The 72089-nt window shown below is 32.5% G+C and overlaps 4 protein-coding genes across 6 annotated transcripts in view; 3 read left to right on the top strand and 1 right to left on the bottom strand.

The window, feature by feature from the left end:
- The window catches only part of LOC145328098 (uncharacterized), a 2668-nt gene extending 1075 nt beyond the window's left edge, over nucleotides 1-1593 (top strand). Inside the window, exons 2-3 of the mRNA XM_080171669.1 lie at nucleotides 56-180; nucleotides 690-1593. Of these exons, the coding sequence (XP_080027795.1) occupies nucleotides 56-180; nucleotides 690-1260 (696 nt within the window). The 3' untranslated portion in view covers nucleotides 1261-1593. The remainder of the gene's footprint in view (nucleotides 1-55; nucleotides 181-689) is intronic.
- Nucleotides 1594-40408: 38815 nt separating this feature from the next.
- LOC145328094 (uncharacterized) lies at nucleotides 40409-48444 on the top strand. 2 transcript variants are annotated; one of them, XM_080171664.1, is made up of 11 exons: nucleotides 40409-40509; nucleotides 41271-41346; nucleotides 42348-42402; nucleotides 43063-43146; nucleotides 43554-43634; nucleotides 45180-45246; nucleotides 45518-45560; nucleotides 46132-46248; nucleotides 46944-47048; nucleotides 47388-47486; nucleotides 48153-48444. In XM_080171664.1, the coding sequence occupies exons 1-11, from the start codon at nucleotides 40455-40457 to the stop codon at nucleotides 48337-48339; spliced, it is 969 nt and encodes a 322-aa protein (XP_080027790.1). In that variant the 5' UTR covers nucleotides 40409-40454; the 3' UTR covers nucleotides 48340-48444. The 2 variants fall into 2 exon arrangements, with proteins under 2 accessions (XP_080027790.1, XP_080027789.1); XM_080171663.1 differs by having other exon boundaries at nucleotides 46941-47048.
- Nucleotides 48445-48589: 145 nt separating this feature from the next.
- Nucleotides 48590-53760, bottom strand: LOC145328096 (uncharacterized). Of its 2 annotated transcripts, none has more exons than XM_080171666.1 (10): nucleotides 53742-53760; nucleotides 53530-53583; nucleotides 53038-53100; nucleotides 52619-52710; nucleotides 52093-52161; nucleotides 51787-51854; nucleotides 51336-51370; nucleotides 50669-50742; nucleotides 49750-49795; nucleotides 48590-49186 (listed from the first exon to the last, which is right to left on the bottom strand). In XM_080171666.1, the coding sequence occupies exons 1-10, from the start codon at nucleotides 53752-53754 to the stop codon at nucleotides 49110-49112; spliced, it is 591 nt and encodes a 196-aa protein (XP_080027792.1). In that variant the 5' UTR covers nucleotides 53755-53760; the 3' UTR covers nucleotides 48590-49109. The 2 variants fall into 2 exon arrangements, with proteins under 2 accessions (XP_080027792.1, XP_080027791.1); XM_080171665.1 differs by having other exon boundaries at nucleotides 53530-53590; nucleotides 53743-53759.
- A 10598-nt stretch (nucleotides 53761-64358) lies between these two features.
- On the top strand, nucleotides 64359-69220 carry LOC145328097 (uncharacterized). Its single transcript, XM_080171668.1, has 9 exons — nucleotides 64359-64489; nucleotides 64913-64991; nucleotides 65936-66012; nucleotides 66192-66289; nucleotides 66935-66991; nucleotides 67401-67511; nucleotides 67870-67983; nucleotides 68572-68693; nucleotides 68935-69220. The coding sequence occupies exons 2-9, from the start codon at nucleotides 64914-64916 to the stop codon at nucleotides 69094-69096; spliced, it is 819 nt and encodes a 272-aa protein (XP_080027794.1). The 5' UTR covers nucleotides 64359-64489; nucleotide 64913; the 3' UTR covers nucleotides 69097-69220.
- Nucleotides 69221-72089: the final 2869 nt, after the last annotated feature.

Genomic DNA, 72089 nt, shown 5'->3' with positions numbered 1-72089 from the left:
TATAATTTTTAATTTTTATATCCGCGGAAACTTCGACAACAAATATTATGAGTAGGCTTGCCTGGTTGCCGCTGTGTACGCCGAGGCCGCCCCTGAGGCCGATGCTGATGCCTGGTACGGATATGGAGCCGGATACGGATACGGCTATGCTGCCCGTCCCTACTACAACCTTGGATACAGGTATGAATCAGGGAGAGAGGGGACATTGGACTGTTTATTACACTACACTAGTCCCAAAAGTTTTATACTAATGCTTTCTTATTCGTTGGTTTAACAACTTTTATTGGTTAGTTCATTAAGTTTAGTGTCCAAACGTTTTAACCACTAATTTTTATATACAGACGGGATAATTTTTCGGTCTATGTCTTATCCCTTTAGATTCCTGTAGAAATAACCTGGACAGATACATATTTTTTATAGGTTGGCTAAACTTAATTCTCAGTACTTAAGCCACTCTATAAGTAAGGCCTGTATTTATAACAACTGACTTTTTTTCACACAAAAATAGGCGTTTTATCAGCTTCTTAAAAGTCCTTAAAAACATATGCCTATCTTTAAAATGAAATTTCTTACTTTCTTATATTATTCGTTAATTTTTGATTAAATTTATGTCTTTTTTATTTGAAAATGAGCTTAAAAAACAATCAGATTTTGAAAAGTAATTGTATTTATATATTTATTTATTCTAGATCTTACTCCCCTTACTACGGCTCCAGAACCTATGGTGCTTACCCCGTCCACCACGCCATCGGCAAGAGATCCGCTGACGCCGAAGCTGCCCCTGAGGCCGATGCTGATGCCTGGTACGGAAACTACGGCTACGCCGCCGCTTCCCCTGCCTACTATGGTGGCTACAGAAACTACGGCTACAACACTTATGCCGCCGCCGTTCCCGCCGTGAGATCTTACAACACCGTTGCCGGTTACGCTAGCTATGCTCCTTATGCCGCCACCAGAGCTTATGCCGCCTACCCCGCCACCTACGGATACGGTCACGCTATCGGCAAGAGATCTGCTGACGCCGAGGCTGCCCCTGAGGCTGATGCTGATGCCTGGTACGGAAACTACGGCTACGCCGCCGCTTCTCCCGCCTACGGATATTCCGCTTATGCTGCCCCCGCTGTCAGCTACGCCGCTGCCCCCGTTTCTGCCTACAGATACGCTGCCGCTACCCCCGCTTATGGCTACAGAGCCGCCAGCTACGCTCCCTATGCCGCTAGATCTTACGGCTACGCCGCCAGATCTTACGGACTCTGGTAATTAGCTAGTTCTGTATGTAAAGGTACCTGTACCCAGACAAAACCACAACTGACACAAATGTACCAGCTGTGTGGTTTTGTCACTCATCAGTTCCACATATTCCCAGCATCAAGCCAAATCAAAATCTCGCACAATAATCAAAATAAAAATGTGTACCGCCAAGTGTGCCAGCAACTGCCAAGCAAAGCTAATTAAGATATGAAGTTCATCCCTCTGATGTTCTGATTGTTCAAACAGCCAACACTGAATCAAGTTTTTTTCAGTGCCTTCATTTTATACATGATGTGTAGGAAAAATATTCTTTTATAAATAAAATTTTGTATTGAAAACTAATGTTGTTTTTCCCTCTTATTATTATCATTATTAATGTTAACAAATTATAAAAGGCTGAAAATATTCAGGGATATAAAAGGATAAGAAAATTGCCAATAAATTGATGTACATTGTATCCCTAAAGAAAATTGTGGTATAGTCCCTTTCGTAACATCGCACCATTCTTCGTATTTTTCACAGTAGCATTTCTCCTATTTCTAGCCCCTGCGGGGGGCTCTAACCCTGTGGGGTAATCTTCTAACTCAATATAACCTAACCTAACCTAAAATGACCTATAAGAGCCATTTTAAAAATACGATGAATCGCCCCTTATGGGGCGATGTTACGAAAGGGACTATTCCCAAAAATTCCAACAAAACTTTATTTACAATAGGAACTAACCCAACTGGAGGTGCACGAATATATATAAAATATCTAATAATACAAAGTAGAACGATGTCTTTCTGTCTGTCTGTCTGTTTTTACCGAAGGATTTCTCCTTTACAGGGAAGCTTCTCAAAAGTCCCGGGAAGGTTTATAACTATTTTCTTGGGGGGTGGGACACCCCCAACCCTCCCAATGAATGAAAAATACCCCCCTAAAAAAATGTTCATTTTAAAACTAAAATTTAAAAAGTGGGTTCGACTAACCCCGCCCCCCCCCCCCCCCTCCAAGTAAATTTTTGTAAAAATCTAAAATACGAAAAATTAGGTTGACCAAACTTCTTGAGGCAAAGCCCCTAGAGGCTAGGGGCGAAGCCGCTAGTTTTATATAAAAAAGCTTGCTCAACAAAAACCATTACAGAAATGGATTTATCATTACTTGGATCTTACACCAGATTATCATGTACTCCAATAAAGTGAAACTTGAAGCTGGCTAAAATAACGATCCTTCCCCCCACTGGATAAACGAACTGGTCAATAAATTTTGTTAAAATCTAAATTGTCAATTTTCCCAAGTCTTAATATCCACGAATATTCTATATCAGGGTTTTAATGGGATAAGACAATGGCCGATAAATTGTTGTACATCACAAATTATGATACAAAAGTTACCCCTTCTGTAGATTATAATTAGTGGTTGAATCATTTGGTCAAACAACTTAATGAACTAACAAATCAAACTTCATTTAAAGACCCTAAAGTTGGTACGCCATCAAATAGAAAATTATAATATTTTGGGGACCAGTGTAATAAACAGCCCACTGTCCCCTCCCTCCCTGATTCTATATACATTTCATAGCAAATATTGGTAGTCAAATTAAATTGTTTTGCACTGATTTTCTGAAACAAGGAAAAATAATACCAAGAATAATTATTTCATTAAGAAGCGGAGCAAAAGAAACTGACTAAAATACAAAATATTAAAAAAAATATTCAGTATTATTTTTGGCACATAGTACCTAATATTCTAAACTTTTCCACCATTATTTTGATGAAGAACAATTGGTAATTTTGTTTATAATAATTGGGAGTATTATTGCCACTATCCTTTAAGATTAGAGGTGTGCCAAACTGGTTTCAATCTTATAATATTTTGGATTGCTGTCTATAATACGATGCAATAGATAACTATTACAAACTCTATTACTTACAAACAGACAAAGTAAGTTGAGGAATGGAGAATTTGTTTCGGCATCAATAATTAGATCAGTAGAGCATTGTAATATAATTGTTATCAATTAACTTTTCTTTCAGTAATATCTTTAAATGAGTAGCATCTCCAGAAGTTTGCGCTTCCCCCATTGACTGACTCAGTAATGATGTATACTCATGGATAAGACAATGGACGATTAATTTTTGTATATCCACAATGATAATACAGAAAATTATCCCCTCTGTAGATGATAAGCTCCAATTTTGGCCCTAAACTTTTAAAGCCAACGAATAGGAAAGCGTTATTTTAATGATTTGCGGACTAGTGTAATAAACAACCCAATGCCCTCTTCCTCCATGTGTAGAGTAAATACTGCCTAAGAATCAAAACCATTAGAGTGTATTTTTGCATGTTGAATAAAACCCTTTTTATTTTTACCAGAAGGAAAATTACAAAAACAAAAAAATCTCTCTTTCTCTATAAAACTGTAAAAAATGGTATTCATTTATGTTAAATCGAGAAAAGTTTATTTAGCTATACAGTTATACATCAATGCATTCGGTCTTGTTTTAATAAATCCATGCTTTTATACAAATTTGGCCTGTAAGTCAGTGAGAAGAGAAAAGTTGGATTTACTACAGTGCTAGGTCAGTTAAGGTAAATTTCTCTTAAATGAATTAGAATTTTAAATTATCACATTAAGATATAAAACTTGAGTTAATATTGAATAACGCAAATGAAGATTTGCATTAATTAAACTATGGTAATTTCATTATTTTATCTAGTTGCGTTGCTTTGCTATGAATGGTCATTATTGTTCTTGTTGTTAGCTCTGCTACTCTATGCCAATACTAGATGTTACGCCCCTACAGGCTTCGAGTGGCCCTTGAGGGGGGGGGGGAGGAGTCGACCCTCCTTACTTTCCATTTTTTTTTTTTGGGGGGGGGGGAGAAAAAAAGGGCTATTTTTCTTGAGAAGGTGGTGATACCCTCCCCCAAAAAAGTTATAAACCTTTCCAGGACCAAATAGAAGCATCCATGTAAAGAAGAACCATTTCGGCCCAGTGGTTTTCGGTACAGCCAAACAGACACAGATCCTGTTTTTGCACTTTTGTTTTTATATAAGAATTACAGGATACATGATATGATAATACAAATTTTAAGTAAAACAAGGATGAGACATCCATAAAAGGGAAGCTCTGAATTCAAAAGGTAGAACAAACGAACATGAAAACTTTTAGCTAAATAGTGATTATAATAAGATTCCTATTTTAAGCACAATCTAATAAATAATAATAAATATGTTTTTGTAAGTATTTTCTCCATACAAATAGAAAAGAGATAGTATATGGATCTTTCATTTCAAATTCAAATATAAATACTTCTTCTTGTACAATTAAAATCAAAATGTTAACAATTTTGTTAAAACATTCATATGAATATAACATTTAGGTCCAAAGAAAAAAAAAACTTTGAAAGGTAAGCCAATAGCAAATTTATCAATAAGTTCTAATTTCAAATATTATTTTCCCATTTTTGAGAAACTAAGCTTTAATACAGTACAAACAAGTTAAAATTAAAAATACTATTAGAAATTTTTTTTATTACATTTTAAAGTCAATTTATTTGAAAGGCCTTAAATAAATTTTCATTTAATTATTATCAATAGATTATTACCTTTTACCCACCCATAAATTAAACATTTTGTTTGTCAAATCGATACTAATATAAGAATGGTTAAAAACCTAAAACTTAATTTAATTAAACGACTATCTAAGTAAATAACCATTTAAATTATGAAAGCTTTAATGTAAAAGCGAGGCTTTTCTATAATTAAGATCGGTCCGTCAATCCGTAACATATAGCTTTTTTAGTTAATTTAGGCATCTTAGAATTGTCTAATCGATTTCAAACATTGCATTATGATTCCTATAACAGTTAGGTACAATTAGAAAATCTTTTTTTTCAATGGTAAATAGATTGTTTTAAGGTTTTATGTAAATATAAGTATTGGATGTTTAAAGTCCAAATAAGTAATAATTAAATTAAAATCAGTTTATACAAATCAATTTGGCAATATTTTCTAGATTTTGTGTGTGAGACTTTTTAAAATTTACCTTTTCTACGTAAGAAATAATATGACAATTTGTGAACTTAATAATGTTGTCATCCTTGTTACAAAGCTAACTTAACCCCCTCCCCCCTACCCCTTTACCCTCTCCTCTCCTCCCAAGAGTTGTTGTAGATTACTGTGTATAAACAGTCCATATTGACTTCAGTGTTTAAATGTCTCCACATCAACCTTTAAACCCACTAAAACCCACTCTACTAAAAACATTTAACAGCTGTGTCCGTTTCCGAGACTTTTCCGAGGAAAGTGCATAAGATGGGAAAGTGAGATGGGGGGGGGGGGGCAAGAGATATAAGCAAGGTGTCTTTGAAAATGTGTGTATCTGCACTGTTTGCTTCCTTAACCCTTTTTTTAATAGCGTGTGTTGTTAGATCATTTTTCTAAAATAAGATTTAAACTGCTGTATTTTTTTATGAAGGTAGATGAACATATTTTAAAATAAATTTATTTTTATGTAAATTTCATTTCAAAGTTTTAAAAACGTAAATTTCGGCGGTGCAAGCGGATAATGGTAGCCGCCAGGATGAATATATTAAGAACTCTCAGTTTGTGCAATCACTAGATTTGAGAAAAAAAATTATTTGATTGAAGCCCACTATCTTTTAGACAAATAAAATAAGACTGTTGAGGGTTAAGAAATAAAAATTTTCATTTAATAACATTATTTTTGTTTGTTGAAACACATATTTCATTCCTTTGTGAACTGCCGTGTCATAAGGTATTATAATTAAGATTAAGTAAGGTTGGTACAAAATACTTTTTATCAATTTGTAACTCTAATAGATCATGCCTTAACTCTTACATATCGGGCCCCAATTACCACCTTAATAGATTGGGGGGGGGGGGGGCTTAAGAGGCACCCTCTATCTCGGCTCTTGTTACAGATAGAGACATAAAATTTTATCTTGTGGTGTGCATTTTCAGAGAAAATTACTTTTCTAGTCATGGCGGTCAGACCACTCCGTAGCTGCTTTTTAGCAGCCAGCTGCTAAATATTAAAACAGCTGTAGAACGGCCAATTTCAAAAGCTAGAATTACCAAATTTTACGTAGAACTTTTATTTTCCATAACAAAAATTACTTTATCTGATCATCGCCGAAAAACGGCAAATAACGGAAACCGCCATTTTCGGCGGTAAAACGGCGGTTATATATTATAGAAAAAGTTATATATTATATGTATATTTTTTAGGGTTGGGCCGGATATCCGGTGTGGCTTTATATTTAAAATGGCTTTAATTTTCTTATTATTGAAGCTAGAAGAACAATTTTTTCTGAATATGTTTATCTTTATGTAAATTTTATATTAGAAATCTCAAAACATAAATTTTGGCGGTGGCAGCAGTACTTGGCAGCTGCCAGCCGCAAACCGACGGTTGGCAGGTAAACGGCAATGGATTTTATGAAATTGTAATATGTCATGAAGATATATAAAAAAGCCTAAGTTTAAAATTTGAAATCTTCAAGTAAAAATTTGCGGTCACAGGAACTGTTTAAAGATTTCTGGAGACCTGGAGGTTCAGGACTTGCAGGATTATACCATATATTACATATGAGGATGTATGACTATAGGATATTTTAGTATTAGATAACATGAAATGCTTTGTTTAAGTAAAAAAATATTTTTACTTTTTACCTGAATGACCTTACCAGATTTTCTGGCATCCTGTGCCCGCCAGGAAGGAGGTATTAAAAAAATTTCAACTCTCAGTTATTTGTCATACCCATATTTCGAAAGTCACTCAGTTATAGCCCTCTACCTTTTATACACAGAAAATGGGATAGAAAAAAAACAGAAGGGGGGGGGGGGCAGGCATTCAACGCCACCTCCCCGCCCATCCTCCAACCGTTAGGGGATGATATTACAGATTGAGGGTAGTAATAGTTAATTAGATTTATTTGCTAAGAAGAAAAATCATTTAATAGTTATTTAATTTTTAAGTTTTAACCTTAATTTTATCCTATTATATAACGTAGTAAGCTTTTTTTGTCTGTAGCGAAGGATCTCGCTAACCAATGAACCGATATGGTTCTTCTTTAAAGTAGCTTCTTATGGGTTCCAGGGTGGTTTTAGAATGTTTAATTTTTATAAAAAAAAGTTGTTTTAAGTTATTTTTCTGCACTTTCATGTCCCCTAGATACTAGGGACGCAGCCGCTAGTATAATATAAAACGCCAGTTCATAAAGAAATTTTTTTGCGGGTATAGTCCCTTTCGTGGCAACGCCCCTTAAGGAGCGATTATTCGTATTTTCACAGTAGCTTTCCTCCTATTTCTAGCCCCTCGCGGGGGAATCTAACCTTGCGAGGCCAATTGCCTAACCCTGCGGGACAATCACCTAACCAAATATAACCTAACCTAACCTAAAATAACCTATTAAAAGCAATTTTAAAAATACAACGAATCGCCCCAGAAGGTGCGTTGCCACGAAAGGGACTATATCCTTTTTTGATACTTTAATATGTAGTAATTCGGCCGCTTATCCGGCCGGATATCCGGTATCCGGCCAAAAAATTATCCGGCCCAACCCTAATATTTTTATTTAAAGTCGTCACAGAGGGTTATCTAAACCTCATTTTTAAAGACACTTGCAGTAGCGTGCATCCTTACGATGAACTTACTTTAAACATACATAGTTTGTAGAACAGATCTTTTGTATAGATGTATATACAGACAACTACCTCCCCTCCTTTTCCAAAGACCTTTTTCGTCTGCTTCTAAATTATTTTCTGCTACTTGGCTGTGTTAATATAAGCAACACCATTGGTTAATTTTCAATGACCAAATAGAAAGGTTGCACAAGGTGGTTGCCATCGGGAGATACAGTTATTTAACTCTTTCTCCCTCTAGTGTTTTACTCTAATGTTTTTAGGTTGTACAGCCTATATTTCCTAATATATTATCAAAAGTTGTATATATTCTTCTTCTCTATACAATTCCACATAAGACTATATAAAAATTAAAAGTTTACCTTCATTAACAACGGAGATTTTTAGAGCTAAAGTTTTAAAAAAGTGACTGAGCAAAAAGTAACTTTTATCATAAAACATCTTTTTTAGCAAAATAAATGTAAAAATACCTTTATTTTTGTTACCAAGATAAACTTTATACAATAGTGTAATAAAAAATTTAGGTTTTAAGTTAAAGTATTTTTTTCACATATTTTTTAAGTCTTTTTAGGTTAATGATATTTTGAAAAACTTACTTCTCAAGTAAAATTATATTAGATAAAACAACCAAATAAATAAGTAGGAAAATAGCAAGAAAATTGTTTTTGTTTCATAATCCTAACTCTAAAAACAAAAAAAGTTATCACTAAAATAAAATATCAAATATCAATCATATCCTAACTCTAAAAACAAAAAAGTTATCACTAAAATAAAATATCAAATGATTTTTCTATTCTAAAAAGCATAATAAGCCATTTCCCAAATGCTTGAAAAGTATAAAAGTGGGAGGAGTAACTGTCATAATTAATCCCTTTCATTGATTTATGGGATGAAATGGTGAGAAACAAGATAAAAACAGCCTGAAATTCGCAAATAACCACTTCAATATATTGTATTTTTAGCCACGAAGATTAATATTTTTTTGTGGAATAAAAAAGAAATAATTAGTAAACTTGTTTTTCTTAGTATATTATTTTTCAGTTAACAGAAATACATTATACATCCATTAAAAAATATGAAAAACAAAAAAAAATCTTTTTCTCAAGAGCTTTTTAGAAACTTTGATCTTAAAAATCTCTGTGGATATATTCTTAAAATTTAATTTTTCTTCTTTGTCTTGTGTAAAATTGTATGGAGAACAAGAACATATGCTGCTTTTGATGATACATTCTAATTGGACCTTATCTATTGGTTAGTTCTTTCATCCAGTAAAAGGGAAGGAAATGGGGTAAAAAGGGTTGTATAATGTTAATGATCTATTTCTTGTTAAAAGCTAAACTTTTCTTCAGTGGGGGTTGATCTGTCCATCCGTACGTCCCTTACAGATAGTTCTGATAGCCCTATCACCATGACGTTAGTATGTCCAAATAAAATGACTTTTATTTAAGCTATTAAATGACATATTTACTTAAATTTTTGCTGAAATCTAAATATTTTCTCTTTTAAGTGCAATTACTCTATATTTCTAAATTTTCTTTAGTAGAATTGATTAATGTTTCTCTTTTACGGATTTTGTCATCCTTGTTAATGTTATTAATTATCAGAGATAATTACTCTTTTTAAATACTATCGCTCTTATCGCTCTTTGCCTTACAAATTTTATTCTCTTATTCTTCAATTAAATGTTCATTTTATCATCTCTTCAAATTCAGCTTGTAATAAAATTAGAATGCCTATGATTCATTATGTACCCCCTCCCCCCCCCGTCTCTCTCTCTCTCTCTTTCTTTCTCTCACTTCCCCCCCCCCCCCAACCTCTTTCTCTCTCTCTCTCATTCCCCCGTTCTCTCTCGGTCTACCCCCCTTCCTCTTTCTATCTCTCTCGCTCCTTTTTTTTTCTCTCTCTCTTCATATATACGTTACACATAATGATATTTTACGTTAGAATATGAGAAATAAAGTCAGTACACACTAAAAAAACACTTTTTCGTGGGTCATACTGTAGGGATCCAATTATGTAGATGTATATTTTAAATGTGATTCATTAAAATTCATAAAACAGTACAAATTTACATCTAAAAAAGAAATAAAAAAAATTATTTAAATACAAAACATAGGTATTGTTTAAATTTAACAAATTAGAATCTGAAAAAGTATCAACCTTTATTCCTTAACAAAATCTTTTGGTAATTCTCGTTTTTAAATTAAAAATCTTTATCGTGGCTGATATATAGCTTAAAAATGCACATAACAATTAAATTCCAAGTAATTTGTTTTTTTATATAATATTTTTAGCATAAAAAAATATATTTACAATTACATTAAACAGTTAGGGAGTTGAATCCATTTTTATAGAAGCAGAAAAATAATCTATGATTATGGTTTGGACCCTCTAAAACTGTAATCTACCCTTTCACTTTCCCCTCTCTTGGTGAAGATATCTTCAACGCCAATACGATTTTTGAAATATAAGATTCCACTTTTGTCTCTCTTGTTGAAGATATCTTCACCAAGAGAGGCAAAAGTGGAATCTTAAATTTCAAAAATCGTATCGGCGTTGAAGATATCTTCACCAAGAGAGGGGAAAGTGGAATCTTACATTTCAAAAATCGTATCGGCGTTGAAGATATCTTCACCAAGATAAGGGAAAGTAGAATCTTACATTTCAAAAATCGTATCGGCGTTGAAGATATCTTCACCAAGAGAGGGGAAAGTGGAAGGGTAGATTACAGTTTTAGAGGGTCCAAACCATAATCATAGATTATATTTCTGCTTCTATAAAAATGGATTCAACTCCCTAACTGTTAAAGAATTAATTTCAAATAAATTCTCTTTATCTCCAGTCCACGCTATGAACACACACTCGATATAGTATACCCTTAAATCTACTCAGGGAGGGTTAAAATTTATAATTTACAGTACCTGTTCATGAAATGACATAGCACCTATAGCATGCACTACCTCACTCTTCCCTGATTTTTCATCCTGCCTTAAGAAATAATCACATTTTCTTTCTTTATTTTTATGAAAATATTATTTTTTACAGTTAGAAGGTTACAATGTTCAATGAAAGGATTTCAAGACTGGCATTTCAAACCATAACACTTTTGTTCTTTTTTTATCAAATGAAGCAATCAATAATGAAATACAGCTGTAGCCCAACATCTCTCACAAAATTGAATGTTCCAAATAAAGGAATGGTATATGAACCTTACTTAGTTGTATGTCAAACAAACCAGTTCAAACACAGTATATCCAAAAGTTTTGGGTATGTTTGGATGACAAATTTTTGGGGTGGTATCTTGAAATCACATGATGATGTAAAAGTGACCTGGAAAGGTAAAACAGGAAACCTTAGCTTCAGTGCATTATCCGAAGAGCTGTATGATTATGATTACTCTGATATCGTATTTGACCAAGGAAAATTAGGAAAGCAATTCTTAAGTATAGACCTTGGAATGTGTGCAAAGTTAGATGATTTGGGTACCAAATTAATGACATTATTATATACAAACAGGACACTGAAGTTATTAGCAGTAGATCCGAATACCTTAACCAAAGTTAGGATAACACATGACCCAAAAGCTAGTATTACAATTGGTCCAAGAAATGATGGCATGTTTGATGGTGCTGACCTATTACTTGAATATAGTGTACTTGACAATTCTATTAATGATGGAGTAGGTTGCAGGGTTTATGAACATCCAAATACCTATGACAAATGTGTAAGCAAAACCTTGCAGGTTATTTTTTACTCATGGTGTTCAAACACAATATTTAGATTTATCTATACAATTGAATTTAAAAAATACTTCAAACTTTGAAAACTATTTTTTAAAGGAGAAAATGATGTTTATGTATGGATGTGAAGCACCCTGGCTTAATACAAGAAGCAATAAAACATGTGAACGTGACTTGGATATCAAAACTTTGGAAGCTTCTGAAATAGACAAATTTTCGTTTTTTTATTATGAGCTTCAGGTTCTTGATTTGAAAGATTTTCTGCCAGATTGTCCAAAACCATGTGTAACTATGAATATCAAATTGAAAACTCAGTTTTCAGAAACTGGGAGTTATACTTCCTATCTTGGAGTATGGAAATCAACTCAGGTTTGCTAGTTGAATACTGAAAAAAACAACCTACATAACTTGAATTTTATTTTTATACATTATAGACAAGATAAATAATTTATGCACATCAGAAATTAAAGAGCTTGCAGTTTTTTTTATTTCAGGTTGACTATTACCAGGTAATTTATGTCTCAGATCTGTTTACCCTTGTAGTTGACCTTGGAAGCGCCACAGGCATAATAGCTTATCTTCTTATTTTTCCCTTTTCAAATATGATGATATAAAGTTACTTTTTGTTTCTCTAGAATGTACTGAAAATTAATTTATCATTATTAAGACTTACAAAAATCCATAACAATAATATTGGACAAATTCCTTTTTTTTATCCTCTCTGAATCATTCCAGAGGATAAAAATGGACAACTGGGCAATGCATTGATCAAAATGGTATACAGACATTGCAAAGATAGGGCAATTTTTTTTCTCATTTTATTCCCATAATGAGTTGGCTATAAATAGTGGCATTTCAGATTTAGCTTTTCCCAGGTAAAATATATATTTTCCAGTATAATGTGAAGCACATGATAAAACCTGTAATAAGTTAGCTATGATTAGTTGAACTCCTTAGGATAATGATATCTTTCTAGAAATCATAACCACAATAAAAATTGCTTTCCTTATGCAAAAAATAAACAAAGGTGTTTTCTGCTTTGGATTCCTTTTTTAAGTTTGGGTGCAGATTAACCATTTAGATATAATGTATTATTATATCTTATAATTAGGAACAATTTCTGGAATATTTTAAAAATTAAAGATGACAAGCATTTTATTACCTGATAGGATTATGGTTGGGATTATCAGTCTTGGGAATGTTTGATGGCATTCTGGATATCTTCAGAACTTTATCTGTAATCATCAACAAATTTAAAATATATTGAAAACTATGTATTCAGGGGAAGGGGGGGAGGGAATTGTTAATCAAGATGGGGTAGTGAGGGCAGGCTTATCTAGCCTTCGATGTAATCTCTGAAACTATCAAGACAAAACTAATTTTTCCTATAAATAATTAGGAAGATTGAAAATTCAACTACATATATAATACAAGTTAAAGTATAAAAGGATGAAATATCATTTATAAAATTTCTAAAAAATTTGTTTTAATTTTATCATATTTGTTTTGATGATTGCTGAAGATCAAATATAATCCCATTTCTTAGAACAAGATTTAGAAGCTCCTCCAAAATGGAGTTAAAAAAACCTTGATTAAATAGTGTGAAATAATTCAATGTTACTTTTTGGCTTTACTCTAAAAAGTTGTTTTTAGCTAAATAAATGTTAATAAATATTTTTTTTTATTTTTTTATCATTCTTAATATCTGAAAAAAAGTTAATTTTCACAATTTGTTTCTTTCTTTTAAAAACTCTATGCTTTCTATAAGAAATATAAATTCCAGAAGTTTCATGACATAAAGTATTGATACACAAACATTTGAAATGAAAATAAGGATTGCATCCAAAAGTAGCAAAGCAAAACATTTTCAAAATAAATCAATACTGGCTAATATATGTAAAAAAAATGAATTTATAGACACATCAACTTAAAATGTTATAAGCAAAATATCATTATAATTAAGTGTAAGTATAGAGACAAAAATTCTAATTTTTCAGAAAAGTTTGAGAAACCCAAGATATTGAGAAATATATAAACTATATGAAAATAGCCTTAAAAAAATATATAAAATAGAAAAATTTTCTAATGGACAGACAGACTAAAAGACATTTCAAATTATAGAGTAGCTTTGCTACGTATAATGTTAGTATCTGAAAAAATTTCCTATTATTACAAAAGTAAGCCTCTTTTATGAAATTAAAAAACAAGTGTGGTAGTCGGACAGACAGACTGTCACTTCCTAGAGCATGCTATGCTCTGGGACTGCCGATAACACCCAGATGTTAATCCCCTCCTTATCACATTTTTGGCCAACCCATTCTTCCATTGTTTGACCGTCAGAGAAAGCGGTCAAAGTTCTTACCCGCCGATACGTCTACCTTACCCCCTACCGGGGCCTGCCCCTTTGCTATTTACCTGGCTGCAGACCCCCATCTTCTCCACACCCATTCTCTACCTAACCCATTATTGTAATCTGTTTGTATATAAAGCCATTAAATTGTTGTGTATATTCAGTTCAAATAAAACATTCAAACTGTAACTACTTGTAGTTCTTTATTGATAGAATCCTTAAGGCTAGGGGCTCTTTTGACCGGACTCGCTCAGTAGGGTTGAACCGCTTCACCATATCACACAAGGACGTCAACAGAAATAAAAGGCAAGGATTATCAAATAAGCAGACAGAAAAACTTGCATAAAGAATGCTTAGTATAGTCTAACTAATATTTAAAAACTAAATTATAGCTATTTGTATATTTTGTATGTAACATGATTATTAGGAATAAGAATAGGAAACCTGGCCATAAATTAGGTCCCAGCCTAGTTTTAAAAGGGATATTGCAACTTTTACCATTTCCTAAAATTTCCTAAATAAATTAATTAATTGGCAGCCGTGGCCTATTGGCTATCACTCTAAACCAATAAGACTCAGCTTGTTTTCTATCAACCAATAGGCGATTGGCGGCTGGCTATATAAAAAACGCGGCAAACTGCACTTCAAGATAAAATTTCAAACTATAAACATATTTCTGCTAATAATAAATGATAATATTAATAAACATTTGTTTAGCTATTTCATTGTTGATAATTTTTAATACAAACTACTGCACCATTCCATAAATGGTTTTTTAGGCCTCTTGAAGAAATAGGCCTGAAATAATATTTTCCTACGTTTCCGATCCCTGATCCATGTAAAATTCATGATGTTGATTAAAGCTTATCCATATATAAAAGTAACAGGATATCTACCTGTCTATGTGTTGGTTGTCTATATAAAAAAAATTATAATTGGGCTAAAGTCGACATCTGCTCAACTTATGGTACAAATTGTCCTAGTTTTTTTGGTTGTAGTCAGTTTATTAATTGAACAATTAAATTATAGTCTTCAAAACCCACTCACAGTAAGCTACGATTTAAGTAAGAGCTGTTATGAACTCACAATACCTACCTAGAACACCCTTGCTAGTTAGTTTTTTTGGTATGCTCAGGTAAACCTGTACCTGGCTTAGATTAGCTGTGCACTCAATCTTACATTTGTGTAATGATGATAATTAATATGAACAATTATGTTCATAAGTAACTCAGTAACAGCAAGTAAACATTATAGTGTAAAGAGCAGTAGAATCATTACAAAGTACATAAAGTCTTACCAGTTTAATGTTACGTTATTTGTTCAGTCACTATAATCATCAAGCACAATTGTGTACATTTGCAGCAGAGTAAAGGAAAACAGTCAAAAGAATATATGGTAATATATATTCACTTTTTTAGTAGCTACGCTTTAACAATACTTTAATAAGAAAAAAGGAATGAAAGGATCAGTAATATTTATCATACAAGCCATTCTCAACAGTACACTCATAATATATGTAGATAAATCTTTTTCTAACAAAAATTTCTTAATTTAATTTTTAAACTAAATGATCAGATGCAACAACAACTGTTAAATTGGAAATTTTCGATCTTCTTAGACTTTTCTAAGACTTTTCTAAGAGAGTAGACAGGATGTTTATCACACTATTCCCCAAAGTAATAAAAATAATAACACTATGTTTTACATTGGCTTTACAACTTTGGGGATTTTGTTTTGATTGGTTGTTTCATTAAGTTGAGTGTTCAAACATCTCAACCACTAATTGGGGATGTCATCATCATCGCCATTTATCTCTTCTTTCCAGAGCATAGGCCACGCACAAATGTTCTCCATTTATCTTTAATTTGGGCCTCAGTAGAGGCTTCTCTGAAAGATGAAAATTCCTCAGCTCTCAGTTCCTCAAGGAATTCCCTCCTCCAGGTTGTTTTTGGTCTACCTGGTTTCCTTTTTCCTGTGAAGGGGTCCCAAGTCAAGGCTTGATTGGTTAAATCATCATGCCCTTTCCTTAGAGTGTGCCCCAACCATATCCATTTTCTCTGTTTTATTGTCAATTTGATGTCTGACATATCACTGCGCTCTAAAAGTTCAGCATTTGTGATCATGTTTGGCCTAAAGATCTTGTGGATTCTCCTAAGACATTTGTTGACATATATCTGTAGATGGAGACCACTGCTGTGTTTAGGAACCAAGTTTCGGCCCCATACAGCAAAACAGAGAAAACATTTGACTTGAAAAGTCTTAACTTGGTCTTTATGGAGATGTTGTTGGAATTCCAAATTTTGTTTAAGCTGGCAAAGGCTGTTCTGGATTTGTTAATTCTAGCTTTAACGTCTGTCAAAGTGCCTCCAGCTTCATCAATTTTACTTCCAAGATACTCAAAGCAGTTAACATCCTCAAGAATTTGGTTTCCAATAGTTATTGGTTCTTGGGAGTTTGCATTTAATCTGAGTATTTTGGTTTTTGGAACATTTATTTCAAGTCCAACTTTCTTGGAAGTTTCAGCTATCATGTTAGTCCTTCTTTGCATTTGACTTCTATTGCTTGTTAACAAAGCAATATCATCAGCAAAGTCCAGATCTCCCAAATATTTGGGATTGCCAAATAACTGCCAGCGAATGCCATCATTGCTTTCACAGTTCTTCATGATCCAGTCAATGGCAAGGAGGAATAGGAAGGGAGAGAGAAGGCATCCTTGTCTGACACCTGTTACAATCTCAAAAAAGGTTGATAGTTTACCTTTATACATAACATTTCCACCTCCTTTATGATAGATAGCTTTAATGATATTGATTATCTTTTCTGGAATGCCATAGTGTCGGCAGATCTTCCAGAGAGATTTTCTGTCTAAAGAATCAAATGCGTTTTTGTAGTCAATAAAGTTTACAAAAAGCTCAGAGTTCCATTCCTTGGATTGTTCTATGATGATTCTTAGAGAGGTTATCTGATCAATAGTGGAACGGTTTGGTCTAAATCCAGCCTGATTAGGTCTTAGCTTTTCATTAACCTTCTTCTTTATTCTATTAAGAAGAATCTTACTAAGGATACGGCCAGGTACTGAAAGAAGCATTATCCCTCTGTAGTTTCCACATTGGGTCAAGTCTCCTTTTTTGGCTAGTATTGAGATATGTCCACTTTTCCAGTCCTCTGGGCATAACTCATCATTCCATATCTTAGTGATCAAAGGTAGGAATGCCTCAGCAGATGTGTCTAGGTCTGCTTTCATGACCTCAGCTGGGATGTTATCAGGTCCAGCGGCCTTGTTATTTTTCAAACTTTTAATGGCCTCTTTGATTTCCAATAGATTTGGCGCTTGGCAGTCAATGTCAAGTGCATCTGAGGGTGGAATCTCAGTTTCTTCCTCTGGAACTGGAAGATTAAGCAGTTCAGTGAAATGCTCTGCCCATCTATTTAGAATATCCTCATCAGTTTTAAGGAGTGAAACATCCTTGTCCCTGATGTGTGATCCTGATTTGTGTACTTTACCTGCAATGCTCTTAGTAATCTCATAGACATCTTTCATTCTATTTTGATTAGCAGCATTTTCTGCTTGCAAGGCAAGGTTTTCCAAATGTTCTTTTTTGTCAATTCTGACACTTTTTTGGATTTCCCTGCTGAGCCTCTTATACAGGTCTTTATCTTCTGGAGAGTTTCTAGAGAGTGTCTTTTGTCTTACCTCTCTTTTTTGATCCATAAGATCAATGGATCTTTGAGTGATCCACGGCTTTTGGTTAGCCTTTTTGAAACCTAGTATCATTATAAACTTTTTTGATACCTTGCCAAATATCTTCCACTCTATCTTCCTCTTGAAGAGTCAGCAACTCAAATCTATTCTTTAGAGTGAGCTTAAACTCTTGTAACTTTTCAGAGTTTTGAAGGGTTGTTAAATTATATTTCTTCCTGGGGTTAGGCTTTGTGTCCTGCTTATTAAATCTAAGCAGAACTTTAGAAGATAGAAGATAATGGTCTGAATTAACATCAGGTCCTCTTTCAACCCTGACATCAAGGAGAGAACCTTTAAAGCGTCTAGATATACATATGTGGTCTATCTAGTTAAAGGTTCTTTGATCTGGTGATCTCCAGGTGGCAGTATGAATCTTTTTGTGTTTAAAGATGGTTCCACCAATGACAAGTTTGTTTTCAGTACAAAAACTTACAAGTCTATCACCATTGTCATTTTCCTTGCCATTACTTAAGCCTAGGCCATATCTGCCCATGACTTCTTCTAAATTCTCATTATTACTCCCCACTTGAGCATTGAAATCTCCTAGGAGCGTGGTCAGATCCTTTTCTTTATGACCATTTTTAAATACAGAGTCAAGCTGGTCATAAAATCGTTTTTGACCTCTATATCTGCTTGTTCTGTAGGAGCATATGCTACTATAATTCTCAGTTTGATGTTTTTAACTGAGGATTTGAAACAAGCCTCCATAATTCTAGGACCATGGGGTTGCCAACTGATCATGGCCTGCTCTGCTTGCTTGGTTAGCTTAAGAGCCACCCCTTGATTATGGCCTAGATCCTCATTCATATGACCTGAGTATAGTATTTTCAAGCCAGAATGATGTTTAAACTCTCCATTGTTTGTCCACCTTGATTCGGTGATAGCCAGGATGTCAACCTTGGCTTTTAGCATTTCTCGGCATATGTTTTCTGTCTGGCCTGACTGAAACATTATCCGAACATTCCAGGTGCAAATTTTTGCTGGTCTGCGGGAATTCAGAATTATCCGCCTGACTGGTCCGTTAGCAGTTTCCCAGCCAAACATCATATTGTTGTTTCCAACCTCTACTTCGTTCCCGAGCCCAAAGTTAAATTGGTCATTACTTTGTGCGGGTTGAACATGAGCAGGTTTTTTCTAGGGAAGGATTGTTAGCCCTACCCAAACCCCCTGGACTGGGGGAAGTACATTCATTTATTGACCATTGTTGCATCATTAAGTTTCCTGGATAGTACCCTTTGCGGCAGAGATTGATAACCCTGTATGGACTAGAAAAGTATATCGGATTCTACTCTTCAGGGAATATACCTACTGATCCTTTGGTGGTTTTAGGCTATTTTCTTGGAGGGTGGGACACCTCCAACCCTCCAAAAACTAAAAAAAAACAACCCCCCCCAAAAAAAAAAATGTATGTACATTTTTTGTAAAATCTCAGTAACTGCTGAATAAATTGAGCTCTACCCTTCTGGGAATATACCAACTAATCCTCTGGTGGTTTAAGCTATTTTTCTGGGGGGTTGGACACCCCAACATCCTCCCCCCCAAAAAAAATCCCCACTCTCAAAATTTTTAATTTTAAAAAAATTTTTGTAAACAAAAACCAGTAATTGGGGTGTCGGAACCCCACTGCAACATGGGGCGAAGCCCCCATGAATCTTCCCCTACAAAAAAATTTTAATACTTGTTTTTACACATTTTAATTTTGTGTATGCGAAGAACCTAGGTTTAATTTTTACAAATTGAAATTTTTGTCTATACGGCAAACAACGTGGGTTTAATTTTACCACAGAGTAATTAAACAAAAAATAACCATTTTGAATATTTCTATTTAAGAGGGTTGACTTCCCATTACTAGAGGCTAGGGGCGAAGCCGCTAGTAAATTATAAAAATAAACATAAGGTGGGAAATAGGGGTATTATGGTGGTTCAGGTTGATGTTTTGAGTATAGTTCCTGTTTAATACTTTGTTAATCAAACAAAATATTAATGCATTAATGGGCTTTAATTTTATCCAAGAAATATTATAAAAATTGTTAATGGTATCTATAATTACATGAATTACATGATAAAGAAGCTACTCCCAAGCCAAATTTAATTGAAATAGACATTCATGAGAATTTTAAAAATAACAAATAAATTTATAATACTTAAACAACCAAGCTAAATATTGCTCAATTCACTTCTACAAAAGACGAAATGAATTGAAAATGATTGCTAAAATCGAAATATATTTTCATGTCTTAGTGTATATATTTAGAAATAGGTTGAAAAACATACTAATTTTATAATATAAAAAAAAACTTTATATGAGACATTTGTAAATGAATTTAGGTCTTTTTCATAGATTACATTATTAGAAATTATAAAATTACAACATTTAACCAATATTAACACACTATTTTACTAATATGCAAATTGTTATCCTTGGAAATAAATCAATAATTTCTAATCAATAAAAATATTCAAATTGGCACAACTGTTATGCGCAATATGAAAACGTGGGTGGTAGTTAAATTGGGACACTTGTGTATAACTTTTTAAGTCTGATGTTGGAATAATTGTTAAGTTATTTTCTCTTTTATGCGCCAAACTTAAGTTTTTTTGCAATCCTAACATTAATTTGTTGTTTTCAAGTGTTTTTACAGCACGGAGAACTTATTTGCTTGATTTATTATATTTACCAAATTACCTAAAAGATCGGGGGTCAATGAGTTATAAGTTGTTTATGCCCCCAACTTTTCTTACCCCTATTTAGGCAACTTCAAAGTTCAGCTAGAAAGCTAAAACTTTTTGTACAATTTCCTTTTGTTTTAAAGAAATTACAACAATAACATCATTAACCTAAAATTTTGCTTTCTAACATTTACAACCTTTATCTGTAGGTCCTTATTTACATAAAGAAACCTATAAATCTGCTCTTAAAAGTTATAGAGTTCTGAAAAGTTTTGTATTGTTTCTTTTTTTATACAGAATTTCTTAAAAGAGTAAAAGTGTAGCGATTTTTGCTTCCTGTTCCCTTTAGACAAAAAGAGTGTTGTAGGTACAAAAATGTGATTGAATTTTATCATTATTATTTTAATAGATAGCTATTCTTTGAATATGCAAGGATTTATATTACATATTTTGTTACAACTTGGTAACTTCGATTGGTCCCAAAGACTGCTATAGTTGGAATTTCTCCCCAGTCACTAATTGCCTTACCTAAAATAGTCATCAAGTCTTAAGTAAGTCGGTATGTTGCCCAAAAAACGAAAGAGGGGGGAGAAAGATTCTATAAATGGTTTCTTGAGGAGGTAAACCGATTCGCAATTAAGATTTTGTTTTTACTTTTCATTATTTGAGAATGAATTGGATTAATCTTTATCAAGTTAGGGACCAACTTTGAAAATGTGATTAATTGTTTTGTTTTCTCAGCTTTATTGACAGTTGTTTTTGTGTGTGAAAAAGAAAAAATAATATAGAAATAATAAATTCTTAAAGATCTAGATGAGACAACATTAAAGAGTTTATTCTTTTGTTTTATCTTTCCTGTTCAAGATCTTTTTTACACAGTATCATTAGAATATAAAGTTGGTGAATGTGCCTACAGGTCTTTATAACAAAACTGAAATACTTAAATTTCAAAAAGAGTGTTTTCACATAGTGACTTATTTCCAAAGAATAGAATAATTTTTATTTAAGATCTAATTTTACTCCATACTAGAGTACAATATTTTGGCTCAACACGTAGCGCATCTGCTCGTCGTCGGGAAGGTGATAGGTTCGAATCTCGGTCCGACACCGCGTCATAACTAAAGACGTTAAAAATTGTTCCCACTGCTACTATGTCAGATGCGCGACGTAAATAGTTAGAGTGGGGGGAATGCCTTGGCCCAAAACAGGCGCAACTCGCTACCGTGCACAGTTGGGACTTCTCAGACAAAGGTCGTACATCTCAGAGAGTTGGTTGTCTGATGGGTGAATGGACGCTTTACACCGCAATCATTGCAATTGCAAGTATGTTCCAAGGTGCGTGGAGATATAGGTCTAGTACCCGAAGCGACACCTAGCCCCCTAGAGTCTTAACAATATTTTTGAAGCATAAAACTCTAAATGCAGAGAATTTTACCAAAAAAAAGGAAAGACACATCAATATGTAGCAAAATGTTCTTTGTGCAAAGTAAAAAATAAACTTTAATATCCTAATAAAAATTTATGTGGGCTCTGCATTATGATTTTACAGGAGTCAGAGTAAATTTTTATATTCCTCTCAAAAATAGGTTAAAAACAGTTTAAAATATTTAAAATTGAGAGTGATTGACTTTTATTGACACCCTAATATAATGTGACTTCATCACAGGTATTTATTACATTGTATTAAAGATAGCTTTCACATTTCACTAGTTTTATGCCCCAGAATTTTATTTTCTCTATAAAATTTATGTAAAATTGTGTACAATACAATGGGTACTATAAATGATTTTTATCATGACTTCCAATGAATACAAACAGTTTTTATTTCAAAAGGAAAATATGTTATCTACTAGAAATTTTTTTATGAACTAAATTTTATCATACCTATTTCAGATTGCTAAAATCATGATAGATGCAAGAATATGCCATTTCATTGCAAGGACTACAGTACAAGTTCTTGCATTTGCAATATTTGTCTATCAAATGCAGCATTCCATCAACAAGTATGTTGAGAAACCTATAGTACAAGTTTCATCAACCACAAGCATAGACAAAATCCAGATGCCCATAATCTATGTCTGTCAGATGGCTCAGTATGATTATTCACTTTCAAATTTCTATGGATATGAATATGTGTATAGATTTTATAGTGGCCATTTATCAGGAACTACTAAGATTTCTTGGAGAGGAAAACATGACAACATGACATTTAGGGACATATTCTCTAAAATCTTTTCATATGATAATGAAAGTTTCTATGCTCAGACTTACAACTCTGAAGATTCAGAAAATTATGAATGGACAGCTCTTGATGCTACATTGGTAGGTATTAACCCTTATGGTCATTGTATGAAACTTAGACAATCAAAGGGTAGTACATACTTTTCAGTAAAGAAAAAATCTATCTTTCAAATTGTTGATCCACTTGCTGACAATATCATGGTAATATCCCATATGAAAAATGGATTTGGAGAATTAGGACCAACATTAAACGGAAGCTATGATTACTATTCTTATATGATGGATATAAGCCTTCATGATTCAAGTCTTCTTGTTGGACAATCATGTGCAAATTATGAAGACTCTGGATATAAAAATTGCACTTTAGGGATAGTCGAAGAAAAATTTATGAAGTGGTATGGTTGTTTACCACCTTGGTTCACTGTAAATACAAGCTTACACTGTGATGAAATTAATGATATCAAGGTAAATGAACAGTCAAGAAGAGAAATGATGGAAGAATTTAATAGATTAACTACTGGCCAGGAACCCAAATCATTTAAATCATGCCTGCCACCATGTTTGACAATGAGTGTAAAACTGAAACAACTAATGCATGTTATAGACTATCCCAAAGCTGCTGGAGTAAGAATAAATGTGAACAAGAAAACAATAAAGGTTTTCACACTTGCACATGCCTATGATGAGTTTAATCTTGTTGTGGATCTGGGAAGTGCCCTTGGCCTTTGGTTTGGTCTTAGTGCTATCAGCATTTATGATAATATCATAGAATTCATTGTAACTATCTTCAAGAAGAATTTTGATTAAAAGCATACACTAAACTCAATTTAGATTTATTCAATGATATAAATCTAACAGCAATTGTCTAAGTTTAATAGTAAACAACTAACAATATTCTTAAATAACTGAAATTATAGCCCCATTATAACTTACTGAACTTGCAACTAAAATTATGCAGAAGAAAAGGTTAATAATGTTTGTCTACTACTGACAATAACCTGACCTCTTAAGTTTTATAAAATTATTCATTAATATTTGTTTGAATGAACAACACAGTTCTGTTCAAATTTTTATCTCATGAACTAATATCAGTGTTTCTTGTTTGTAAACACATCATTCTAGTCTTATGTTTGTCTACTTTTATTGTTTTAAACTACAGAAGCTAGTAAAACCCTCAGAAATTATTGAATATTTATTCACACTAATATTAATTTAGAATCTTCTATCACAAATCTACTTGTCATTCTATTTGTATTATGTATTAAATCATTTGATATTGATGTTTAATGCAATTACTTTAGCACCCAGCTTTAAACCAATGCACATTGGGGCAAATCAAACAAAAAGGGGATTTAATTATTTAGTATCCTTAAAATTCATCCCACAAAAATTTAATTTTATACTATTTTGAAGGCAATTGAACAGCAAACAAATTTGCTTTTATGTTTTTTTTTCTGTCATTCGAAAGGAACATGAAAATAAAGGTCACTTAATGAAGGTAGATAGATTATTACCGGATTAACCCCTCCCCGAAAATAGCCCCCCCTTACCCTATCCATCTATTTATAAATCTATCTATCCATTTGTCTATCTATCCATCTATCTATCCATCTATAAATCCATCTATCTATCCATCTATCTATCCATCTATCTATCCATCTATCTATCCATCTATCTATCTATCTATCTATCCATCTATCTATCCATCTATCTATCCATCTATCTATCCATCTATCTATCAATCTATCCATCTATCTATCTATCCATCTTTCTATCCATCTTTCTATCCATCTATCTATCCATCTATCTATCCATTTATCTATCCATCTGTTTATCTATCTATCTATCTATCCATCTATCAATCCATCTTTCTATCAATCAACTATTTACCTATCTATCAATCAACTATTTACCTATCTATCCATTAACTATCCATCTATCTATCCATCTATCTATCCATCTATCTATCCATCTATCTATCCATCTATCTATCCATCTATCTATCCATCTATCTATCCATCTATCTATCCATCTGTTAATCCATCTGTCTATCAATCTGTCTATCCATCTGTCTATCCATTTACTCATCCATCTATCTATCCATATATCTATTCATCTACCTGCCCATCTATCTATCCATCAAAGTGTTTAAAGTGTCAAATTTGGGGTCATTTAATTCATTTCAATAGAAGGGGAGAGGATCGTGTAAAGGGGGTGGATGGGGATTCTTATTTTAGCAAGCTACAAGATTCACTTAATAATAAATCCATTATAAATGTGAGCATGATTGACATAAATTTTTATTAGCTAATATCTATATTTATAATGATATTATTATTCTTGTTTACTGTTTATATGTATACTAGCAGCTTCGCCCCTAACCTCTATGGGCTTTGCTCCAAGAGGTAATTAAACAAGGATGACAACATCCATAAGCAAAGCTCTGAAATGGAAGGACAAACGAACATTAAAACTTGTAAAGTGTCAGAACTAAATATTAATGCATGTCTATACAAAATTGTAATTAAAACTGATTAAATACATGTAACTGTTTAAGGACATACTGACGTTTTTAGGAGTTTATTATAGAGATGCTTCGCTTATAAAACTATACCTTATAGTACTAGAAATCAGTATTAAAAAATCAGATGAATAGGATATTTTTAACATTCAAAACCATTATTTGTTGTCATAAAATTAAAACATCAGCTTGTTATAAATGGATGTATGGACTTTCTGGTAACGATTATAGAGTTGCTGTGCTTTCTAAGCCGTACCTAACTGTTGTAGAAAACGGCATAAAAAGTTTGAAATCGAAAGAACAATTTTAGCCTGTTTAAATTAACTAAAAGAGCTAACTGAGGATTTTTTTTTTGTAAAGTAGCTTTAAACTACCACAGGACCAGTAGATATATTCCCTGAAGAGTTTAGTGGTTACTGAGATCTTAAGGGACGGACGGACAGACAAACAGACATAAAGCTACTTTGTATTATAGATTAACACCCAGGGATCTAGGGAACTAAACAATAACCGATTAATGTATGTACATCCCCAATATTGATACATTAAATAATAAATTATATTACAAAATTGATTGTCTGTAGATGACAATTAGTGGTTGAAAAGTTTTGATACTCATCTTAATGAACCAACCAGTAAAAAATCAATCCAATTTACTAAAGTTGTTATGCCAACAAATATACGTTATTATAAAACTTTGAAGTTTGGGGACTAGTGTAATGTCCCCTCCCTTTCTAAATAAAACTGCTGAAGCTAAACATGAAGACCATGTAACTACATAATTTAAAAACAAAGCATTACCAATAGACAGACACATAGACTACTTGCTAATTCCAATTTAGAATGATTATAAGAACACTTCGTTATTTGAATATTAACTTTACCTTTCCGCAGTGAGGGATGGGACATTGGGCTGTTTATAAAACTAGTCCCCAAAGTTTTACAGTTGTGTGTTCAAACGTTGTAACTACTAACTTAAATCTACACAAGGGGTAATTTTGTGTATTATAATTAGGGATGTACATCAATTTATTGACCTTTGTCTTATCCACAGAATAAGGAGGAATAGAAGTGAAAACCCTAAATATTTCTGGGAAATTTGAAGGAATCTTTGACTTGCGCAGTAAAGACAATATTGCTGAAGTACAAATCACAATGACTAGGTGGACAAAATCAAAAAAAATTAATTTGTATCAAAGCTTAATAGATACTGTTAATTATTTGATTTAAGCCTTTGAAATTTAATTTCACATTGTGTTTTGAATGATTTATCTTTGAATATATTGCTATCGTTTACAGTGGGTACTCTTAGGCCCATCAAATATTAGTGACATAGAGTGAAAACCACTGCTGCAATATACACCTCACGTGGAGGTGGTTCTAGCATTAAATGCTTGGTCAATTTAGACTAAGATGATAAGTTACTTTTAATGTTCACCTTGTTTTGATAAGTATGATTGACCACGTTTATAATTTTTAAGGGTCAGCTAAATGGGTACAACCCCTCCCCCCCTCCTCCCCTACCTCAAGTTCATGTATGGATGTAGTTGCTAGTATGTATAATCAGCTGTTTGAAAACAGCATAGGAGCGAAACCTATTATATAAATGCTGAGACCAATAATTTTGGTACATTTTTGAAAAGTAAGTTGCTTACTTTAATTAAAATTTTTAAGGCTTTGCACATAAAATTCGATTTTAATCCATTGTGAGTAGGGAAAGGAAAGGTCGAGGCTTGGCTACAAGGCTTTTAGTAAATTATTGCAAAAGGAATTTATTTTGAATATTTTTTCAGAAAAATTACTTAAATCATGTGATTTACTAACAGCCTTGTAGCCGTTTTGATCTTTCAAATGTTCCAATTTAGATTCAGGCTAGCCAGGCAGAATCTTCTACCTGGATTCTATTCTACACTTTATCTTCTTTGGTCTTATCCCTTTAGATCCCTGATATTTGTAAAAATCCATAGAAATGATTATTCAGTTACATTAAAACATCAAACATAAAGAGGTTTAGATTTAGGTTTAGCCCCCCACCCAACCTCCCCTCCCCATCATTTAGTGCAATAGAACTTGAAAATATTCATTATCAACTTTAATTCAAAGTCTAATCAAATAAATATTTCTCATAACTATGTTTTTGCGTCTTTTATTTATATGTATTACATCCTTCATTTTGACTTTAAAAGCGCCATTAAAAGCTTTTCCTAACAAACTTTTCGTGCACCAACCCTCAGAAAACGCGCTAAAAACCCCCACGGCAATTATAATATATCTTTGGGTAATCAAATATCGTATATTTAGCCGGCGACAACCGGCAAAAACATGTTTCCTCTTACTGTCTACTTAACCCATTAGTGACGAATCGGCTTTTAACGCCCGGTTCCAGAAAATGCCAAAAAAAACCGGTTCTCAGTTTCAGTATTGCATCATTCTCAGTATGAATCCCCCCTCTACTACCCTGGTTTTCATTTCCCCCTGGAGCAGGCAGTTTTGCTTACTTCCGTTTGCCGGTATAGCTCAACAAAATTTGAAAACCAAGAAAAACGAGGTGATTTTAAAATACCCCTTCTAACTTTTTTGTTTATGAAGTAAAGTTATTGATTTTTTTGTGAAATTTAAAGTTTATTGGCAACTACATTCATTTGTGAATTCGTTTTATTCAAATTATTATTTTTTATGAGTTTTTTTTATCGGCCCAAGTAAAGATACCCACCAGTTTTATTGCCTGGCTTAGCACGAGTAAAGATACCCGTCCACATATAATATCAAAATTTTAAAACTTTAACTGAAAAGGGTGGCACCTATAGCCAAAACACTAGATGTGATATAAATCGTTTTGTATCTTACTTGTAGCTCTATCAATTACATGAGGTTATATAGTTTTCAATTGCGGATCGTATCGTAGTATTAGCTACTCTACAACTCACTTTGGACGTTCAAAAATTACATTTATAATTTTTTGGGCCAAATAACCGGGTATTTAGGACAAAACCGGGCTTGAATGCCGGGGGAAAGCACCAAAAAACGCCAAAAACGGTTACCAATGCCGAACGGTTTCTTTACTTGCGCCGAACCGGGTTTTATTGCAACTTTCCTGTGCACGCCACTAGAGCAAAACAAAAAAATTGGAATTCCGTTTTTACCATAACTAGGCTTCCCTGAAATTTTCAGCTTGATTGGTCCATAAAAGTGGCGCTCGGCACTAATGGGTTAAATGTTGATTATAAAACAAACAAAAATAAACTAAAATCTTAACTTCAACTAGAATTATTTAGGACTAATATCTTTAATTTGTGTTTTTTTTTCTTTTATATTGTCAAAATACATGTAGTGCATGACTCACCTGAAGTTATTTTGTCTAATTACGTTAATTCTAAGAGATTTTATAATACTTTTAAAATTGTTGGTGAAACACAAAAAATATGCCTTTTTCTGTAAGAAAATTTTGCATTTCTTGACTTTCAGGCATTAGAAAGCTTACTTAAAAGGCGTACTTTTACGATTCCTTTGAAATCTGATGTACATTGGGCATGATATAACTCATAGAATGATTGAAACTTGATTTGGGGTTGGTGAATTGAATCCCCTTGTTGCCCCTTTGTGCAATGGAGAAGTAATTTTTTAATTTGGTTGCAGTAAAATTTTGTAATGAAGAATTATTTGTGTATTTATTTATCCACTTACAATAAACTTAGATGATACAATTATAAAAATGAATATGATTTCAATCATGTATTATTTTGAAACAATATAGAAGTAATTCTATGATCCCAAAATTTTGTTGTACTACATTAAAACTTTTTAAAGAAATGTATGAATCTTGAAATTAATACTTTAATTATTTACTTAGTTTGGCTACTTTAACTTTAACACATTTGCTTAATATTTATAGATAAAGAAAAGTTTTATTATGTATAACCAAAATATTTTAATGGCTAGTTGATTGAATTCTAAAAATCTTTTAAACAACTATAGGTATATCAATTTATTTTTTTAATACCAATAATCATGTTTGTATACAGGATTAGTTGTCTTTGTGATTCATTTCTTTTGTGTTACAAATATTATCATGTGAAAAATCTTGTTGATGTTGAATAAATGTTATTTTATATTAGATCGTTTTAAAAAGAAAAAAATCATCAATTTTAAAATAAACATATAGACTTTCTGGTAATAATATTAAAATTGCTATGCTTGCAAATTGTACTGTTACATTAATTAGTTTGCCTGAAAACATTAGAAAAACTTCTTAATAAAAGTCATAATGACCTTAAATGTAAAATAGCCTTGCTTAAAAATCAAGCCATATTTTTTTTCAGGGATTGCGAAAATGAAGCATACAGAAAAAATTGGATATATAGAGTTACTTCCCTACTAACTAGATAGTTCAAAATATAAAAACATATTCAATTACGTTCATAAAATAAGGTGTATAGCAAACGAAATAAATCTAAAAAAACTCTTCAAATTACTGTCAAGTGTTTCCTAAAATTTTCTCAAAATCACGAAACCTTTACAAATATTTTTATGATTAATTCGATTTTTGTTAACAGCTAAATATTAAACTAGAATATTTTATTTCGCTTTAAAATAAAGCTTTAATATAGGTGTGCGGTAAGCGGGTGGCAACTATAGTTTTCCACCCAAGAGGTAATTAAAGAAAAATAAAGTACCTACCTCTGAAGTGAGGGGGGCAGGGTGAAAAAAAGCCCAAATAATCTAGAAATATCAAGGAGCTATATGAAGCTTCCCTACAACAGACAAAACAAATCAGAGGTTAGTGAGATCTGAGGTGGATTCTTTAAAAAAAATTGCAACACTAATCGCTTAGTGGGGCAAAATTGTTTTCGTGAAAAATCCTCCAAAATCCCATTAAAAATCTACAATATAAGATTTTATAAAATTTTTGTAGATTTTTTATGCGATTTTGGAGGATTTTTCACAAAACCAATTTTGCCCCACTAAGCGATTTGTGGAGCAATTTTTTTTTAAAATCCACCTCTGTACTTAAAAGCATAACAATCTACTTTTTAAAATTTTGACTAAATCCTGATAGACGTTTGTTTATTCTGCTGCTCAACATCTGAAAATAACTATTCTTGTTAAACGCGAAGCTTTTTTATAATTAGGGTCTGTTCGTCCGTCCGTACGTTCATAATTGTTATATCCATTTCAAACTAAACATTAATCAATCATTAGGTACAACAGTTAGGTACGATTAAGGAAGCGAAGCAACTCTATATTCGTGGTTTGAAAGTCCGCACATCCATTTAAAACATTCTGATTTCAACTTTTGACAACATATAGTTAACCTATTCATCTGATTTTTGGAATTTTGATTCCCAGGACAACTTAGTGCAATGTTATAAACGTACTCATCTATAATTAAATCTTAAAATATGAGTATCCTATATGTAGGCATTTTTTCAATTAATTTACTTGCAATTTTGTTTAGACTTAGAAACTATTGTTCTGCTTATTAATTTCCTAAACTCTGCAATACTTATTGTCCAATTGTCTTTACTTCTGATTACAGAGCTTTTATGGATGTTGTCATCCTTGTTTGTAATATGAATCTGGAATCACATGTCATGAATGAGTTCAGATGGAATTATACAGATAATAAAATATTTTGTTCAGTTTGGAAATAGTTTTATAATTGTGCCATTAAATACATACAATTATTAATATTTATTTAGTTTATTTGAGAAATAAAAATATGTAAAGCCTGTAAAGTTTCCCAAAACCACGCTATATTAATTTATTTAAAAATTTATTTTTAATTCAGATTTATTTAAGGTTATTTCCTAATGAATATAGGATATAATACGTGAATATATTAACGAAGGAAAGTTTCAGGCATATGCTGGGTAGAAATTTAATAAAAAATAATATGAAGGTGTTAATTACCATTAAAATATTGATATTTAGGGACGTGTGAAATTGACTGGAAATTTTAATATTTTGGCCGAATAAAAATATTAAAAAATCAGGTCAGGATTTTATTGCCCTCTATGTCCCCTTTTTTTAATTTCTAACCCTTTATTACTAATCTCCAAACTTCTCATGAACTTTATGATTTTACAAGTTTATTAAAAATATTCAAATGATAATTAGGGCAATAAAAATCTGAGACAGACGCGAGTATCTATTTACCATTTAAAAACACCAAATCTCTCCAAGATATATACAAGTTTTATACAAGTTTGGGTATCATTATAATTATTTAAATTTGGGTACTTTATTTTTTTAATATCTGCGGAAAACTGTCTGTAATAAAATGCAATAGATATGAAAATCATATCATCGCGATTGGGTACCACTATAATTATGTAAGATGGGTACCATTATGATAATTTAAATTTGAATACTATATTTCTTAATATCCGCGGAAAACTGTCTGCAATAAAATGCAATATTAGCATATTACATAAAAGCAAAACTCCCTCCCCCCTTTTAGTACAATATTAGTTTTTAACATCTCAACAATCATAATATAATTCTATTTAGTTTTAATTTAACCTTTTTCCTGTTATAATTTTTTTGTTTCAAAATTAAAATCCACGGAAAAATGTCTATAATATGATGCGATAAATAACTAGTTAATTAAAGTCAACGAAAACCCCTCTTTCTACCTACATATTTTGGGGGTTAGCGAGATCAATTAGTACAGACATCAAATCTTTTATCCAAGATATATCATTATTTATCCTTGTTTTTTTTTCTTAAATTAATCTTACAATCTCTACATATATTCACAACCAGGGATCTCAAGAGATAAGACAATGGATGATAAATTGATGTTTGTACCCAATGATGATATTTAAATTATTACTTAGTTGAAAAGCTAAGACACTGCTAATTAAAAAAGCCGTCTGTAATACAATGCGATATATATGAAAATCATTTACATAGTATACCTTTTACATTAAATTGATTATTCTTATCTAAATTTGGGTACTATCTATCTAAATATCCGTGGAAAACTGTCTGTAATACAATAGGGAGGGAGGAGAAATTAAGCTGTTAATTACATTAGTATCCAAAGTTACTTTTACAAATTTTAAATTTTGAAACATTTGGCCACTGAAATCCACTTTATTAACACCACCCTCCATCCCCCATCCCCTTCCATAATATGAAAGGGGGGGGGGTGGGTTTATATCAACATGGATGACAACATCCATAAAAGCGAAATGGTAGTACAATCAAACATTAACATAAATGTATAAGTATAAACAAAAAGTATTACATAGTTGCTACTCTTTCTAAATCTAAACAATAATAGCATGCATGAATTAATGGAGCGCAGACGGACAAATTATGGAAAACGGATAGCTTTTTTAGTTAATTTAGGCATGTTAGAATTGTCCTACCGATTTCAAACTTCAATTCTTTGGACAACAAAGTATAATGTTTCAATCGAAGCAACTCTATAATCAAGTTCTAAAAATGTAAGTATGTCCAAAACATTAACCTGTATCAAGCAGTTTTTCAACAAATTTACACTTTTGCTTCAACTTTTATATTGTGATTATTCAGTTCTGACACAGTACAAGTGTTAATGTTCGTTTGTCCTACAGTTTCAGTGCTTCGCTGTTATGGATGTTGTCATCCTTGTTATTTAAGTATTAGTATTGGGTTATTTATGGCCCTCCCTCAAAACTTTTATTAATAAATGGAATAATGAATAACCCTCCCCTCTTTTCCTATAACTCTTCTATATATGTGCGTGCTCAATTTTTAACCTCATTTGCTCTACTTCGGTTAAAATGTTTTTTTTTGAGAGGGTGGGGGGGGGGGGGGGAGGCGGATGATGTGTATCATCATTGGGCCGGTAAACTAAATTTCTGACAAAAAATATGTATATCATGAATGAAAGTAAAAGCGATCTTCATGGCTAGTAGGAGGAGTAAAAATGATATGTACAAAGAAGCTTAAATTTTATTGGGAGGGGTGCCGGCGTTGGTTCTAGGGATTAAAATATTATGAAAAATAATCCGAAACCCTCCCCCCCCCCCCCAGTAAGCCTATTAAGTTTTTAGATAGTTTTAGGCTACCCACCACTGCATATAGGGGCGCAGCAGCTAATGATATTACAATCACAAGCAAAAATATATCAGGAAATTAAATGTTCTATGTTCAATTGTATTAAGCTATACGTTCTATAAGGATGACAACATTCATAAAAGTGAAGCCCTAAAACTAGAAAAAAATAGATGAGGAGAGAGGTTGTTAGTGTTCAAAAGAGTATTTTGTTTGACAATCCTATCCTTTAAATAAAGTAACAGGAAGTTTTTCTGTTTGTCTGTCTATTTGTCTATTTTAAAGTATAATACAGAGCAGCAGTGGAATTAACCCAATCCGCCCCCCCCCCTCACTAATTATCATGTTTGATTATAACAACAACAACTAATATATATCTAATTATGTGAATGAGGGGGGGGGGGTAATGGGGGTTAAATTATTTGTGTGTCTGTCTATTTTAAATATATTAATTTTCAGTTCTAAGTAGAAAGACAAATAGAATGATTTGATGAACAAACAAGGATGACAACATCCATAAAGCTCTGAAATGGAAGGACAAACAAACATTAACACTAGTAGAGTGCAGGGAGTAAGGGAGGGGACAATGGATCGAAAATTCAATTTTTAGGAGTCTCAGACTTTGGGTACTGGCTTAAAGGGAATATACAAGAATTTAGCCGTTTCTGGCCAACCTTGGGTACTAAATATGAATGACGTCATGGGAAATCATGCAAAATCTCGCGGCATACGCGCGATAACAAAAACATAAACAATAAAAACAAACAGACAAAAAATTTCGATTTTAAAAATTTATTTTCATTGTGGCCGTGTACACTGTACAGTGTATAATATACTAAAATTGGAACGATAATATCTATTATAAAATAAAATATAAATATATTTAGAAATGAATGATCAATTTATCATTCATATCAAATTGTATTTTGATTTTCAACAAAACTTCTAGTTTGATTTTTTTAAAATCATAATAAGTAATCAAAAAAAAACATAAAGTATGTAAAATCTAAATTATTTGTTTCAAATTATAATTAGGGAAATTATTTATCTTTCGTAAATTGATTCATTTAAATACATTTGTTTTATCTAATTCGTGTTTATATAAGTTATTATGAGTGAAGTTTTTCTATTATTAGGTCTTACCAATCCGTGCGTCCGTAACGGTTAGCTATTATTGAATTAGCTTATATGTACAAAATTGTAAGTAAATTTGTTGCAAAACTGATTAAATACATTATACTGTATAAGGATATACTGACATTTTTAGTACTTGATTATAGAGATGCTTCGCTTATCACATTGTACCTTGTTGAAATAGAAATCAGTATTCAAAGAATCAGATGAATAGGATAATTTTAACATTCAAAAATTTGTTGTCAAAAAAAGTAAAAATTTGCTTATTTTAAAGGGACGTACGAACTTTCTGGTAGCAATTATAGAGTTGCTACGATTTCTAAGTCGTACCTAACTGTTATATGAATCAGCATACAAAGTTTGAAATCGATAGGAAAATTCTAACCTGTTTAAATTAACGAAAAGAACTACAATGGACGGACCTATCCTAATTATAGAAAAGCTTCGCTTAAAAAAAATAATTTTACCCCATTTGACCAACCCTACCCCAATCACACCTAACACATGTATTTTGTAGTTTTACAATAGATAATTAAAAAATAATTAAAAATGTTACCCCCCCCCCTCCCTTCTTTTGAGAAAATTTCAAGGATGACAACATCCATAAAAGCGAAGCTCTAAAATGGTAGGACGAATATTAACATTTGTAGAGTGCCAGAACAAATTAAGCATAATATAAATGTATTATTTTTACAAAATTATATGTATTTTTTTTTCTTTAATACAAAATACTGTTTAAACGAAGGACATACCGACCATAGCCACAGAAAAGCTCTGCTTTATAAAAAGTAAGGTTTGACCCCTTGCTCAGATAAAAACCTCAACTTCCTGTTTTATTAGTAAAGATATATGGGAGGGATATATTTATATCTATTGGAAATAGCAAAATTTATCTAAAGAATTTATAGGTTTAAATATTTTCTATATATTAGGTTTGTCTGCCATAGTGCCCATAACAAATTGATTTTTAGGGTGATAGACAAGTCCTATTTGTTTCAATCCTTTTTTAATGACTCTTATAACATTTCAGCTTTTTAATTTGAATTTAATTTGCAATTTCCATTACTTCTTATGCTTATTTAATGGATGTACTATAACTTTGATCTTACACCAGATTTTTATGAACTTTAGTAAAATGAATTATGCAGCTGTATAAAATAACAATTTCTCCTTTCCATTTCTCTTGCCCCATCCCCTCCCCTACTGGAGGATAAAAATCCAGAATCTAAAGGGATAAGACAATGGCCGATAAATTGATTTACATCCCCAATCATGATACACAAAATTACCCCTTCTGTAGATTACAATTGGTGGTACAAATGTTTGGACACTCAATTAAATGAATCAACTAATCAAAATGGAATAAAAGTCCCCAAGGTTGTTAAGCAAACAAATAGGAAAACATTATTTTAAGACTTTGAGAACTAGTTTAATGATAAATAGATAAAACTATTGGTAAAATAGTGACTAGGGGCGAAATAACTAATACTTTTACTAATTCATATGTGTAGCACAGGAAAGGGAGTGGTTAGATTCATAGATAGAGGGTACAATGAGCTGTTTATTACTCTAGCCCCTAAAGTTTTATAATAACGTTTTCTTAATCATTGGCCTTAGAATCTTGGGGACATTAGTGAATTTTGAATGGTTGGTTTATTAAGTTGTGTGTCCAAACGTTTCAAGCACTAATTGTGTTCTACAGAAGGGGTAATTTTGTGTGTCATCATTGAGGGTGTACATAAATTTATCGCCCATTGTCTTATCCCTTTAGATACCTGAATTAGTTTTTAGTTAAAGTAAAGAAAATAATAAAATCAAAGTGGTCAGTAAATCGGGGAGGGGGGATGGAGTTGTATAAAGTGGGCGGAGAACAGCTATAGCAATTTAGACATGTAGCAATTTTTTTCTTTATTTTGTATCCTAACCATGGGTCCTAAAGGATCAGACAATGATAAAAAAATGATGAACACTCTCCAATCAAGATAAACAAAATTAACCTTCATCAATAAAAAAAAAATAAAAGAACGTGATTTAAAGCACTGGGTACTGTTATAATTTACAGTCCAATGTCCCCTTCCTCCCTGATTTCTCTCTATCCTACAAGGTAAATAAAAGGTCCGATATGGATAAACTTTAACTACTATCATGTACTTGGTGACCATTCCCTTCCACATTTCATTTACATTTTTACGTGCATATTATTGCAGGAGGAAAATAGTCGTTAATTTAGGTTGCTTTAATGGACATCATTGACATCGTTTACCTAGTAGAAGGGGATTGGACAGGTTAAAGGGGCTAGATAGGGGCATCGTTATATTAGCCAGCTACAAGTTTCACTTCATTAGAGTACAGGATAATCTTGCGTAAGATCTAAGTAATAATAAATCCAATTAGTATAAACTACAAATTTCTTATAATTAAAAAAATAGCATGTCTTGAATCAATTTGCTATTGTGTCTTTTTGCGAATATAAAACAGCAAGTGAACGTGATTATATACAGAGGTGAATGCACACTCATTTATACTATAACATTTCAAATCAAGTCTAAAATCAAAGAACCCCAACACTAATAAAATAGGCAAAAACCAGTGTTATTATTTTATAAAGGCAGAACTCAATCAGTCTAATGGGTACTCAGAGATTTAGCTTTATAAAGACCCTAAAAATGACTAAACTAAAATTCATAAAATATTTTAATATGTATGGATGTTGTTGTCAGTAATGTGTTAGTATGTATGGACTCAATTGTATATAAACTTCGCTTCGCTTTTATGGATGTTGTAATTCTTGTTTTAAAACTTTTATTCAAGAGATAAGACAATGCACGATAAATTGATGTATAAATAATTATCGCATCGTATTAAAGATTTCTTTGATAAGACAATGGAAGATAAGTTGATGTATATACCCAATGATCTATTATTACATACATCTAACAGTGAGAGTTTTAGATTAAAAAAGGTAAAAATAATAAAAGTAATTCAACTATGTATTGACATATTGATGTTCAGATTTCGTGATTATTATTCAAAATATTTATTAATTTGGTGTTTTACCTAGAGGTCATAAAAAATCTGTGAGGTTGTAAAATTTCCCCCTTCCCCCCACGTAACGAAAAATGGCCAACCCAAGAAATTCATAAATTTGTTTATTATTTTATTACCTTTACTGCCCACAAAAATGAATATTTTTATTCCAATATTAATATTGAAAATATAAACCCTTTCTCTCTGAACAAAATTATAAATTTAGGTGTTAATTAATACTTCCTTTGTGAACGAAAAATTTAATATTTAAACCCATTAGATATATTGATATTTGAGTCCAAATAAGGTCTGACCACAAAATTTTTCAATTTTATTAAATCTATTGCTACCTAGGCTATGCCTGGAAAGTTTATTGACTTTATTTATTGGTCAACTCGTTCATCCAGTAGGATGGAAGGGAAAGGGGTTGAAGGGGATGAAGCGGGGTTATCGTTATTTTAGCAAGCTACTAGCATCACTTTATCAAAGTAAGTGAACATCTGGTGCAACATCCAAGTAATAATATATAGAAGTGGAAAGAAAATATAATGCAAGACATACTGTAAATTACATTAGTAACCATTTAATAACATTTCCTTTCTTAACCTTTATAGTTAAAAGCTCAACAAAGTTCCATCAAGCATAATATTAAAGATTATTCTTATTATAAGAATTATTCTAAATTATTCTAGGGGAAGGGGTTTGTGGTAAATTTTTTCTTTAGAGTTGTTTGTCAGAATATCATTCCCTTGTCCCTGATATTGATGTGCAGTACATCCTTAATGATGATAACAAAATTACCTCTTCTGTAAATAAAAATCTTTGGTTGAAAGTTTGAATAATTTAATTTTAACCAAACAATAAAGATTCAATAAAAGTTAAGACGCCAAGGAATGAGATAACATATTTTCATGTAAAACTTTGGGTATACGTATAATTTACTTCCCATGTCTCATCCCTCTCTGTTCGTTTTGGGGAATTGAAATTTGATCTTATCGGCTAAATTAATCAGAATTTGTCATTATCAAGTATTTATGGGGGATATTAGAACTTTTATATAGAATGCATTTAGACAATAGACATTGATTATTAATTTCTAGGTCGCTTTCCCTCAAACATCTTGTTAAGCACTGAAACTACCCTTCCTCTCCTTCCCTTATTTTTTAACTAAGTGGGAAAGTATGACAAGGATTATGGACCTGTTAATTGTCCTCTTAGAAATTTTTTTTCAATTTTGAAAATTTGAGTACCCCCCCCCCCCCCCCCCTAGACAACGACGAACAACTATTTTAGGTTAGGTTAGGTTTTAGGCTAGGGAGCCGAGCGCTGCGGCTAGGCAGGAAAGGGGGCCGAGGGCTGCGGCTAGGCAGGCCTGGGAGCCGAGCGCTGCGGCCAGAGTTCATAGTTCGCGTTCGGGGGGGGGGGGGGGAAAGAACAAATGACCATTAACACTTGTAAAGTGTTGGAACATTGTACCTTGTTGTCTTGAATAAATAGGATATTAATTATGTTTTAAACAAGGATGACAACATCCATAAAAGCGAAGCACTAAAACGGTAGGACAAACGGACATTAACACTTGTATAGTATCTGAACTGAAAAATCGGAACATAAATGTATAAATCTCGAATCAAAATTGTAGGTAAATTTGTTGAAAAACTGCTTAAAAACAGGATAATGTTTATGGACATACTTACATTTTTGGACTTGATTATAGAGTTGCTTCGCTTATAATATTGTTCTTTGTTGTTCCAGGAATCAATTTACCAAAAATCAGATCAAACGGATAATTAAAACACTTTAAAATTTGTTGTTAAAAAAGTAGAAAAATCAACATGTTTAAAATGGACGTACGGACATTTTGGTAATGATTATAGAGTTGCTACGCTTTCTAAATCGTACCCAACTACTACAGGAATCATCATGCAAAGTTTGAAATCGATAGGACAATTCTAACATGCCTAAATTAACTAATAAAAGCTATCTATCTCGGACGGACGTACGGACGGACGTACGGACGGACGTACGGACGGACGGACGGACCGACCCTAATTATAGAAAAGCTTCGCTTTTAATAAACCTACGGACTTTCAGTTATTAACCATAGAATTGTAATGCTTAATTCTGTGAAAGGAATCACAAGTTTGAAATTGGTCATTCTTATAAGCCTTTTTAAAAGCGAAGCTTTTCTATAATTAGGGTCCGTCCGTACGTCCGTCCGTCCGAGATAGATAGCTTTTATTCGTTAATTTAGGCATGTTAGAATTGTCCTATCGATTTCAAACTTTGCATGATGATTCCTGTAGTAGTTAGGTACGATTTAGAAAGCGTAGCAACTCTATAATCATCACCAGAATGTCCGTATGTTTATTTGAAACATGTTGATTTTTCTACTTTTTTAACAACGAATTTTTTATGTGATCTAGTTATCCGTTTGATCTGATTTTTGGTATATTGATTCCTGGAACAACAAAGAACAATATTATAAGCAAAGCAACTCTAAAATCAAGTCCTAAAAATGTAAGTATGTCCATAAACATAATCCTGTATCAAGCAAATTTTCAACAAATTTACTTACAATTTTGCTTCGACTCTTATACTTTTATATTCTAATTATTCAGTTTAGACACGATACAAGTGTTAATGTCCGTTTGTCCTACCGTTTCAGTGCTTCGCTTTTATGGATGTTGTCATCCTTGTTTATAAACAGAGCTTCTTTTTAAAGTTACAAAAAGGATGACAAGTAAGGGAAACAAATCATAAAATCATTATTCCAGTATGGTTTCAAAACCGTTAAACATCTGGTGGATTAATACCGATTCTTAGTACTACTGAAAAATTCAAGTATAGATTTTATTAAAGTCACTTTTATATACAATATTACAATAAAAATCATAAAATTAATACCAGTTTTGTTAACACGGGCCTTATGTCCCTTTGGACCAACAAAACTAGTTTTAATTTTAAAACTTTTACTTTAAATATCCGCGGAAAGCTGAATATAAACTAATGCGATAAATAACTATTAATCTTTATACTTTTGTGTAATTTAGAATCGTAAATGTATAAAATTAAAAAATGATGGTGCTACTTGAAATTAATCTTGTTATAGGAAGTATTTTTGCCATCATAGGTAAGTATGTCCAGAATATATACATAAGTGGAGCAACTCTATAGTAAACAAAATTTGGTCTTTGTTGGTAAATTGTTAACACCAACCAACAAATCAAAAGTTTTAATGGATTGTTTTAAACAGACTTAATTTTAAAGCAGAAATGATTAATTTAACATAAATTGGATGCACCCAATATATAACATATAACCTAAACTAATATAAACTAGGCTAAAATATAGATAACTACTAAAGAAATTGAGTTCTCCATTCTTAGGAACCTTCACATAGGTTTTAGGCTATTTCATTCTTAAAGATTCAAGTCTTATTGTATCTTTACATACATTACTCTTCGAATATGGGATGCTTGATGCTAGGGGCACAGCCACTAGTCTAATTTAAAGTAATAAACAAATGAAAAACTAACCTCTCCCTCATTTCCTCTGTATCTTAAAACAAACGGCGGGGAGTTTCTTTGCTCGACTGAGCACTTTAAGGGAAACCGCCTTTCTAATGATTATGAATTATATTTTATAAGGACTAGAGTCTACGTCCCTAGAAACATCTAGGGACCCCAACCCATTTTCAATTTAAGTTAAAAAAAATTGGAGGTGGCGATGATCTTTTATTGGGAGGATTAAGATACCTACCCTACACAAAAATAGTTAAAATCGTTCCCTGGAACTATAAAAAGCTTCACTGTAAATAATAACTATATCGGTTCAGCGTTTGGCGAGTTCTTTCAACAGACAAAAAAAAGCTTACTGTACTTTATATAATAGGATTGGCAAGCTGTACCTTCCACCTGGCTGTAGAAATTACAGCTAAACTAAAACATCTTTATGTCCACACCACAAGGAATGAAAATATATGATTTCCTAAATTATAATTTGTTAATAGCTAAGTTTTTTAGTTAGGGTCGGTCCGTCCGTCCGTAACGGTTAGCTCTTTTCGTGAAAAGTTTAACTCTTTTCCTTAATTTACAAATGTTTTAATTGTTCTATCGATTTTAAAATGCACATACTTAATACATATGTCCTAATATTACATCCTGTATTTAATCAGTTTTGCAAAAAAAAAATCTTCTAATTTTGTTTAAACTCATACATTATATTCTGTTTATTAAGGCTAGGGGCGTAGCAATTAGTTTATATATATAGAAATAGTTACAAATAAACAAGAAAATTCAGTACAAATATAAATTTAGAAGTAGTAATTTTAAATATGTTTCAATCAATTAGAAGTTGTAGAAGAACAAGGATGACAACATCCATAAAAGCGAAGCACTGAAACGGTGGGACAAACGGACATCAACACTTGTATAGTGTCTGAACTGATTAATCAGAATATAAAAGTATCGAAATATTCGAAGCAAAATAGTAAGTAAATTTGTTTAAAAACTGCTTGATACATGATAATGTTTCTGGACATACTTACATTTTTGGAACTTGATTATAGAGTTGCTTTGCTTATACTATTGTTCTTTGTTGTCCCATGAATCAATATACAAAAAATCAGATCAAACGGATAACTAGATCACATAAAAATTTGTTGTTAAAAAAGTAGAAAAATCAACATGTTTAAAATGGACGTACGGACATTCTGGTAATGATTATAGAGTTGCGGTGCTTTCTAAATCGTACTTAACTACTACAGGAATCATCATACAAAATTTAGAATCGATAGGACAACTCTAACCTGCCTAAATTAACAAATAAAAGCTATATATCTCGGACGGACGGACGGACCGACCCTTATTATAGAAAAGCTTTGCTTTTAAAAATGACTTTTGCACTAAAGATTTAAATGCAATTCAGAATAACTGTTCCAAAGATATTATATATTTTTCTATGACTCAGAGATTTTATTATCAGTCTGATGGTATTTCTTGACCTAACACAGATCATTATAAGGGTAAGTTCTTAGCAAAGCTGTGTAAAATTTCTATAATTATGTTTGTCCACCAATAGCTGTTCTATACGTTATTTTATTATATTCAAAAAAGGGTTGGGACGGATATCCGGCCAACACCGGATATCTGGCCGGATAACCGGATGCTGAAGTACTGCATACTGACGGCTGTGGCGGCTGACAGATGCCAAGTACAGCTGCCGCCGCCAAAAATCATGTTTAGAGATTTCTAATATAAAATTATCAACAAAAAAGATAAACAATTTCTGAAAAAAAAACTCCTTCTACCTTTAAAAATAAGAAAACTACAGCCATTTAAAATTTTACAAGTATGGATTTTTGTAGTATAATATAAAGGATTATATTGCCGGATATCCGGCTCAAACCTAATTCAAATACATTAGATCTGTGACGTGCAGAGGGGGATGTATGGGGATTTGTAATTTATCCCCTGGCAAAATTAATTAGGGAGGGTGGATACACCACTAATGGTCCTCATTTAGTAAACGTAGAAAATTGTCTGTAATACATTGCTATACATGATTTTTCAGTATGGCTGAGCACTGGTTCTAATCTAGCGGACATTAATCGGGTTTGAAGCCATACTGGAAATAACTTGCATAATTTTTTTTCAAATCCTTATAATAATCATACATATTTTAGCAAATTCCTGTGATTTTAAACTATCACTACCAGCACTGGATTCTAGGGCGAGGGATGTGCTATGTGGCTATATTCTTTGTCGAGGTAAACATGGATGATCAAACTGACCAATAAACAATGTTCATGTTAGCAACCTAAAATGACGACAATATTTCCCCTGTCAGAATATCCACGTATTTTCTACATCCATTACTTCAACTAACCTAACTATTTAAAACTAGATTATTACTCAATTTTTACAAGACTGAACTTTTTTTATAAACATTTAAATGATTTCATCTATATTAAAAAGTAGACAGGTCTTTTTGTCTGAAGCTAAAGATGTCGGAAGTTTCTAGCCCCCAAATTAATTTCCAGGAAAGGTTAAAAATGTCTTTGGGAGGTTTTAGACTATTTTTATGACCTCTCCTAAAGGTAAGGCGCCAAGCAACTAATCATTTTAAATTTAATAATAAATTTATATAAAGTTTAGAATAATCTTTGAATTTTAGTTGACACCAGCTCAAAGTTTATTCCTGATGTGCCTTCTAATTTACATTGAATTATTTGGAAAACAATTAACAGTGAAACAGGTAGAAACAAGGATGAAAACATTCATGAAGAGCCAAACACAAAAATCATGGATTGTTATGTAGACAAGGAGATTTTAACCCCTCTAGTTTTTTCAATCTCATTTTTTTTGTAGATAAGATGGAGAGCTGTGACTTCATGACTTTTTAAGTTTTGTAATTATACGTCGGCAAGAGTTGATTTTATTAGGAAATCTGGTCTGTGTCGGTTGTAATGTCCGGTCAAAGTCGGTGTGGTAGCACCAAAATTATAAAAAATTCTAAATAAATCTTAATTTCTACATTATGACTTTTGTGTATAAGGTAGAAACCTAAATTTTTTTTGGTGAATACTTAGATATAAATGACCTTCTGAGAAAAGGGGTGTTATGACCGTTTGACCGCTCCCTGACCGACTTTATGACCGATTTTTTGTCCGGTTATTTTTATTATAGACATATATCATGAATATGTATTCTATTACAGCTAGAGACCTATAAATTTTTTTGGTAAATCCTTGAGCAACAAAAAAGAGATAAAAATATTAATTGGCGCCGCCAACCGCCGTTTTACCGCCGTAACCGCCAAAAAGGGCGGTTTCCGTTATTTGCCGTTTTTCGGCGATGATCAGAAAAAGTAATTTTTTTTATGAAAATGAAAGTTCGTCCTAAAATTTGGTCATTCTAGCTGTAAAATTGGCCGCTCTATAGCTGTTTTAAAATTTACCGGCTGACCGCTAAAAAGCGGCTAAGGAGCGGTCAAACCGCTATGACTAGTGAAAGTAATTTTCTCTAAAAATACACATGAACCACCAGAAAAATTTTTTACGTTTATATCTTTAACAGGAGCCGAGATAGAGAGGAAAGCTCTTAGAGCCCCCCCCCCCCCCCCCGATCTGATAAGGTGGGAATTGGGGCCCGATCTGTAAGGGTTAAACAGCATTTGTTTAGAAGTATTTTAGAAAAAAATCACAGAAATTTTTAAAAGTATTTTCATATTTTTGTTTTGTAGCCAGACTTTCAGACCGATGTACATTGTACAAAGCAAGTTACATACTGGATGCTCTTTTGCACAAGGAATCTAAAAAATCAGCCGTCTATCTAAAATAAGAGCTCAGAAAATTACATTGCCCCCATAGCAGAATGAACTGATGGACGGCTGGATAAAGTAAATTATAGAGTAGCTTTTCTTTTCTTGACAAATTGTTGTTGATAAATTTTTAATTCAAACAAATTTAGCAAGTGAAATCCAATAAAGTTTCCTAAGCTTACTGAAAGTTAGAATAATTTTAGAATATTTATCAAGGAATATATAAGGCTTCAAAACCAATTGATATCCGCTAGATTAGAACCGGTTTTTCAGAATTACTGAAAAATAACTTATAGTATCAATAATACAGACATTTTCCACGAATATTAAATTAAAACCAGTTTTGTTAGCGCGGGCCTGTTCCTCGGGGCTAGCACAACTGGTTTTAATCTTATTGTTTTTCATTTAAATATCCACGGAAAGCTGTCTATAATACGATGCGATAAATAACTATTATAGAACTTGGCCTATTATTTTAAGGTTCTGCTATGGTTAGCTGTTCTTTCTATGGTCGTGATTCTATTCTCTATACCCATGATTATGCAGGAATATTTATGACAAATGAAAAAGTTCCAGGGATTTAAAGGGATAGACAGTGGCCGATATATTGATGTATATCCCCAATAATGATACACAAAATTAAACCTTCTGTTGATTACAATTAGTAATTGGAACGTTTCGTCATTTAACTTGATGAACAGACCAATCAAAATCTCCAAAGTTTTTAAGCCAATGAATAAGAAAACAATATTGTAAAACTTTGTGGACTAGTGTAATAACCCCCCTAACCTCACCCTGATATAAATATATGATCCAGGCAAATCATGAGGATATTGGTGGTTACGCTGAATGTTATGTCATGTAAGTTTTTCATATTTTCATATTTTACATTTTAGTAGATTTTTTATTGTCATTAATAATATTTTTTAAAAATTTGAATAATTTCAAATGTCTGCAGGGGGAGAATGAAGAATAAATGTATTATATAGATGTATAACCCAGACAACTAACTGTATTTAGTGGTGCATGGAGACCTTTCTATCGTATGCTGGCAAATTGCTTCCTGCGTTTTTGTAGCGACTTGGCTGTTTGTTTTAATTTTCCTGGTGCTATTGACTGATATTCAAAGAACCAATTGAAAGTCGGCACATGTTCCATGGACTGGGTCATTTGGTTATTTAATCCCTTCTTTCTCAAAAACTTGAAATAAAAGAAAGTTTATTTAAATATATGATAAACAAAATCACCCCTACTGTATGCTGATATCATTGGTTGAAATATTTAAACACTGCTACGAATCAAAATTTAATAACAATGACAAAAGTTAAATTATTATAAAACGTTGAGTTCTAGTGTAATTAACAGTCCAATGTCCCGTTCTTCTTTGGGCATTTCAATATTCATGTTATTCAAGATTAATAGATAATTTTAGAGAAGATTGGGATGGAAATCATTGGTTGGACTACAAATCCTATGTTGTCATCTATGCCATAATTTTTCTGCTAGTCCCTTCTGTAGGGGCTCTGGCAGTTATTATTTACATGTATAGGTAATTTTTTCCATATGATAATAGATGCTTGCGGCTCTGCGCATAGAGGCTTCTAGGGGCACTTGAGGTAGAGGCAGGGGTTGAATTCAACAGCCAAATATTTTTAAGTTGAAACAGAAAAAGTAAAAAAAGGGGCGTTTTCTCTTCGGGGGGGGGGGGGGGGTGATAACTACCCCTAAAATAGTCAAAAACCTCCAAGGATCTATGAAAAGCAATACTGTAAAGAAGAAACATACCAGTGGTTAGCGAGATCTTTCGGTAAAAACACACAGACAGAGATCCTTTTACTTTATTATAAGGATTAACTTTAGTATAAGAACTTTTATGAATGTTTTTTTCTAAGGAAAGTTTCTGTATTGCATTTCTTAGGATCTTTGATGTGAAATTTATGTCAGAGATCTAAAGGGATAAGACAACGGCCGATAAATTGATGTACATCCCTAATAATGTTACACATAATTCTGTAGATTAAAGCTATGAATTAGTGGTTGAAACGTTTGTATACTCAACTAAATATATCAACCAATCAAAACTCTATAAGAATGTTTTTTCTAGTAAACAGTTTATGTACAAAAAATTATTGCATTTCTTAATATCTTTGATATGAAATATATGTCTTAATATGAAATGAAATACATGTCTTATATGTTTCTTACAAAAATAATTTGTAACTATTTTCTAATTTGTTGCAGCAGGACAGGAATAGCACCATCCAAGTTTTTGATAGCCATGGTGGCCACATTTACAAGCATCACCCTACCCAGGCTTGTTCTGGAGATTACCCTCATTTTAGATGTTTGGTATACATTTTCAAACTAATTTTAACAAACACAAAATAAACTCCTTACACCTAATTCGAGGGTTATGAAATAGGGTGTATCAATGGGGTGCAGACAATTGTCATTGGGGGTGTAGAGGAGATGACACCGAAGGGGTGAATCCATCCAACTTACTTTTCTCAATTGGCCAATAATGAATAAACCCCCTTTCTGAACGCTACAGGGTTAATTATGTTTCTTTCTTATAATTTGAAAGTGTTTTTCCCTACCCTATAATATTTCAAGCCCATGTTTAATTTGCCACTTTTAGAGATCAAAGGATCACTTTATAAAGTACCATAATATCGTTTTCTTTTCTAGGTTTCAGTTTGACCTTTGGGTAACTGTTCATTTTCTATGTTTGTACAGACTTGCAAGTATACCTTTTATACATCTACTCATTCCAGATACAATACCCAGGTAATATCAATATTTTCTGTGTTTGTACAGGCTTGCAAGAATAACTTTTATTATTTATACATCTACTCATTCCAGACACAATACCCAGGTAATATCCATATTTTCTGTGTTTGTACAGGCTTGCAAGTATAACTTTTATTATTTATACATCTACTCATTCCAGATACAATACCCAGGTAATATCAATATTTTCTGTGTTTGTACAGTCTTGCAAGTATACCTTTTATACATCTACTCATTCCAGATACAATACCCAGGTAATATCCATATTTTCTGTGTTTGTACAGGCTTGCAAGAATAACTTTTATTATTTATACATCTACTCATTCCAGATACAATATCCAGGTAATATTTATATTTTCTTTGTTAACTTAAAGAGTATCTTCGTTCCTAGAAATATGACATATTTTCAAGGAGGGAGGGCGCATTTGACTGTATTACACTAGTCTTTAAAGTATTATTATGACGTTTCTTTATTCGTTGGTATAACAACCTTTGTGACTTTAATTGAATTTAATTATTGGTTGGTGCATTTAGTTGAGTGTCAAAACGTTTCAACCACTAATCTACAAAAGGGGTAATTTAAGTGTATCATCATTGAGGATATATATCAATTTTTCAACCATTGTCATATTCCTTTAGATCCCTGCATATTTTTCAATTTAGAATCAAGAACGTTGTAAGAGGAGTGAGAAGCCTGCACAGAGTGAGATATTACTACTCCGGCCAGTCATCAGCGCCACACACAAGGATTATTAACAACGACGACCTTGACACCAATCAATCAATCAACAGAGAAGACGACATAACAAATCAATCATCTTCACCCAATTTAGTTTCAATTGATGCTTAATTTATGATTTTAATATTAAGTAATTATAAGTTACATTACATTTAAATGGTGTAATAGATATATTATTTGTTGGATATTGGACTAGATTTTTATGTACTCTTATAAATTAATACTCACAGCTGACTAAACAACGATGACCCAAATCATACCCCTCACACCCTGACCTTCTCTCCTACTTGACAAACTAACTGACCAATAAATGAGTTCCATATTGGCAGCCTAAATTTTCCCCTGTCAATATATCAACGTATTTTATATTTATCAATGTGTATTTGCTAATAACATAAAATTATTATTTATCTTACTTTTTGTACATATGTGAAATTTTAAATAAAAGTAAAATATACAAAAATAAAAATTAAAAGAAATGAAAATATAAAATTATAATTATGAAAATGTATATAGTGACATATATTACTTTGAAGCCGACTGTGAAAAAAAAGAATATATGCTATTAAAGTAATTTTTTTTAGTATTTATATAGTAAAACTCCATATATAAAATTGCAGCCGGCTTCAAGATTTTTTGAAATTTTAGTGATTTTTTCACATATATTTTTTTTATAAATTCCTTTGATTAATTACCAATCTCAGATTTCGAGGAAAATAAAAATTGGAACATGGAGTAAAAATGGGATGGAGTAAAGGGGTAAATTGTGGATATCTTTATTTTAGCAATCTGCGACTACATATAACTTTGTTAAAGTACATGTAAATCTGGTGCAACATCAAAGTAATGATATATCGATTTTTAAGGCGGTCATGCTCATATTAGTTCTTGCACTTGACATTCTCCTTGCACACCCCGGGGATCCATTTATCTCCAGATTCAGACATAACAGTCATACCTGAAAAAAAGTACACTTAAGTAGAGGAATCTTAAGGGACAAGACAATGTACAATAAAAGGATATACATTCAAAATGATGCTTCAAAAATATCTTATTCTGTAGATTTAAATTATTGGTTTAGATTTGTATATGCTACTAGATTTAAATCAACCAATTAAAATTCAATATAAGTTCTCAAAGTTTTGAGCCAACGAATAAGATAACATGGTTATAAAACTTGGTGTACTTGTGCAATTTAGGGCCAATCGTCCATTCCCTCCCTAATTACAATATGTATGTTTAATAAAAGTTTAATTTTGTTTAGATTTGAATTATTCTCAAATAATCAAATATCAAACACATTGTTAAGATTTGAGGTTCACAAATTAATCCTAACTTTCCATCTTTAATTGTTGTAATAATACTGCATAATTATAAGAGAGATGCTATATGCTTTACAAATTATACCTTATTATTGCATGAAACCTCAAACAAACAAATTTTAATTAATACTACTATTTCTACATGACATATCTTAAAACATTTTTGTGAAGGATTTATGCTATTTTCTAAAATACTAACCAATAGGGATGACAATATCCAAAGCTTTGTTGCATTGTTCAACATCCTAAATTATTAAAAAAAAATTCATAATTAGGATCAACTGCAATTCACGGTAAAATATTCATTGTAACGAATATTTCCAAAAAGCTATGAATTTTAAAGGCTGCTCTTTGCCAAACGGCTGAAGTACAGATCATGCATGTTTTAAGCCTACAAATAATCTAGAATATCAATAAATCAATAATGCATAATTATCTCGCAGTGCAGAGAAATGCGCGAAAAAGACCTATTTTACGCGTGTTTTCTTCAGTGAAGCTTTCCCTGTGCATCATTGGATCTTGGCTATTCCAGAATATTTTTAGGCCTTCTTATGCCGCTCAAAATGGTGTGCGGGTATGATCTGCACGTTCAGCCGTTTGGCAGCTAGCAGCCTTTAAAATTCATAGATTTTTGGAAATATTCATTACCAGGAATATTTTACCGTGAACTGCAGTCTACCCAAAAATTATTTACAAATAAAGTTTGTCTTTTAAATCTTAAGAGATATTGATGTAAAATCCCCCAATTATGATAAACAAATTAATCCTTTCTGTAGATTAGAATTTTTGGTGAAAAAATGAGGCATTGTGGGTTTGAACCGAAGTTTTAGGTCATCGAATGTGAGAACGTGTTAATAAAACTCCGAGTAAAAGTTTAATTTGTTTTTTTAATTAGTTTTGTTTCCACAAATCTGGTATCGGTACCCTTTAAAATAAACTTTTCTTTATTACTGTAAAGCACAATTAAAAATTTAGCTGTCTAACTTTGATAACAGCTTTAAAAAATCACCTTTACATTTCTTACAGACGAACTGAGAGAGAGATTTTAAATTAAATAATAGTTTTGTTGTTTAAGAATAATAAATTAAATAAATGAATTAAACAATTAAAATTCTTACCCCTTCTTCTTCAGCGAATTGATCACAGAACTTGGCTGTCTTGAAATCAGAAATTGCCTTGGTTAAAATATCCTACAGATCCATTCATATCATCATTTTAAGCGGAAAGCTTTTTCAGTGTTATTTGTGATTTTACTTCATGTCAAAATCTGAAACTTTCTCCAAAAAAATCCACGTATCAAACATCTTGATTTTCCTTGGCGTTTTTACAAAGACCTAATTAATCCCACAAAAGGCCTAAATAAAACAATATAATAATTATCAACGTATAACCTAACTTAACCTAATCTAATTAAAGTATAGTTGTAGAATGCAGTTTTTTTTGTGTTATATTGTTTTGGGCCTTTTGTAGGTCTTTTTAAATTTAGGTATTTGTAGGATTAGGTCTTTTGTAGGATTAAATCTTTTGTAATTTAAGCATTTGTTGCAACGCCGTTCCTTTTTCATATCATTAGAATCATAAACCCCCTTGGAGCTTTTCTAAACATTTTTACAACTTAACATAATATAGCTTAACCTAACTTAAAAAAGACATTTTTAAAAGGGGATTTCAACTTAAGTTAAAGATTCTTTAAAAAAAAAAATATAGAAAGAAGGTCTGTATAATAAATGCAGAGTAACATAATGACTGTCTTTATGACTTTTTTAAAATTCATGACATGTTCCTGGTTAGCCATAAAAGCTATGTTTCCAAAAAGCCTGATATTTAAAAAAGTGGTTTTAATAAACAATTTTCCAATATGCAGCGAAGCATCTAAAAAAATTTTAAAATTAGACAAATTAAACTTGTACTAAAAGTTTTATAAATATGTTATCTTTATCTAGTTCAAAACTAGCAGTTTCCTAAATTTTTAATCAATAATTCTAATTTTCTTTGTCAAATTCGGCATTAAGGTAACAATTAAAGCTTTTTTATTTGTATTAAGTAGATGAAATCCATTCAATGGCGCGTTCACTATTTTGACTAAGGAGGGCCGATAGGAGTGTTGAAATGTATTTTTTTAAAAATTGCTTTACCTCTCCCAAAACAATACTGATGGTAGTGTAACATCCAACCTATATTTTTTTTTTTTTGGGGGGGGGTAGTTCTAGGCTTTTATTAAACCACTATTTCCCTGTCAGAGCATGCTTTGCAAGAAATTCCGCTGCTAATTTCATTCTCAGAATCTTCGGATTTGCAGAGATCCTGAAAATAAGTATGGATCACATCACGTGACATGGACCTCTTATGGAGGTGGCAAAGGAGTGCTCCTCCCACCCCTCCCACACTCCATAAAATCAGCAGAAACGTCCGTGTACGTGACTTTGTGTAGTATCAAATAAGTACAGCCACTACAATGTTACAACAAATATTGCCAGTAATTATTTTAAAAAATGATATGATACTTGTGATGTGTTTCCAATAGTGTTGAGAATCATAATACCTCGCAAAAGTATTTTGGAGAGTACCATCCCTCAGCCGGGTTAAACATCCAGGCACCCAAAACCTTCCAAAAATAGCAATTTAAAAGCAATCATATAAGCCAGAAGTACAAATTATATTGAAGCAAGGATGGCAACATTCATTAAAAGTGAAGCTTAATAAATTACATAAATGGACTAAAATAGATTTTTAAAGAATTTGAATGTGAATCTGATGCCAAATTACTTACAAATAAAAATCTTATAATGTAAGCAATTGACATTTAATGTAGACTTTCAGAAAGAGATTTTAGAGTTGCCACGCTTTCAAAATTTTAAATTATGGAGCAATTTTAACATTAACTACTAATGCTATGTAGAGGGACTGGCTATATATTAGGAAAAGCGTTGCTTTTTAAAATGATGTAAGGTTGATTTTCCACAAAGTCAGGCTTTGCTTGTGTTGATATACTCAATTTAGAAATTAGATATAAAATTTGACAATTGATTTGTGGAATAAGTGCTTAATAAATTTGTCAATTCCTTCCAGAACCAGGGTAGATTTTCATCACATTCAAACTCTGCAGGCATGGCGGCACAGACAGGTTCTTTCACCAGCTGGTAACCTGCTTCTAGCCCACCTAGAATATGCAAGTAAAATTATAGAGTGGCTATGCATAGGACTTGAATACATATGTATAAACTTTAATGTCCAAATAAATATGTATATGTTTATATTTTAAGTTGTTTATGTGCCGAAGGACAAATAGGTAAGTGTTTTACATTTGGTCCGGTTTTGTTAAGTTATTTTGGTTAAAGGGTAGCCCTGCAGGGTTAGAACACTTTTGCTGTTGGCTCCGCAAGGTTATGACCCCACTTAGGTGTTAGGCATAAAGAATCCTCCCCCTCCAAAGCTTTTTAGGCAATCTACAATAATTGTAGTTGTTCAATTACTAAAAGTTACTGACCAGGAGAGATAGCAAGTCCACCAACTGTATAGGCAATCTGGCGACATTCATTACAGCTCAAACCTGAACAAATATACTGATTATCAAATTATATTTGCATCAAATATTCTCAGATAAATTTAAAAGATAAATTAAGTTTAGTCAATTTTACATTCACCAGAGGCCACTACTAGTGCTAGGGAGAAATAGAAAATAATTTAGTTTAAATTTTCTCACCAGAGGCCACTACTAGTGCTAGGGAGTAGAAGAAAATAATTTAGCTTATATTATTGTCTTAGAGGCCACTACAAATGCTTTGACGGAAGAAAATAATTTCATTCAAATTTTACTTACCAGATACCACGAATACTATTTCGGTAAAAACAATAATTAAGAATCAATTCTTTTCACTTTTTTATAGTAACAATTAAAAATCCATTTTAAATTTTACTCGCCAGGGGCTACTACCACTGTTAAAGTAGTAGAAAATAATTTAGTTTAAATTTTACTCACCAGATGCCACTTCAGCTGCTTGGGTAGCAGAAAATACCGCACAGGCAATAAAAAGTAAAACCTTAAAGCAAAAATAAAAACATCGTATCAATAATGAATTAAAGTAATAATATGATACGCGATCTTCTACTTTGTACCAGCTGTGCAACTAATAAATGACATAAAATAAATAACCAATAGAAATCAATAGGTTTTTTCCATAACAATATTTACCTTTGCAAACATTTTTTTATTCTGAAAAAAATATACTTTATGTATAGGAATTGAAGTTTTATTACAATACAATTATCTAATGCATAGTATATAGACAGATTTCCGCGGTTTTCAAAATAATAAGGATAAGATTAAAACTAGTTTTGTTATATTCTTATATTTTGTGTAATAAGAAGCTATACATGATGTTTCAGCATTGCTGAGAACCGGTTCTAATCCAGTGAATATTAATCGGTTTCAAAGCCATACTGGAAAAGTATTTAGACGGAGAAATGTTTACGAATGATGAATTATGTGGAATGTTTCAGCTTATATACACTTGTAACTTTACATTACATAGGGGTATACTGTACACTACTGGCAAGGATTTAAAGTAATTTTAGACAATAAAGATTGATTCAAATCAAACTAGCACATAAGCTATCTTGTAACAGTAAATTACAATGTCAAGGGGGTGTAGAGATCTTGTTAAACGTTACACCCCTCTTTTGAGGGGTGTATCTGATCATCTTAATTTTTATGGCTACACCCCCCCCCACACCCCGTCTGTACGCTACTGCATCAAACATTTTAATAAACAAAACAACATCATAAAGTTAGCTGTATAAATTTTAGATAAATTTGCAATAGGCTGGGAAGGAGGGGACATTGGGCTGTTTTTTCACTCTATTCTACGTTTTATAATAATGTTTCGTCGTACTTGTAAGATGGCTTTTTATAGGTTATTTCAGATTAGGTTAGGTTATATTGGATTAGGTGATTGTCCCACAGGGTTAGGCAATTGGCCCCGCAGGATTAGAGCCCCCCGCATGAGCTAGAAATAGGAGAAAAGCTACTTTGAAAAATACAAAGAATCGCTCCTTAAGTTGCATTGCCACGAAAGGGACTATACCCTTTTTTTCTTATTCATTGACTTTACAACTTTGGGGGACATTTGAATGGTTAATTTATTAAGTTGAGTGTCCAAACGTTTCAACCAGTAATTGGGTATGTACATCAATCTATCACCAATTATCTTTAAATCATATTATGTCATCCAGAACTAACATTCATTATTTGTCCTCTGTCCAAACTTACCCAGTTTCGTGCGAATTTACTCTGAATCAACTTTTAGTTCACAACGAAGTATAGTTCAGGAATCATGGAAAAGTTTTTTTTTTTGAAACGCGGCAACTCAATTACATTCTGTTCTTCTGTCTGTCATTCTGTCAGGCAATCTGTCTGTTACACTGTCTGTTATTTTGTCTGTCATCTTGTCTGTCATCTTGTCTGTCATCTTGTCTGCCATCTTATCTGTCATCTTGTCTGTCATCTTGTCTGTCATCTTGTCTGTCATCTTGACTGTCATCTTGTCTGTCATCTTGTCTGTCATCTTGTCTGTCATCTTGTCTGTCATCTTGTCTGTCATCTTGTCTGTCATCTTGTCTGTCATCTTGTCTGTCATCTTGTCTGTCATCTTGTCTGTCATCTTGTCTGTCATCTTGTCTGTCATCTTGTCTGTCATCTTGTCTGTCATCTTGTCTGTCATCTTGTCTGTCATCTTGTCTGTCATCTTGTCTGTCATCTTGTCTGTCATCTTGTCTGTCATCTTGTCTGTCATCTTGTCTGTCATCTTGTCTGTCATCTTATCTGTCACCTTGTCTGTCATCTTGTCTGTCATCTTGTCTGTCATCTTGTCTGTCATCTTGTCTGCCATCTTGTCTGCCATCTTGTCTGTCATCTTGTCTGTCATCTTGTCTGTCATCTTGTCTGTCATCTTGTCTGTCATCTTGTCTGTCATCTTGTCTGTCATCTTGTCTGTCATCTTGTCTGTCATCTTGTCTGTCATCTTGTCTGTCATCTTGTCTGTCATCTTGTCTGTCATCTTGTCTGTCATCTTGTCTGTCATCTTGTCTGTCATCTTGTCTGTCATCATGTCTGTCATCTTGTCTGTCATCTTGTCTGTCATCTTGTCTGTCATCTTGTCTGTCATCTTGTCTGTCACCTTGTCTGTCATCTTGTCTGTCATCTTGTTTGTCATCTTGTCTGCCATCTTGTCTGCCATCTTGTCTGCCATCTTGTCTGTCATCTTGTCTGTCATCTTGTCTGTCCTCTTGTCTGTCTTCAAGTCTGTCATCTTGTCTGTCATCTTGTCTGTCATCTTGTCTGAAATTATGTCTGTAATTCTGTATGTTATATTGTCTGTTATTTTGTCTGTTATTCTGTCTGTCATATTTTCTGACATTATGTCTGTCATTCTCTATGTTATTTTTTCGGTAATTCCCCTTGTCTGTAATTATGTGTGTCATTCTGTCTGTCATTGTGTTTGTCATTCGGTCTCTCATACTGTATGTCCTCCTGTCTGTATTTATGTCTGTCATTTTGACTGTCATTATGTCTGTCACTTTGACTGGCATTCTGTCTTTCATTCTATCTGTCATTATGTTTGTCATTCTGTCTATCATTCTATCTGTCATTATGTCTGTCATTCTTTATTTACTTATGTCTTATGTCTGGAATATGTCTGTCATTCTGTCTGGAATTCTATCTGTCATTCTTTCTGTCATTCTGTCTGTCATTTAGTCTGTCATTCTGTATGTCATTCTGTATGTCATTCAGTCTGCCATTCTGTCTGTCATTTTGTCTCTCATTATGTTTGTTGTTATGTCTATCATTTTGTATGATATTCTGTCTGTCATACTTATGTCCTCCTGTCTGTAATTATGTCTGTCATTTTGACTGTCATTATGTGTGTCATTTTGACTGTCATTTTGACTGTCATTATGTCTGTCATTCTTTCTTTACTTGTGTCTTCTGTCTGTCATTCTGTCTGGAATATGTCTGTCATTCTGTCTGGAATATGTCTGTCATTCTGTCTGGAATTCTATCTGTCATTCTTTCTGTCATTCTATCTGTCATTCTTTCTGTCGTTCTGTCTGTCATTCAGTCTGTCATTCTGTCTGTCATTTTGTCTTTCATTATGCTTGTTGTTATGTCTATCATTTTGTATAATTTTCTGTCTGTCATACTGTATGTCCTCCTGTCTGTAATTATGTCTGTCATTTTGACTGTCATTTTGACTGTCATTTTGACTGTCATTTTGACTGTCATTATGTCTGTTATTTTGACTTTCATTATATCTGTCATTTTGACTGTCATTATGTCTTTCATTTTGACTGTCATTCTGTCTTTACTTCTGTCTGTCTGACTGTCAGAAATGATAGTGATGTCAAATTATGGGTCATTCTGTATATTCTAATTTTTGGACTAATAAACCATAACCATTTACACAATATATATACTTATCCCTATAATCATGGAAATTATAGTACACGGATGGATGGGTTAGTACACAATGGTACTGACAGACAGGATTGGTACACAGGACTTATATTCGAAATAAAAATAACAAGAACAGGCATATTTTAACCCAAAGGAATGGATACATATTTTTGGGGATTTTGTGAGAGATTCTCACCTACCCAGATAAAATGTTCTTCCCAGCTGGCTAATATAACGTACCATCCTCCCCCTTATGATCGTACCCCATCCCTTCTCCTGACCGTTTTCAATATCTGGCCAGATACTGAATATTAAAACTTTCCGGATGCCTGATATCCGGCTGATTTCTTTGAAATTGCAATCTTGAATTAGGGTTGGTCCGGATACTTTTAGGCCGTATCCCGGATATCCGGCTGATATAATGTCCGAATATCCGGCTGATATAATGTCCGAATATCCGGCTGATATAATGTCCGAATATCCGGCTGATATAATGTCCGAATATCCGGCTGATATAATGTCCGAATATCCGGCTGATATAATGTCCGATTATCCGGCTGATATATAATGCCGGATATCCGGTAATTTTCTGGATATCAAAAGTTTGCCAGATATCCTGCCGGATACAAAATATTTGGCATTGTAAATCAGCCGGATATCCGATATCAGACCAAAAAAGTATCCGGCAAAACCCTAATATCCATTTAAGATTGCAATTTCTACCAGGAATCTTAGGGGATAAGACAATGGAGACAGAATGATTTTAGTTGAAAAGATTGGACCTTACACTATCAAAATATTTAAAAAGTACCCAAAGTTTTTGGGCTATCAAATTGATAAATTGGTTATAAAACTTTAGGTACCAGTGTTTCGTTAGGTATTTTGAATTTTTGTAATGCATTATTTAGTTTTTAGAATAAATTACTGTGTCTGTAAAAAAATTCTAGTCACCATAAAATGCACAAAGTTTTAACCATTACTCTGTACACAAAAAAAATCTATTTTAAAATACTCATTAAAATTTTCTTTTTTTATAAACAAGGATGATTGCGTCCATTAGATGCTAAATATGCAAGTTAGTTTTCATTAAATAGCTTTTCATGTACAGATAAACAAAGCCAGATAATTATTTTAAATATTTTTTGGGTCCCTATAATGTGCCAAATGTATAAGACCCTGCAAGGATGTGCATGGGCTGATTAAATCCCGACCACCAACACCACTCCCTCCCCCCCCCCCCCCCAAAAAAAAAGGAGGTACCATACTTACCAACTAAAACGATGCTTCCCCCCCCCCCTCAAATTGTGTTTTTGCTCTTTGCGCAAATTGTGTTTATTGAATAGTGGAAAACCCGCGACCGTAGATCAACACGTAGCGCTTTATCGTCGTCGGGAAGGTGATAGGTTTGAATCTCGGTCCGACACCGCGTCATAACTAAAGACGTTAAAAATGGTTCCCACTGCTACTATGTCAGATGCGCGAAGTAAATAGTTAGAGTAGGGGGAAAGCCTTGGCCCAAAACAGGCGCAACTCGCTACCATGTAAAGTTGGGACTTCTCAGACAAAGGTCGTGCATCTCAGAGAGTTGGTTGTCTGATGGGTGAATGGACGCTTTACACCGCAATCATAAGTATTGTATATATGTTCCAAGGTGCGTGGAGAGAGGTCTAGTACCCGAAGCTACACCTAGCCCCTTAGAGTCTTAACTCTAGTGGAAAACTCAACTAATATTTTACATATTTTTTAGAGTGTTTATTATACTGTCAAAATTATGAGTCATGAATTTCCTATTTAAACCTTTCTAACAAGGACGAAAACATTCCGCATGATACGCTCCAGCAATGGATATAGGATATACGTGTATATTATGACACGGGAATTCTTTTTGTCAGTTTAGGTTAGTCGACATCACTTATTGGTCAGTTAGTTCATCCAGAAGTAGGAAAAGGGATCGTTATTTTAGCCAGCTACACGTTCCACTTTATAGAGTACATGATAATAATGAATCATAAGGTCCAGCGTATCCTTAATTTACGTAGAAAATTTATTTCATTTTCTTTTCCTTGCATATAACATGGAGTAGACGATTTGAGATTTGAGAGTAAAGGCAACTCATAAACACCAGATATAGCCTTAAACCTGTCGTTTTTTAATATCTTTTTTTACCCTGTCAAACATTTTGACGTCATATCGGTATTATGTCAGTTATAGCCACTTTCGTTTAGTGAGACGGACTATATTAACTTGATATACAATTTATGACAGTCATTGGTGAATGTTGTGCTTTTATTAATGTTATATAGCCAAAAAGTAGCAGCTGCAAATCCTTAAAATAAAGTAACAGGTTATTGTGTCTCTTTGTGTGCGTGTGTACCAAAGGACCTCGCCAACCACTGAACTGATATGGTGCTCCTTACATGGTAGCTTCTACTAGGTCGATCCTGGTAAGGTTTTTAACTATTTTGAAGGAGGGTACCACCATCATCCCTAGAGAAATTCACCCTAAAAAATAGTGCCCCCCCCCCAAAAAAAAAAAAATATTTTTAACTTTTCTTTAAAAAACTGAAAGAGGGGGTTGACTCTTCCCACAACTCAAGGGTCTCTAGATGCCTCTAGGGGCGTAGCTGCTGCTAGTAATAAATATAGAAACAAATGTATCTAAAAAAAGATAAACAAAGCTTATGAGAAGCTTTGAAAATTATTATTCATCTAAATAAAGAGCATTGATTTTATAATGGGACTTCATCTATTGAAATAGAATAAATTCTTGACAAAAATGATTTTACATTTTAGTTAAAAATATGAAATGAAGTTTCTCTTTAATTCATATTTTAGGTTATTTCATTTTATTTAATAAATGAGATCAGAAACTTCACTGCAAAGGAGAACCTATTCGGTCCAGCGGTTGTTGAGATCTTTGGTAACACACAACAATAGACAATCTATAATACAAAGTAGTACGATGTATGTCTGTCTGTCTGTCCGTCTGTCTGAAGCTTAAGATATCAGTAACCACTGAACCGATTGAATATATCTAGTAGTACTGGGATGGTTTTAAGCTATTTTCTCCTCCCCCCCCCAAAAAAAAACTAAACAACACAAAAATAGGTTGATTGAACCTATTGGGGCTTCGCGTAGATAAATTCTCAGACTTTAATGGACTAGCTTAAATTTGTTTCAAAATTGAACTTATTTACTAAAAGCTCCAATCATTTCCTCTCAAAATTTTTAACAATAATTTAATGAAATTATTCATTTGCAAATAGTTGTATTTTTACTATGTATAATAGCGACCGCGCTCCTAGCATCTAGAGGCTCTGTCTACGAAGGGGCTAGAAGGCAGCAGAAAAATAGCATTAAAACATCCAAAAGAATTAACTTAAAAATTAATTAGCCATCCCAGGACCTATGTCAAGCTTCCCTTAAATGGAACTCAATCAGTTATGTAAAGAATTAATAAGAAATAACATATTTAGAATTATAAAAAAACAACTTTTATTGTACTATTTGATCTATAAGGGTTAAAACACAAGAAATACTAACTAACTTATTATTATGTGTGTCTACATTTTTAGTAGCGAAGCTACTCTATAATTCCGCCCGTCCGTCTTAGACAGAAATAGGGAAACGTGATTTTCTCGGCTCCTATAAAAGACAGAGAGCTGAAATTGTTAGGGATTAAATATGTTAACAGTCTTCATATTTTCACCAAGTTTCATTAAGATTCGTCAGTTGGTTGAAGTGCTAGATTGATTCCTACATTTTTAAGTTTGCATGGTTTTCTCAACTCATATTCAACATAGACGGCTGAAATTTTCAGGGATTAAATACTTATATATTCTGCATAACTTTATTAAGTTTTATCCAGATTTGCTTATTGGTTGGGGTGCTAGTTTGATTTCTAGATTTTTAGGTTTTCATGATTTTCTTTACTCCTAACTGAGATAGACGCATAAGGAAAAAGGATAAGAGGATGAATACTCACCCCTTTTCCATGGTAAAATACTACTTCCCCATCCCTAAATTTAGAAGCAGACGAAAATCAAAAGCCGCCCAGGGCTTTTTGTAAGTCAATCATAAATAATAATGTGAATAAAAAGAAAAGCGATATTTAGCAAACAGCCGTGGGCGGTCAGAATCAGCTGAATGTTCATTATGAAAAAAATTTCCCCCTTTTTAGAAATAGAAGGATTCATCTTTCATGAACAAATTCTTTTAAATAAAAATAAAATTCTATGTAATTTTTAATTAAAACATTAAAACGAAAATATCTAATCTAATATTCTTGCACTAAATATGGAAATAGTAAAAAGTAAAAAATATTTTTTTTTAATAATTTTTAATCCTGCCATTTGAAAAGTAGTGGAATAGCAATAAATTTTAGCGCGGCAACAGCGCTGAGTAGGCCTCTAGGCCCACTGCCAATTTTCGTCTTCTAGTTGCTTCGATTCCTCTCTTTTATTTTTTTCTCTATGGATAGACGGCTGATATTTTTAGGGATTAAATAAGTTCACAATTTACTTTTCCACACAAAGTTTCATTAAGATTTGCTGATTTGCTAAGGTGCTAGACCGATTCCTAGATTTTCTCGTTATAAATCATACAAGGTTTTGTGATTTTTTAGATTAACGGTTTTTTTTTATGAAACTGCAATAAAGTTAATTTTTTCCAGATATCCATCCATAATTTATGAGCTTCGCTACTCATGGATGTTGTCATCCTTGTTCTGTTATGAGAGGTAGGGAAACCACCAAAAATGTAAAACGACCTGATAAGTATAAGAAGTATGACAACATCCATAAAAGCGAAGCTCTGAATTAGAAGGACAAACAACCATTAACACTTGTTGTGTGCCAGAACTGAATAAACTGAATATTATTGCACATGTCTATACAAAATTATAAATAAATTTGTTGCAAATCTGATTAAATGCATGTTACTGTTTAAGGTCATTCTAGCGTTTTTAGGAATTGATTATAGAGATGCTTTGCTTATAACACTATACCTTGTTGTAATAGGAATCAGTATACTTAAAGTCAGATGAATCTGCTAATTTTAACATACAGAAGTTTGTTGTCAAAAAAGTAAAAAATCAGCAAGTACTGATTATAGAGTTGCTGCGATTTCAAAGTCGTACCTAACTGTTAAAGGATCCATCATGCAAAGTTTGAAATCGATAGGACAATTCTAACCTATTTAAATTAACGAAAAAAGCTAACTGTAACCGACCCTAATTATATAAAAGCTTCGCTTTTTAAAAGTAAAGCCCAAAACGATTATTCAGTGGTCGATCATGGAAAACTTTACTAAAATTAATAATAGATGGACAAGAACTAAAAGCTCATTTACATAAAAAGCAGTTATCGAGATTTTGTGTATTAGAAAAACACAAACTCTTAAATTAGGGTTAGAGTATACTTTATATTTAAAATTATATAATTTTCTTCATTTAAAAACAGTCTAAATTGTAAAAAAAATGATAAATCAAGATTTATATATACTTGTTTTTGAAATAAACATGTTATAAAAACAATAATAAAAGTGTTATTTTATCAGAGATTTATGTATTATGAATAAGATATTTTCAAGGAGTTGACAGCTGCATATTCATAATCTGAGGGCGGCTTAAGTTAAATTTGATATCTGTGGCTAAGGGTGGCAAGTAACAGGGTGTCTCTTTCTGTCTGTGTGTACTAAATGATCCCGATAACCGCTGAACTGATTTGATTCTCCTTTTCAGTGTAGATTCTCACATAGCTGGGAAGGTTTATAACTATTTTGGACAAAATAGCTTCAGGCCATTTACGTTAGAAAAATATCTTCAACTGTTAATACATAGGTGGTTTAAAATTGTGTTGATTTTACAAAAAAAGTGGTTGGTAGATTTTTTACAATTTTCAATATTATTGTACAATTTTTAGGTAAACTTAGGTTATTTTATATGACTAGAGGGCCGAGCGCTGCGGCCATGAACATTATTATCAGTATAGGATATTTTCCTACTGTCCGAGGCTGTTTGTCCTAAGGATATTTTGTCCTGAGGCTATTTTGTCCCGAGTCTATTTTGTCATGACGCTATTTTGTCCGACGCTATTATGTCCTAGGCTATATTGTTCAAGATCCGCAATAAGAAGAATCAATACAGGAACAAATATTTACCGTTATCCTTTATACCCTTATTTAAACAAAAATAATAAGGCTAATGAATACACTGTAAACAAAATATTATCATTTTTAATTATAGTCCATTTTTATCTTAAGATTTTTAAAACTTATAGCCTATACGAATAGCCTACATCTAAGATATTTTTTTTGTATTTGAAATAGTATATTTATTTATTATTAATATTTTAGATAGCATTAATATAACAAGGATGACAACATCCATAAAAGCGAGGCTCTGAAACGGTAGGACAAAAGGGCATTAACACTGTATAGTGTCAAAGCTGAATAATCAGTATATAAATGTATAGGAGTCGAAGAAAAATTGTAAGTAAATTTGTTGAAAAATTGCTTGATGCAGGGTAATGTTTATGGACATACTTACATTTTAGGACTTGATTATAGAGTTGCTTCGCTTATAATATTGTACTTTGTTGCCTTAGGAATCAGTATACCAAAAATCAAATCAATCGGATAATTCAATCATATAAAAATTTGTTGTTAAAAAAGTGAAAAAATCTACATGTTGAAAATGGACGTACGGACATTCTGGTAACGATTATAGAGATGCTACACTTTCTAAATTGTATCTATCTACTACAGGAATCATCAACATGTAAAATTTAAAATCGATAGGACAATGCTAACGTGCCTAAATTAACTAACAAAGTTATTCGTCACGGACGGACGGACGGACCGACCCTAATTATAGAAAAGCTTCGCTTTTAAAAATAAGTAGAGTGGTCCAAATGAAACTGAAGAGAAACTGTTACGCAAAAAAAATTTATATTTCACATGTGAATGTCTGTGACTCTGTAGGTTAGCCCTTTTCAATTTTTCGTCCTTAAAAATACTTTTAGTCAGAGATGAAACAAATTTTAGTCTATATTTCAGGCTCATTGGTGGTGGAGGGGGGAAAGGGAAAGGGAGGTTCTTATCCACCTACAATCAAATACAATAAGATAAAATCTGGTAGCATCACATAAGGTACCCTCAAAAGGAAATACTTTATTGTTATATTGGCTATTTGGTAGCCTCCAGGGTAAGAGTTAGGGGCGGCCTAAGCAACTATCTCCCTTATATCTAATTAATTTCATAGATAAGGGGGAGATTAATCATTGCTTAACTTGCAACTTGAGAGAAATACATTTACAGGACAAAACTTAAACCCAAAAATAATTGATTTTTAAAATGTACTGCTTTTTTTCAAAATAGTGAACAGGGCTAAGATAAGTTCAATGTGAAAAAGTGCACACACAAAATTAAGTTTTCATTAAAAGGAAAAATCAAAGTTGAGGAACATTTCTCATCTAGAAGCTGTAAGGTAAACATCTTTTTCTTGATTTCTTTTGCTGTTATTTTACCAACATAAGACTATAATTATAATGCTATTATACTAACTATCCATGACTCAATTTTAACTAACTGAAAAATAAATATCATAAATAGCCCAATAAGATGAAAAATTTTTTATAGATTATTTTATATTACTTTAAGTAAATGAGACGATGGAAGATTTTTTGGAATTAAATTTTTTCATATTCCATATTATATTATAATAGTTAACGTTTCGCGGATATTAAAATAAATATTATAACACTAAAACTGGTATTAAATTTATCACTTTCCATTTTATATTATTGGAAATACAATGCTATACATGATTTTTAAGTATGGGTAAGAACCTATTCTCATACAACGGATATCAAACGGTTTCAAAGTCATGCTGAAAAAAATTCTTGTCTAGAATGAGAGGGTTGTTAGTGTTTGTTTGCCTGGCGGCAGTAGCCTCTGCGGATAGGATGGGATCCTATCATGACATGAAGGTAATAGTTTGTTTTTTATTGTATCGTATTATAGACAGTTTCATGCGGACATCAAAGTGAAAACTTATTAAATTAAATTTTTTTTGTCATCTCAGAGGTTCCAAAGGCCCGAGCTGACAAAATTGGTATACTTTATAGTTTTTATTTTAATGATCGTGAAAAATTGTCTGTTGTACATTGCAATACATGATTTTTCAGAATATCCAGCAACAGGTTCTAATCCAGTGGATATTGAACGGTTTTGGAGCCCAACTGGGAAAAATTTTACTATTTTGTAATAATTTCTCTACTGGTATTAGGGATAGAAGGATAAAAAAAGCTTTTTCTGATCAATGAATGTAATCCTTATAATTGTCTGTTTACGATATTCAGAAGATTTTACTGTTTATAGAAATAACAATTTTTTTCCTGCTTTTGACAACGACCTCTAGATTTATTAAAATTTTGTCAGTCTGTCTAACATGTAATAGTAAAATTGTAATTTTCTTGTCTGCTGATAGAAATATAAAAATTTCTTGTGAAGATTTTCAACAAATGTTTAACTACTCTATTTATTAACTATAATGGAAGTTAGTTTTATGTCGTCTTCTATGTTAAATTATTTTAACTACATCTATACTACAAAATCCATCTGAAGCTTAAGATCTCAGTAACCACTGAACCGATTAGGCTTTACTCTTCAGGGAATATACCTAGTAGTCCTGTAATGGTTTTAAGCTATTTTCTTGATGGGTAGGACACCCCCAACCCCCCGGCCCCCCCAAAAAAAAACACACACAAAAAATTCTCCTCAATTCTATTTTTAAAATCAGTTTTAAATTAGTGGTTGCATATCCAATTTTTTTCTTTGAATTACCGTTTGGGGTAAAGCCCCTAGAGGCTAGGGGCGAAACCGCTAGTTTATATATATAGTAAGATCTGATGAAATTAACTATTTATTTCAGCTGAAATTTGACAGATACAATCTTCTCAGTGTCTGTTTTGGACCTAAAGTAACCTATGAATACTTTAAATCACTCAGGTAACTTTTGTAAAAAGTTTGCAATAATTTCAATACTCTACTAGAGGCTCAGCTCATAGCTTTTGTTTACCTAAGAGCTCACAATACCAACACTTATCCCATAGAATGAAAGATTAATCACTCAAGACTTTTTCAATATTTTATGTACATGCATAAATAATAGGTTGTATGATTTTAAGGGATGCCAATGAGAAATGTAAGACTGATGCAGTTGAAGTGGATGTTTTTAGCCTTGTTGACCCTCTTACTGCTGATGATGACTTAATTAACATGAGAGGTGAGATTACTATTATTATTGTGAATTATTCACACATAATTGATCATCTTCTTTTGAATGACATGGTGAATATAAGGGGTAATATTACTACTATATGATTGATCTTCTGATTTATGCCATAAAATAAACTGGAGAGGTAAGAAAGAATAACACAGGTATTGTAGATTATTTCAGCATATAGTTGAACCCATAATTATGCACTAGTGTTTATAGTAAAAAAAAATGGTAGAACTTTCCCATTTTAGACCCCAAAGACACAGTGTCATAAACAAAGACTTTAAAAATAGTTCCTACTGCAGCTACATCAGGTGCACAACATACATTGTTAGAGTAGGGGAAATGCATTAGCCTATAAAAGGTACATTTCATTAACACGCACAGTTGGGACAAAGGTTCTGTAAACAAATGGTTGGTTGCTGGATGTTATTTAACCAAATATTTTGGGTGTTAGAGTATCGCATCCTTTACAAGCGGATGATGCTCTGTTTTCTTTAGATGATCACTCTTATAACAATTTTTTAATTAATTTTCTGAAAAATTAACCCTTTTTTTGCTCGAAAAAGAATTCAAATTTGACAAAAAAAATGATGCTTTAGTCACAATTTAATTTGTTGCTTTTAAAATTTAAAAGGAAAATTCATTCAGGTCTTCTGGGTATGCCTGAAATGGGAAGATTCTCCAGAAACAAGAGAGATGTTTCAGGTAAAGAAATTAGTACTTCTGATTGTAAAACATGATAAGACACATAGTAAAGCAAGTTTGCAAGATCATTCAGTTTTATAGTAAAAATTACATCTTTAACAACGCAGAACAAGTAAATAAATTGTATTAAATAATAAAACTGTATAAAGAATTTTGAAAAAAACAATTAAAAATCCAGTTTGGATTTTGTCTATTCATAATGATATTATGGAAAACAGTAAAGTTGACAGCTGCTGTTGTACCTTTAGATGTTAGAATCAGTTGATATTAAGTACCATGTAAAACATTTAGATTGGCACATAATTTTGACTACCCTATATCTTTAATAGGAGCAGATCCAAAGTGAGGGAAAGTTATTAATTGTGTAGCCAATTAGTATGTTCATTGTGATGCTAATAATTCTGTTTAGAATTCAAAGATATAGTTGATGAGCACAAATCTGTTACAAATGCAAAGATGGGAAGATTATCCTGTGTACTGAAGAAGATGGGGGTTCTTGATCAAGATAATAACATTAAGTGTAAGTAAATCCACGATCATGGCTCAGCACATAGCGCATCCAATCGTCACCATGGAGATGATAGGTTTGAATCTTGGGCCAACACCGTGTCATAACTAAAAACTTTAAAAATGGTTCCTACTGCTGCTATGTCAGGTGCAGGACAGTATGGAAATATGTAACTGGTGGACCATTAATGAGATTTCTAGACTCACATCATATTAAAGAAAATATCAACATAAGAATGACTCATGGATTTTGTTTTAACATTTCTATCTAGGAAAATGTAGTTTTTATCTTATTCAAACTAATTGTAAAATCTTATTCTATGATCGAACCTAGGCAATATTTATAATATTTAAATAATATTTCATCTTAGTGTGGACATTTGAAGTTATGAAGGCAAAGATGGCTGATACTCCAATTGGAAAGGATGATGAGGCTTTAAGAAGAATAGAATCCATGGTTTCTGACTGCAAAGACATCTCAGAAGGTAATTCTAGTACAATCATTTAAATAATAGTGTCATCTTAATGCTGCGGCTAGAGAGTTTTTTTTCAGGGGGGGGGGGAGGGGTAACAAAATTTTCAAAATTGAAAAAAAATCTTAAGAGGATTATACACCAGAAAAAGGCATGAATATATAAAAGCAGCGTTGCGGAGCCATTTGATTTTAGTGCGGCTCCAGCTCTGAGGAGCCGTCTGTGATGATGGCGGCTCCAGCTCTGGCTCCGACCTAAAATCAAGAAAAGCTCGACATATTTTTTCCCCCATAAAAAAAATATTTTTTATTTTTGACTTTTGAAAGTTTTAAAAGTTCAATTTTTGATAAAAATGGACTTGAAAAACTTTAAAAGGGCATTTGCACATGACAAAACAGAGTTACCAAATTATAATTTATCTAGGCCGGAGCCGTATTTTAACGAAAATTACGGCTCTGGCAAAATATAGCGGCTCCACGGCTCCCGGCTCCGGCTCTGCAACACTGTATAAAAGTGAGGAAATTCAATAGGCTTTTTATACAAACCAATTTGTGTGTAATTGGTGTAATAGTTATTTTATACATATTGAAATTATTTCAGCCTGGCCCCAGAAAAATCTTGATAGAAATCCTTTGATGAAAGTTTTTGGAAGGAAGAGAGTCTTTTTTGAGTGCAGAGATAGAGGTCTTGTTGAGGTTTGCTACAAGTGGCAATTCTATGAGGTAAATTTATATCTACCATCATTAATATCAACCTATCAGAAAATTCTTATAATTAAGTATCTATCATTCAAAAATTATTATTAGTTTTTAATCTGTCTTATAATCAAACATTTAAGGTCAAATGAGCTTTGAGCTTCTTTTTCCAACCCACCCTTTACCTAATCAATATGGCCAAATTTATCTGACTATCACAGTACAACAAAATCATCAATCAATTTAACTAATCAAGCAATCTGTCTAGGCCATGAAGAATGCCTATGGCATTGACACTGCTACTGATGACATTGGCCTGTATGGAGACAAGTTTGATAAAGCCAAGGCTGCATACCTTCATGCCTTTGAGCACATGGATGAAGCTTCAAAGTATGTGATTGACTTCTTCTGGAGTCCTGAGAGAGAATAAGATAGAATCAAATAGAGTTTTCATATTAAAAATTACTTAACTCTAATATAATTCAACAAATTTTTTAATGTAACTATTGTGATTCATGTTAATGCTTTAAGGAACAATACATTTTGCAATTAAATGATGTTATTTTTCTCCATTTAACTTGAAAATTTTAATTGTTATTTGAAAATTATATCTATAATACAAAGTAGAACGATGTCTGTCTGTTTGTTTGTGTGTTTGTCTGTTTGTTTGTAGCAAAGGATCTCGCTAACCGCTGAACCGATTGGGTTCTCCTTTACAGGGTAGCTTCTCATAGTTCCCGGGAAGGTTTATAACTTTTTTCTTGGGGGGTGGGACACCCCTAACCCCCCCAAAAAAAGGAAAAATACCCCCCCCAAAAAAAATTTTTTTTTCTTCTTTTTTATTTTAAATCTAAAATACGAAAAATTGGTTTGATCAAACCTCTTGGGGCAAAGCCCCTAGAGGCTAGGGGCGAAGCCGCTAGTATTATTATAAAACATTATAACATTATAAAACATATATATTATTTCTTTCATTTAATAAAGCTATACAAAGTGAACAAATACATAATACATAAATATACATACTGTACAGTGGGACAAACATAGGAAAATAGTATAGTTTTGTAGGGTGCGCTGCAGGCTAAAAGCTTATCAATAATAGTTTTCAATGTATGGAATCAAACAATTGAATAAAATCTATTTAATTATGCTTCCTACATTGATTTATAGACAAAATATATGATATAGATTTATGTACAATTTACAGAAAAGGTTCAGAGTTCTAAAAATTCCATCATGTTTCTAAAAAGTTGATAATTGAGATCTTTAACCAAAAAGATGTCCTTGGTTCATAAAATATCAAAAATTCCTTTTGTAGGAAAATTCTATGATATTTCTAAATTAAAGTAAATAAAATGATAATGAATGATAATTATAATAATTTTAGTAGAAAGGAACTTAATGGTAAATTAGTACACTATAATTTTCTTTCGTTAAATTGATTATTGCTGTCAACTGCACATTTAGTTTGTGTTATTGGATAATGGTGTTCCTACAAAATTAATGTTGGGCTAGTGTAGGGCAAACAGAATAAAATATATGCTACCTAGGATCTGCTTATAGTCAAATTGTTAAAGTTGCATGGAGGACTTAACTGCCAACTCAGGAAATTGACTGACAGACTGGAGTAGAGCCGACCAGCACTGACAAAAATAAGTATTTGTCATCAGATTTATTATCAAATATAATAATGATGTAGGACACCACTAAAATAACACAACAAGAATCAGTCAAATTATATTTTACATTATATGTAACTGCTACTAAAATTTGAATTATTAAAAATAAATTTTACTACTTTAATTCAAAACTACGTGGTAAAAAAAGTTCTGATCATTGAAAATATAAGCTTTTTTGGATTTACCTTTTTTTCATAGAATAGAATCAAGTATTGAACTGTAAAACTAATCGCTTAATGCACTGAAACCAATCATTTTACATATTTTTCAATAATAATGAATGGGGAAGGGTTTAAATAACATAACATAATAAACGCAGTTCACTATCAAGCACTATACATCCCTTTCTTCCACAAATTTTGAAATTCTCTCTGAGACGTAGGTCCAGTTCCCCAAGCATGATCAACAATTAAATGTTTCAGCCAAACATAAAAAAAACACATTCGCACGTACAAAAAAAAACCAATTCTTTCCTGTCTACCAATGTATTTTTTCAATTACACATATGTTTATATTATATCTATCTAAAATACTAAGTAGAACGATGTCTGTCTGTCTATTTGTATGTTTGTAGCGAAGGATCTCGCTAACCGCTGAACCAATTGGGTTCTCCTTTACAGGGTAGCTTCTCAAAGGTCCCCGGAAGGTTTTCTTGGGAAGTTGGACACCCTCAACAACCCCAAAAAATTAAAAATACCCCACCCCTTTTAAAGCTTTTAAAGCTGAAATACCAAAAATTTGTTTGATCAAACCTCTTGGGGCCAAGCACCTAGAGGCTAAGGGCGAAGCCGCTGGTATTTATATACACCAATCTCCTTTTGAATTATGCTTTAGGTCTTGCAAACTGTGTAACTCATTTGTGCTCTACTAGGACTTTGTTGTTTTGAATGTAGTTTCACCAATAAAATAAAAAAAAGCTTAGTATAAGAATGCAAGCAACAAGTAAAAGCTGTAAAAGTGTCTGTAAGGAAAATTAAGTTATTCTGGTAAAAGTATATTATTAATTCATTTTTGTTAAAATTGTTAAAATAAGCTGAATCCTACATCTTTTAAAGGGGAGCCTGAGAGTTGGGGTATACATATTTCTTTACATCTGTCTAAGGCTAAGGTAACTCAACTTCTAGGCTAGCCTATCCCATTATATAAAGTAGTAAGGTTTTTTGTCTGAAGCTTAAGTTTTCAAAAACTAGTAAACTGATTGAGTTCTCCTTTTTAAGGAAAGTCCACATAGGTCTACGCTGGTCCTAGATTTTTTTTCTATACCCTTCTTATCCCTTTTTTATAAATAGCACTTAGATGCTAGAGGCACAACCGATTGTTCTTATAATACAGTAACAGAATTTCTGTTTGTCTGTCTTTCTGTTTATACCAAAGCTTCTCATAGGTTTTTGGAAGGTTTAACTATTTTTAGAGTGGGTACAACCACCCCCCTCCCAAGATAAATCAACCATAGAAACAAAATAGCCCCCCAATTTTTTTTTCTAAAATCTAAAATTAAAAATGGAGGATGGTCAACCTTTCTCTGCTCCCCTCTAAACATTTTTTAAAAATCTGAAGAAAAAAAATTGTGTTTTTGGATTAAAATCTCCCCTTATCAAGTTCCCCTAGAGGCCTCTAAGGGGTGTAGCTGCTCGTATATTTAATAAAATTTGGCCCAATGATTATGGAGGCAATAGTGCTGCAATTCAAAATACAGTTTATGTTTAGCAATATATGTTATTTTCTCATAATTCTGCACTTGGTT

The sequence above is a fragment of the Acartia tonsa genome, chromosome 9, assembly GCF_053477335.1.
Source record: "Acartia tonsa isolate MP-2025a chromosome 9, ASM5347733v1, whole genome shotgun sequence".
NCBI lineage: Eukaryota > Metazoa > Arthropoda > Copepoda > Calanoida > Acartiidae > Acartia > Acartia tonsa.
This window is presented reverse-complemented; position numbering and strand designations above follow the sequence as displayed.

Excerpts from the sequence above, each read along its gene's own strand:
- LOC145328097 (XM_080171668.1), top strand. The coding sequence starts at position 64,914 with ATGAGAGGGTTGTTAGTGTTTGTTTGCCTGGCGGCAGTAGCCTCTGCG. Across the intron at positions 66,992-67,400 it reads AAACAAGAGAGATGTTTCAG|AATTCAAAGATATAGTTGAT; the intron begins GTAAAGAAATTA and ends AATTCTGTTTAG. Across the intron at positions 68,694-68,934 it reads ACAAGTGGCAATTCTATGAG|GCCATGAAGAATGCCTATGG; the intron begins GTAAATTTATAT and ends CAATCTGTCTAG.
- LOC145328096 (XM_080171665.1), bottom strand. Across the intron at positions 52,711-53,037 it reads TGGACTTGCTATCTCTCCTG|GTGGGCTAGAAGCAGGTTAC; the intron begins GTCAGTAACTTT and ends TGCATATTCTAG. Across the intron at positions 51,371-51,786 it reads TCTTGCAAAGCATGCTCTGA|CAGGCTTTTTGGAAACATAG; the intron begins CAGGGAAATAGT and ends TTTTTTAAATAT.
- LOC145328094 (XM_080171663.1), top strand. The coding sequence starts at position 40,455 with ATGATGGTGCTACTTGAAATTAATCTTGTTATAGGAAGTATTTTTGCC. Across the intron at positions 40,510-41,270 it reads AAGTATTTTTGCCATCATAG|GATTGGCAAGCTGTACCTTC; the intron begins GTAAGTATGTCC and ends TTTATATAATAG. Across the intron at positions 45,561-46,131 it reads TACGCTGAATGTTATGTCAT|AGAAGATTGGGATGGAAATC; the intron begins GTAAGTTTTTCA and ends AGATAATTTTAG.